Below are 72089 nucleotides of genomic sequence, written 5' to 3'. Positions count from 1 at the left end.
TTGACTCTTTGACGAAATCCTCAAATAGACTAAAAAATTTGCCCCAGTGTGGGCTTATTTTACGAAATCTTACAAATAAAAATTTTGCCCCAGTGTGAGCCCATTTGATTGGAAAAATTGGTTTGGATGCCTCTCCATTTATTTGAACAAAGTAAGAAATTGTGCTTCCTATGTAATGGGAAGAAATTTGAACATCTTGCTTAAACTCATACAGAAAATTTCATGATGAATTTCTCAAAATAACGCCAAATTACAAAAGATTTCTTCCTCACTTTAGCACCGATGCTTTGGGTAATGGGTCACCATTTCCAGTTGGTTCATCTTTCAGGACCAATCAAGTGACTTTATTTCTGATTCTGAGGTGGCTAAGGAAATGGGAGGTCAAGATTTGTCTTGTTCTTGTGCCCAAATTGTATGTAATCCCTTCAATACCACATCTTAGTGAAAGCAAAGAGTTTATCACCCTTATTTCTTAAGAAAACGTAGTCAACATATAAGCTTTATAGGCTTGCAACAATATGGATAGAAACGATAGCTAAACATGTGAAAACTGGTTATACGCTTCTGATCACAAATGATTGATGGACTCCTTCGAAGCATGACCTTTGTTTTGAGTTGTCATGAAGGAATAAGTCAACGATGGACTTTTATGGGCTTGTAATGTGGCTTGAAGACGATAGTTAAAGAAATAATTTTCAAGGACATTGCACCGAAGATCGCATTTTTCTCAAAATTGCCCTCATTTAGGACTCCAAGATCTTGGACTTTGTTTGACTTTTTATCATCACTCAACAGGGTCTTTCAGCATCAAATCTTTTTGCATTTTCTTTTGCATTCATTTCGCTCGTTTTTTTTTTCTTTTCCTTTTTTTCATAAGTGCCCTCGCGGGGTTTTACATGAAGAGCAGTGTCAACCTCACACCTAATTAATTCAGAAATACATTCAAAAAAATTTCTTGGCATCAGTATACGAACATCACTTGCCAATTAGAAAATTCCTTGACGGAGATATTGCAAAGAACATAAGTCAGGACTTTCGGCTTTTGTAATGGGGTCAGGTGGGGTGCTTAGAAAAGTTAAGGCTTGAAAGCGGATTTCAAAAAACGGTTTGAAAAATCCGAGATCGCATTGTTGCGCCAACCCTATTTTAGGGCTAAATCAGAATTTGCCCCAGTTTATGCTCAATTGAGGCTTTTTCTCTTTCATTTTCTTTCTTCTTTTGATTTTTCGGCCTTTTGCCATTCTTTTGAATTTTCACAAAATTTGCCCCAGTTTATTTTTGAACTGAGGTTCTCTTTTCTTCTTTTGATTTTGTTGCATTATCACTTTTTCACTTCTTCAAACTTGCCCCAGTGTGGGGTTTGCGATTCTCAGGGGTTGCCAAATGAAGTATTTTATTCTGAAGGTTCAAAAGGGATAACTAGGGATAAAATGTTTGACTGGTAAAGAAGAGGGTCTGACTTTTATTCCGTTCCTCACATTGACCCTGAAAGGAAACTTTCATTAATGCGAAATTTCTTGCATGTATCTGAATTAATTGACTGAGGAAGACACTTGTTCATCCCTAAGTGATCCGCCGGACAAAACTCGTCCTTTTCTCTTTTCTTTTCTTTTCAAAATTGAAACTCAGGTAGAATCAAAATTTTCCCAATTTACGGTTCCCTTTCCCCTTTTTTCAAAATTCTCCAATGTGGGGTGCGATCATAAGTGTATTCGAAAAGAACCACCTATTTTGGCTAAAATGCAGCAAAGAAAAACACCAACATTCACTTGAGATGTCAACTAAAACATCTGAGAAAACATTTTAACTCTCGGACCACGGAGCAAGTAAAATTCTAGACCTCTACACGGGGAGCTCCAAGACAATATTATGCAAACATGAAGAGACTTGTGGTGAACATGCTAGCGTCAAGAGGAAATTAAGGGATGAAACAACACTACTGAAATGAAACAGCAAGTGGGCGACAAATGAGAAGACGGACAGCAATTTTCTTCATATACTTGGGAGGACGGGAGACCAACATGATGAAACAATCATAACCCAAAATGATATCTGTCAATGCAACAATGAAAGAATGAGACTTATGAGCTGCCGTGTGACAAGTTTAAGGATTGCAGACTCCACGAACTGCGGACCGAACGTGATTTGGACAAGAAATGGTTTCAGCAAATATGGCATTGACCATTTTATGCAACAAGGAAAAAACCTTAAGGCACGCGGGTACAGAACTAGGTCATCATAAGAGGCTTGCAAGCAAGGAAAATCACAGAAAATTCGATCATCACAAGCATACCAACTTCGGCAAGATTTTTTTGCATTTTCTGGGTTTCATTACCAGGCAAGTAGGTCATGCAAATCAGTTTCTAAACTAGCAAAAGATGTGCAACTTATACCCTTCACTTGAATCCACCACCAACCTTGCGAAAACATAAGCAAAACAGCAGCCATGGAAACATCAAAAAGATAGCAAACACGATAAAACTCATGAAGCCGAACCCGCGGCTAAAAATGCAACAGAAAACCACTATGAATCTTCACAGCTTATCCCATGCATTCAAGTTCATATGTCCAGAACCAAAGCCATCATTTTTACCCAAAAACCCACACATTCTTTAACCCTTTATTGCTTATAGAAACCAAGCAGAGAAAAAAAATCAAAGCAGATTGAAGGGTCATGCAAATCTGACAACAGAGAGAAAATCTACGATTTGCTGGGCTTATTTATCACAAACATCGGCCATAGATCCCGAACCAAAAGCATCTCAAATTCATCATAAAAAACACCACCGAGGACTCCCGAACTATTGTCCATGCGTTCATCAACCGTAAATCAAACATAATCGACAGAAAAAATCCAATCTTGGCGTGAGTTCGTGACTGAAGTACCTTGGTGCAGATCTGCAGAAGGCGATGGAGGGCTGAAATGATGATGATGGAACCTCGACTTCAATGGCTACTACAGCTTTTCCTTCCTTCGCCGCCTCTTTCGTTCACTCTCTCAAAGTCTTCCTCCCTTCTGATTTTTCTCAGCTACCCTCGCAGTTATCTCCCTCGGCCGTCAACCTTCTTGTGGCCTTATCCTCTCCGTTTTTCCTTTCTCACTCAGTCGTTCCTCAGCTCCCTCTCTCTCCCAGTTTCTCCTCCGCCGTCGCTCTCCCTTCTCTGGTCTTTCTCCAGCTCTCTTTTTTCTGCAGATTCTCTTTTTTATCAGCCGTCACCAACCCCCCACCGTCTCTGTTCTCCCCTCCAGCTTTATGGCTTTATATAGACATCAGCCACCCCTCAAACCTAGCATCTACGGTCCCCTCTTTTCTGCATTTTTCTGTGATCATCCGGGAGCTCTTGGATGGCTTTTGCTTCCTAAAATTTTTTAGTTGTCGGATGAAGGGTCGGATGGCCTTGTACTATGCCAATCTAATGGAGCAAAATATCGGGCAAAAATGACCGGAAAACCCACTGGACAAAACTGCATTTTTGTTTCTTACATGCTGCTATTTCCGCGTTCTTCTTCTTTTCCTTTCTCTTTTTTTTCTTTTTTTCTTTTGAGTAAATATCAGTAAACTAAAAGAAAATAAAGCATATTTTTTGTAAATGATTTTTCTTCTTTAATAAATTCTATGATAAAATGACTTAAAAATAAAAGTAAAAGACTAAAAGTAAATAAAACTAATAAAAAATAAAAATAATAGTAAACAAAAATACCCTGAAAATTTGGTGTCTACACAGCCTTACGTCTACGTGTGCGGAAATATGTGGAAGTTAAAGTAGTGAGCAAAAAAAGAAAACGTAGGAGACTAAGGAAAGCTAGTATTGCACTTATGAACACTTACACAAATGGTTTACAAATGAGGAAGCTTGACCTATTTATAGGCAAGCCAAGAAAGCTATACAATTCTCTAGAAAATTCTATACAAAATGTTTCTACATTTAATCTCTTGATACATCTACACAAGTCAACTCTTATGTATAAAGCTTTAGACCATTCCACAAAACTCTTGAATGGCCTAGAATGTTTTGAAAGTTTCAACGGTTTGCTATATAGTTCTAGCAACATTTGGTATAACTTCTATATCCTGAGCAAATCTCCAATGCTTGCTACTTGCTTGGAGAATTGAGGTGTGGGTCTACTAACGGTGTTGATTTTTCTGTTAGGACACTATGTACAATAGTGCATGGCTGACTGGCTAGGGACAAACGGGCACAGTCACTTGCGGATAGAGTGCGATCCGTGTCATCCTCTCTCACTCGAATAAGGCATCGCTTTGATGCCTTAATTAGTTTCATACGCCCATATGAGCTCTTCGAATTGCCACAACTTCTTAGCTAGCTCCTAACTTATTTTCGATTCAGATATCCCACGCCATTGCACCAAATACTCCCTTGATGGTGCTCGATTCTTGTCACAGATGGTACAGGCAGTCACGATTTTCTCAGTAACTTTGTTGTCCTCATTCCTCATACTCGCAGATGCTCTCGTCGATACGTTTCTTGACGAATCATGCAAGTTTTTGATAGCATGATTGAAGCAAACTAGCATGAAAGATCAGGTAGAATTGGGATAGTGTTCGGACAACTCCATCTTGTAGGCTACGTTTTCTACCTTCTTAAACACAGTGAATAGCCCTTTATATCGTCACATTAGACCCTTGTGCATACCACGATACGTTAGTGTTGATAAAGTTTAACCAATACTTGGTCTCCCTTCTTGAACTAGTGAAATGTACATTTGCAGTCAGCTCATTTTTTCATCCACTGTTGGGCCTTCTCAAGGTACAACTTGCCCATTTTCCCTCGCTGTTGCCAATCCTTGGCAAATCGATATGTGTGAGGGCTCGTACCCTTATAACTAGGCCTGTCAATCGATATGTTTTCTTTTATTTCCAGGTCTTGAATAATTCCTTCCCACACCATATGAGCTTCCTCTTTTCCTACATATAGGGGACTCACCAGTGCATGACAATCCATCAGGACCAAGAGGATTACCTCCTCCACAAATTCTTCCCCTTCCTCTTCCAACACCTCTACCTCTATGTACTCCTCTAGTTGCACCTCTACCTCTAGCATAGGTGATAGGAATGTCAATTGTTGCAACTTTTCTATGACTTTTCCCTTACCCTTGTCCTTCCTATTGGCAGCCATATCTGATTTCTTCCCTTTGTTAGCATCCTAACCAAGCAAAAGACAAATAGTTTGAAATTAAAATATGATCAGAACATACCATGACAAAATAAAGTGGGTGTATTAAAAGACTTAACCTGTTTAGCAGGTTCTTTGCATCTGCTCTTTTTGTCTCCATATGCACCACAGTTACCACATTTTGCTTGTTCATAGTGCCTACTAATTGAAGTAGCACTTTTCAACTCATCTGGTGCTTTCTTTCTTAACTTTTTTGGCCTACCAAGTTTGGTTCTCTTAAAGGGCGGTATAATAGGATCATATTCATCTTCAACCCACATGCTTCATCTAGAATATGTGTGATCATGTGTTGATATGTCAGTCCATATGCATGTTTGCTATACCAGGGATGAACATATTCTAGAATATCAACGTTCATATGCATAAGAACTGCAGCTGTGTGAACACATGGTATTCCAGTCAGATCATATTTTTCTGCAAGTACAAGATCTCTTCCCAATGTCAACAATGGCATTTTTAACTCCAATTACAACCTCGAAGATCTCTTCACCAGCAAGTGTAACATCACATGTAGTTGCTCTGAGTCTTGCCTCCTCAATTTTCTCCATAATCTTAGGACAAATGTCACCAGTAAATGTAGTAAGTGCCTCTCTTTTCTCTTGAAACCTTTTCATTAGTTGTCTCCTGATTATTTCCATCATTGTAAGTATAGGCTTGTCCCTTGATTCTTTAATAATATGATTGAAAGACTCACATACATTGTGTGATACCCCGACTTTTAGGATATTTCGATTTCTTTATTTTATTTTTGTTTCAAAACACTGTTTTGTTTTAAAGATTAGAAACCCTACTTGTACTCAAAACCCTAGTTTTACTTGTGACTAACAGGTTTTCTTAAATCTCTCATATTTTAGTCGAAACCCTAATGGAATTGTAAAATCCATCATATTTTTCTTAAAATTTCCTTTAATTTGAAATTTATTGCTTTACAATAACTTTACTACACATTCACTTCCCCAATAGCTACAAATAATCATAGAAACAAGCGTTTCATTTTTACTTTCATCGTTACGATAAACTATGAATTTTACGTCTTTTCGTAGTGTGAGTAATCGGTACGGAGTGTGTACTAAATTTGGTGATTAAAAGTGAGTTTTAGATAAGAAAAAGTGTGTGATTAGAAGTAATAACCATAAGGTAGTGAATTATAAGTGAAAACCCTAGTACGTGCGAAATAAGGAAAATCGGGTTGAACCGACATGTACCGTTCTCTACCGATGGATTACACCACTTTATTACCTTAATTCCCTTGTTTTTACTTGACTAATTAGCCCTAAATTATCCCTTAATCCAGCCATCTTTGTTGACTAAAGAAAAGGAAGAAAAGAAAAAAATTGAGATTGAATCCTATGACGACACTTGGCGGTAATCCACTTAACTTTGACCCAAACTTATTAATATCTTCTTAACCTTCTTGAAGCTTCATTTTAGCCTCCATTTCTGCACATTAGAACCGTGACTTAGAGAGAAGAAAAGGAGAGAAAGAAACTAAGTGAGCAACCACCAAGTTTCACCTTGAATCACCTTCATTTGAGCAAAATCAATGAATCCAAACCGATTAAACCTTCATTTGAGTGCTTAGGTAGTTGTGTGTGGTAAAAGTTTGGGAAGAAAGTGTTTGGTTTCACACCTACAAGGGAGTTTTTGGCAGGTACATGGTTGTTTTCTCCTTATCTCTCACTTAAATTTGGTTAAGGTTGGATAACAATGCATATTTGTGCCAAATGATAGCTATTTTAGTGGTTTGGATGGATATGGTGCATGTTCTTGAGTTAGGGTTGAGTTGGTTAACTATATTTGTTGTTGTTTAGGTGGTATATGGTGTATATAATCTTGGATAGGAGGTTGAGGTAGTGATTCAAGCTAGAAATATGAAGTTTGCACCATAAATTCATTGAATTCCAGAATTAGAGCTCTTCACTGCTTGGTTCTGTCCGGTCCTGTTCGACCATGATGGAGGCCGAATTAGGCTTAGCACAAAACTTGAAAGTTGTAAGGAATGATGTTTTATAGCTGTCTGTAAAATTTCAACTCAATCCAAGCACTGTAACATGTGAAAAGACAAAAATACCCCTGACTGTCATAGGTAGAGCTCTATGGACAGTATTGACATTTCACCAATCTGACCGTGTCTGTTCACCATGATCCATATTGATTTAGCATTTGACCCAAACATGGAAGTTGTAGTGCTATGTTTTAGCTTTCCAATACCCCTAAAAACGCCTCAATCGGACTTCGGTAGCCTGAGTTATTGTCGTTTATACATAGTGCAGTTAACTAGTCCGAATGTGAGATTCTAGTTCTGTAATTTGAAATTTTGACCTGGATACACTACGAACTGGACTGAGTAGTCTTCATCAAAGTTGTAGGCCTTTGTCTTAGCTTTGAGACGGTATAAATTACACCCCAATCTGATAAGTGTATCTCCGATTGTGTCTGTTCCGCTAAACGACATCAAATCTGTCTTTTGATTTATCACTTAAACTTCATTTCCGAACATTTTCCTAATTTGATTTTGTACTTGTATGACTTTGACCTATTGAATGACTATTGAAATGAGAGTATTTTGTGTGCGACTTTGGGACTGATTGAGGAAAAGAATGAAGCCATAAAGGGTTGGAAAATAGGTAAATACAAAGGGCATGCTGTCCAAATTTACGCTCGAAGATTAGGTAGATATACTTGCGACTCGAGTAAGGCTTGAGAGCGAATACCACTTGAATCATCTAGGATATTTGCGTCTTCATTTATCGAGATATATAAGTTAGAACTTGGCCGAACTTGTACCCTTTCCTCGTTCTTTCAACTCCAATGGAAGTTCTAAAGTTTTAACCGCTTCCTTACCGAAACTAAACGAGCGAGCATAAATTTTTCGAGATTTGATAAGTATCTTGAATATTACTTAAATGAGTTGCATTTACTTGATTTTCTTGAAGCGAAACTCCTATGTTTCGAACACTAGAGAGTTTTACCTTCGTAAATGATAGTTTATTGCAGATTTGGACTCCAACCAAGGAGTTGGACCTGAACGTGATTTTTTAGAGACACTAGACTTTTGGTGAGTGCTTTCAAATACCTGATTGAACTGGACACTTATTTTCAATACTTGACCAATGTGATTTAATGATATGTAATTTGTTAGATCGGGCAAGAGTGTACTTTATCGCACTTGCCCTAATATGAAATATACTTGTTTATTGTTGCAATTGACTTGATATACTTGTACTTTACTTGTAAGTGCGGGGCGACAGCATGTACCACACTCAATGTGAGTAGGAGGTGCCTCTCATTTCTGTCTCCGTACTTTTATTCTAATTCAGTCGATTAGAGATGTTATCTCATCGAATCCTTGGGAACCCAAACCCCATTGGCTAGTTATTCGAGTCGAGCCGGCAAGTGCTTGGTCAATTAGATAATGAACCATGGGTATCTAGTGTTGTCGAGTAGAGTGTTATCTCCTCGACTAATCGGTATACTCGAGTATTACCACCAGTGTTTATTGAGGATTTTGGGCCCAGTAGGGGGTTTGGATGGTGAACGGAGAGTAGTGTAAGTGATGCTCTACTGGATTGGTTACTTACTTGAAAGTTGACGGAGTGTCAACTATTACTTGATCAAGCTCTGGTAAAGCAATGGGGAAACTGGCTCCTGAGAGCCACCTGTATCCTTATACCTTGATTGTTATTCATAGTGTTATTGTTTCTTTTAGAAAAGAACTTTTACCTGATTATTTTGAAATTTACTACTTGAAGCGTTATTGCTCACTTTTATGAACTTTTCATGCTTATTACGTTGCTACGTGATACTTACACTTTTAAATAATGGTCAACTTGCTATTTGGAACCTCACTGGATTTTTAACTCATTCCACGCCATTTGTTTTCTTTACAGGGGGTACGAGCGAGGAGTGAGACGTGTACAGACTAGCACAGTCTAGTTGTTTTGAATTTTGAATTTGTACTCGCACTAGTACCCGACTAGGGTTGATTGTACTCGATTGTACTTAATTTTAAGACTAGGGTTGATTGTACTCGATTTGTCAACACCTTGAAGTATTTTGGTGTGTAGAACCTTTGTATCTGGATTTGAGCAGCGATGTATATATGAAGTTGAAGTGGATGTGTTATGTATTTTTCTATGGACGTACATTATTTTTCTTGAGCTATGAGTGAGTGAGTCTTGGCGAGAATTGGGCAGGCGGTCCGCTGAACCCGTTGGTTCGCCTAGGGGAAGGTAGGGCCGTCACACATTGCTGCTTAATAAATCACGCTTAGGTTTACATGAGAAGTGAGATCTATCCCATGTGTTTGGAGGAATCTTCATCAACCAGTTATGGGCACCTTAATTTATACTCTTCAAAACATTCATATGTTGCTTGAATTCCTCCATAGTATATGCTGATGCAGCAAGCCAGAGTAGTTCCTTCAAGTCATTTCCTTTATACTATAGTTTAAAATTTGCATACAAGTGTCTCATGTAGAACTTATGTTCTGCTCCGGGCATGATTTGATTGAAAGTCTCAACAAGTCCCTAAAAAAATTGAATACTCACAGAATTAGGAAAACCAATAGTAGCGTATAAAAGAACAAAACACTTTTAAAAAAAAAATTGAAAGAGTGGAGTTACCTTTTGCCTATCTGATATAAATACCCACCCTATATCTTCTGGTCTTCCAAGTATATCAATCATCAACTTGAGAAACCACATCAAAGAATCTTTGCATTCAGCTTCTACTACAGCCATGGCAAGTGGATATATTTGGTTGTTTGCATCTCTGCTCACTGCAGCAATCAAATGCCCTCCACATGGGCCTTTCAAGTGACATGCATTGAAGCCTATGACAGGCTGTTGATCTTGGTTGATCAGTCCTTGGTTTTGATGATTAACAAACCAAAATGTAGATTTGGACTAATATTTTTATGTGAGAAATTTGTTAGAACAGGTCATTGATCCAAAAGAGAATCGAAAAGATTTGAATCAAAGAGAAGTTAAGAAATATGAAGGTTCGGACGTAGAGGATCGGACGCTCGATATAGGATCGGACGTCCGACAGACGACGATACTCTTCGGACGCTTGGATCGGACGCTCATTCATTGCTTCGGCCGTCCGACACAAAAAGAATGAAAGTTGAACATTCTGACTTCTATCGACGCAGGGTTCGGACGCAGAACAAATGGTTCGGACGTCCGATAGGTGGTTCGGACGCATGGTTCGGACGCAGAGCAAATGGTTCGGACGTTCGACAGGCCAACGGCTAGTTTCGACAGCATTTAATATTTGACCATTGGAGAGCCTTTTGGAGCCATTTCTCACCTTCTATAAATACCCCAAAACACAAGAAGACACAGACTTTTACCAACACTAAATACAAGCTTACAAGTGAGATCTTTGAGTAGAAATATTCTTTGTTGGTTGTATAAGGGGTTGGGAAAGTTGGGTTGTGAGGTTGCTCAAGTGAATGTTACTCTCTAGGAGGAGTAAAACCTTGGTGAAGGTGAACCTATCACTTGGAGTGGTAAAACCTTGATAAAGGTTGCCTCACTTGTATAAAGTAGTTCTTAATTGAGTGGGTAAGCTTTCAATTGTAGCTAGTTGAGGGTTTACTTGGAGAGTAGTAAAATTCCTTTGCTCAACCAAAGTATGTTTGGGGTGAGGAAGGAGTGAGCCTTCACTTGTACAAGTTGGTTAGCACTACCATCAATTGAAGAAGCTATTTGGTGGATTCAACTCCAAGTTTGGAAGAAGTTTGGGAGTTTGATTGGTTTGAATTTCTTTTACTTTATTGTTACTCTATTTTTGTGCTTTAAAATTGCTTATATTCTTTGTCATTGTATTTACTTGACTACTTGTCTGGTTGAGTATTTTGGTTGTATTTGGTTGCATCGGGGCTTACAATTGGTATCAGAGCTTGGTCTCCTAGAGATTAAGCTTAACCGCTTAGAGTAAAGATCATGGCAACCATAAATGTTTCTTTTTTAGAAGGGCAATCTATTGATAGACCACCTATGTTTAATGGTTCTCATTTTAGCATGTGGAAACAAAGAATGATGATTTTCTTACAATCCGTTTATATTGAATTATGGTATGTGGTAGAAGATGGTCCTTATGAAACTAGAATAGTTGACTCTACCACTAATTTGAGTAGATTAAAGACTAGACAAGAATTGAATGAAAAAGACAAGAGATACCTTTCTTTGAATGCCAAGGCCATGTATATATTGTGCAATGCATTAGATGTAAATGAATCTAGTAGAATTAAAGGTTGTAAATCAGCTAAAGATATTTGGGATAAATTGTGTGAATTTCATGAAGGTAACCAAGATATTAAAGAACAAAAGAAATCTTTGCTTGTTTCTCAATATGAATTTTTCAAAATGCATCCTCTTGAAAATGTTGATAAGATGTGTAGTAGATTTTGTGACATTATTCAAGATCTTAAATTGCTTGGAAAAGAATATTCTTTGGGTGAGAAAAATAGAAAGATTTTGAATGCCTTGCCAAAAGAATGGGAAAACAAAATAAATGCTATAGAAGAGGCAAAGGATTTAAATTCTATGTCCATTGAATCTCTTGTGAATTCCCTAACCTTTTATGAATTAAAGCTGAAATTCAAAGTGCAAGAGGAAGAAAATGCAAGAATGTATAAGAGAGGCATAGCTTTTAAAGCATCTCAAGTGGGGGATAACCCATCCTTCATGGGTAATGAAAACATGGAAGTGGACAATGATATAACTCCTCACATCAAAAGTTTCAAGAAGATCTTCAGCAAGAGAAGTTCTAGAGGAGATTGCAAAATTACATGGGATGAATGCAATTCAAAAAGAGAAAAAGAAGAGTTGGCCCAAATGGCACTAATGGCCTTTGGAGAAGATGAGGTAAATTCTTATCACTCTTCTAGTGATGAAGATAATGAAGATGATGATGTGCAAATTCTTATGATTAAAATGCATAAAAGTTTGAGAGAATCTTATGCTAAAAATAAAGATTTGAAAACAAAAATAAATGATTTGTTGGAAGAAAACTCCAAACTTTTTCAAGAAAACAAATGTTTGAGAATGGAAAATGATGATTTAAAAAATCAAAAAGGTGTTTTTGATTGCAAAAATAATTTGAAAAGGAAGTTGGAAGAAAAAACAAAAGTTTTATGAAAAAATGTTGGAGGAACAAAATTTGTTAAAGAAAAGAATTAATGACTTGAACGAGTTTCTCCAAAATGAAAAACAAAAGTTTTCTCAAACAAAAGAAAGCAAATCTTTTCAAGGCACAAATAAGTTTGCTATGATAAGAAGTAAGAAAATTAGTTGCATTAAATCCACTTATGTGCAAAATACTTCTATCATGTGTCACTTTTGTTGCTAATTTGGACATATGCAAAATGATTGTTATGTAAAGAAAAATATGAGAAAAGGTATGAAATCCATGTGGATTGCTAGATTATGTTGTACTAACTCCCAAGGACCCTATAAAGAAAAAATATCAAATGAAATTTCTCATACTTAGGTATATCATGAAGATTTGATCCAAAAAGTGCTAAATGGTTGAAAGTACATTTGAATGTTTTGACATTCAATATGGTCTTGATTTGAAAAATAAAGGGGAAGTTTGCTTTTTGTTTGATGCCAAAAGGGGGAGTAGGATTTATTGAAATTTCTTTGTATGTTGGCATTTTCTAAGGGGGAGTTTTATTTGAACTTATTTGATCAAAGAAATCTTCATTTTGTTTGTCATCATCAAAAAGGGGGAGATTGTTGACCTTGGTTGATCAGTCCTTGGTTTTGATGATTAACAAACCAAAATGTAGATTTGGACTAATGTTTTTATGTGAGAAATTTGTTAGAACAGGTCATTGATCCAAAAGAGAATCGAAAAGATTTGAATCAAAGAGAAGTTAAGAAATATGAAGGTTCGGACGTAGAGAATCGGACGCTCGATAGAGGATCGGACGACCGACAGACGACGATACTCTTCGGACGCTTGGATCGGACGCTCATTCATTGCTTCGGCCGTCCGACACAAAAAGAATGAAAGTTGAACATTCTGACTTCTATCGACGCAGGGTTCGGACGCAGAACAAATGGTTCGGACGTCCGATAGGTGGTTCGGACGCATGGTTCGGACGCAGAGCAAATGGTTCGGACGTCCGACAGGCCAACGGCTAGTTTCGACAGCATTTAATATTTGACCATTGGAGAGCCTTTTGGAGCCATTTCTCACCTTCTATAAATACCCCAAAACACAAGAAGACACAGACTTTTACCAACACTAAATACAAGCTTACAAGTGAGATCTTTGAGTAGAAATATTCTTTGTTGGTTGTATAAGGGGTTGGGAAAGTTGGGTTGTGAGGTTGCTCAAGTGAATGTTACTCTCTAGGAGGAGTAAAACCTTGGTGAAGGTGAACCTATCACTTGGAGTGGTAAAACCTTGATAAAGGTTGCCTCACTTGTATAAAGTAGTTCTTAATTGAGTGGGTAAGCTTTCAATTGTAGCTAGTTGAGGGTTTACTTGGAGAGTAGTAAAATTCCTTTGCTCAACCAAAGTATGTTTGGGGTGAGGAAGGAGTGAGCCTTCACTTGTACAAGTTGGTTAGCACTACCATCAATTGAAGAAGCTATTTGGTGGATTCAACTCCAAGTTTGGAAGAAGTTTGGGAGTTTGATTGGTTTGAATTTCTTTTACTTTATTGTTACTCTATTTTTGTGCTTTAAAATTGCTTATATTCTTTGTCATTGTATTTACTTGACTACTTGTCTGGTTGAGTATTTTGGTTGTATTTGGTTGCATCGGGGCTTACACAGGCCTACACCCAGCCAAAAATCCCCTTTTTTATGCATCAAACATAACGAACATTCTCTGAAAATGCGCAGGTGCAGTAGGTATTGTTCTTTGAACCTCAACTTTAGCCATACTTCCATTGTTCTACCTCATTAGCATCTCACAATAAGATCTAACCTTCAAATATTGATTCTTATGATCTCCCTCAATCCTCTTCTTGGCTTTCCACTTTGCTCTATATGCTTGGTCTATGGATACAAATACACTAAAATCCCTTTTTGCAGCCTTCATAAGGAGTAGTAACATCCATTTTAGGATCATCAATCAACATGTCCATGTACTTTTCAGCTAGCCAAGTGGAAGTCACAGCATTCATTTTAAACTTTCTAGGATGCACATTGTGTTCAATCATATTCTTAATTTGAAAAGTGTTGCTATCTTGTAACTTAGATGTGTGGATTCTCCAATGGCATTCCTCTTCGACACACACCACAATAACCTTATTGCTTTCATTTTTCTTGAAATTGAATTTATAACCATTTCTAATTGAGTTTTCTCTGAGTGCCGCCCTAAATAGTTTACCATCTGTGAATTTCCTACCTAACGTTAGAACAGGATTTGACATATATTTTTTTTTGTATCAAAGACTGGAAATTTCCTTTCAAAACTTTCATCATCAGAATTCAATGGAGCATCTATATTGTCCAAACTAGTCTCACAACTGTCACAGTCATTAGTGTTGATGGCAATTTGCTGCTCTATGCTTGAAGGTGCAGCACCAGATAACTCTTTTTTCTTTGACTTTGTTATGTTGGTGAATTCATCATCATAAATGTCTTCATCATTAAAATACAGCATATCTTCAGTTGAAATACTCCTAGTGTCTTCACTAAGATATTCAAAACTGCCATTATCAATTAACCCTTCACTGATAAGGCCCATATTAGTTTCAACATCATTCACAACCTTAATATCAGTCATAGGAACATCAAGGTGCAACTTTTCTATGTAAATCAACATTGTTTTCCAACCATTATACTTGGCATACATGTCCATCACATCAATGTCCCCAGCTAAGGGCCTGAGTCCACCATCCAAGTCACTATCTAGGACTAAATATTACATGTTATATTCTAAAGATTTATAACCTATGCTTTCAGCTTCTTCTTGCACATCAAGAATACCACACCTATCAAGGTCTATGTGGGTGAATGTTGTAGTTCCCCCTACATATTTTGTTATTGCTCCCCTCACCAACACGCCTCCATGATGGATTTTGAGTACAAATTGAATATTAACCATGTTTTCTGCATGCAAAGACAGAATATATATATATACACACACAAACTGAAAACAGTAGCTATGAAAACTATAATTAATATACTTGTTTATGGTTCCAAGTCCTTGATTACATAATCAAATCATAATATATTATGCTCATGGGACACATGCACAAAGGAAATATTATCTACAAGAACAATAACTTTTTTTTCCATTGGGACCATTGGTAAACCTATTACCATGCATGAAATCGAAAAATCATATTCCCAACACATATGTCTAGATTCACAACAAAATGAACAAGTCCAAAGCATTAGCTTCATGCAGACATCATGCATGAAATTGAAAATTCATATTCCCAACACATATGTCTAGATTCACAACAAAATGAACAAATCCAAAGCATTAGCTTCATGTAGACACCATGCATGAAATCGAAAAATTGTATTACCTATTTCAACTTCGAATAAGAAGGATTTGTCCTTTGATTTCAACACTACTCTTTCTCAGCCTTTGTCTTAGCAGCCGATCAAGCTATTCAGACATTGTAAGATCTAACACTTAAATAATAATGCCTTTTTTTTTTTTTGCTAAAAAAAGCAGCATTTGAGTGTTCTAAGAGAGACGAATAAGCGACTAGGAGAGAAAAGCATAAATATAAATGAAACTGAGGCGAGATAAACTATAGGGTTTCCTATAGATTTGGCTCCCATGGGGTAGTTTTGGAAGTTCAGAAACAAATTTTGGGTAAACCGGTCATATCGCTTCTTTTTTTGCCGGATTTAACATGATTTTAAAATGTGCCAAAAATGGATAGTTGAAGGCACTAGATTGCTGCAATTAAAAGTTTGGGGTGCACACTGCAATTCGGTGATAGTTTGAGGGTGCAAACTGCAATTAACCCTAATTGGTATGAATATATTACCTATTGCCTTCACTACAAATGCAGCCACAGACCAATCTTGACTCAAAGGATATCCACTGTATGTGGATTCTGCCAGAAACTCAACTCAGGCTTGCTTTACAAGTGACATAATTACGATGAACTACAACGAATTTGTTTCACTTTTCCTGTATGAAATTGTAGACCTACCTGCATATTTCTCATCCCCTGATGCAAATTTTCGTATTTAATATTGTGCATACTGACTTTTTTTAATGCAAGATGAAACGCACAAAGTAGCAAGAATATGATGAAGGAACAAGACAAAAGAATAAGAAATGAAACAAGCGCACCTCCTTGGCAGTTCCACGCTTCAGGGATAAAAACAAAACCTGTGAAACATAAAAATAGCTGAGGACTAATGCAAGAAAAACTTCTTTCAGCTTATGATGGTTTCTAAATATCAAGGAAAAAAAGAAAATTTAAAAGAAAAAAAATGTAAAAATGCTATGCTAAAAGTTACCTTTAATCATTGGGATAATTTCAGAAACTTCCCTTGAGGTTTCATGAAATATCACCTAGCTCCACAAAACTTTTCAAAATCTCACTTAGCACACTTGAAGTGATAGTAGGGCCATATACTAATATCAAAGGTGATGAATTGTCAATAATACCCTCATATTTAAATTTTCTAAACTTGTTTTTCTTTTCCTAAATTTCCTGCTTTTCTTTAACAATGTCTATACAAACATACATACATACATACATATATGTATGTATAATTGAATTGCAAATGTCAATGAAATATAGGATTTAATCGATGAAATATTCAACGCATTTGGAGAAGAATAGCTGCAGGTTCTTTTTATTTATTTCCCTTTTTTGGTGTTTCACAACTTTATTTATTTATTCCTATTCATGTAGAGTGCAAGAGAAATAAAGTAATTGAAACTCCGAACTACAGTTTTTCAAATTCTGACTTTTTCTATAATAAAATTTTCATATTTCACACCCATAAAAAAAGTTTGTCTATTTTGAGTAAATTCTTTGTATGATATTGAAGTTGAATTTCATCTATTACTAAGTTTTTTTTTGCTCAAATGTATGATTTTACATGCTAATTACCTTCAACGCTATGAAGGGTTCTATTTGTAGAAATGGTTTAAAAAATAATATTCGCTTTTACTATCCCTTCCTACTGTAGAAATGACTATTGGCTGTAACATAAAATCTTACCAATTTTCATCTCCTCACTTTTAAGGTGGTTCTGATTTAGTACTTTTTTTTTTCTTGGTTTGTAAAATATTCATTTTTTTTATAGCCTAAGGGTATTAAAGGCACTAAAATAATCTCTCTCCTCAAACATGAATTTTTTAATATTACTTTTGGTTAGAAGGGCTTCCAATGTCACCAAAATGTCAATTCGAGGGGTGCTAAGTGAGATTTTGAAAACCTCAAGGGAGCTAGGTGATATTCCGTAAAACCTCAGGGGAGGTTTATGAAATTATCCCTTAATCATTTATGCTTTAAACAGTAGTGCTCTCAAAGAATGGTGGCAAACCGGGATTTACCAGGCAGCACCAATGTGTAATTCAGAAGGATGAATGCATTGGCTGGTTATGCATTTAGTTTAGCTGTGCAGACAACTCAATCTAAATGACTTCAATCATTATGATTTGATGTTGGATCCGCTTTTATCAGGAAATCATTTGCCAAGTCTCCAACAAAATCCATGCCAAACCAAGGTACAAATCTGAAAATTTCCTTCTAAGAGAAAGGGAAGGACGCATTCTTAAGCAATTTATTAGTCCAGCCAGTCATTGAGATGATTTACCCACTCTGGTGCGAGAATTAAAAATTACCAGCTGTGCTGCTTTCAGAAATTGAAGTTTTGGCAAGGACAGAATAATCAACAGATTCTCAAAGACCCACACTAAGATGGATGTGAGTATCTTTAGGGCAATAATAAGGCACATTACCGAAGTATTCTATATTAATGTCCAAATCAAGAGATTTTTCTTCAAGTTTGATTTTGTTTGTTAATTCTCTCAATAACTGGTACATTTCTTTGCATTGGGGGTGTGAATGATCTTCAGCATTAAAAGAATGCACTTCGTTATTAATTTCCATCCAACTCCAACCTGGCACCTTTTTTACTCGTCTCTCCCTCATGAGCTTCTTAACAGTAGCTATCTCGTCCCACTTCTCAAAATGTCCATACATATCAGAGAGAAGAACATAAGTACAATGCTCTTCTGGCTCTAATTCCAGTAAATGACTTGCCACTTCAGTTGCCATCTCAATGTCACCACATTTCCTACAGGCACCTAGTAGAGTTTTCCACACCATTGCATCAGGCTGAAAAGGCATCTCTTTGACCAGCTCTTTTGCCTCCTCTATACGGCCAGCCCTCCCCAGCAGGTCAATGGCACAAGCATAGTGTTCCATTCGTGGTGGAATACCATATGCAGATTCCATTGATTTTAGAAATTTTTTACCTTCCTCTACTAAGCCAATATGGCTGCATGCAGTTAGAACTGCAACCAAGCTTATATGATCCAGTTTTACATTTTTCTTTATCATTTGAAAGAAGAGGTCAAGTGCAACTTTACCTTGCCCATGTTGAGCATATGCAAACATAATTGAGTTCCAAGTGATTGAACTGTCTCCAGGTGACTCAGTAAAGGACTTCCAAGCATCCCCCAGACTCCCCGTTTTGGAGTACATAAATATCAAAGCACTGGTTACATAGTCATTTTTCTCAAAGCCTGATTTTATTGTGAACACAGGAATTTGCTTACCCAATTGGAAAGTTGCCAAATCTGAGCAAGATCTAAGAGCGCAGACAAAGTGTTGTGAAGCTCACTTGCGCCGTTATGCTTAAAAGGTATGAAGCTCACTTTTTTTGGATCAATCACAAGAAGTCCCAAAGGTTTGATATATTTCGCAGTTTACCCCCTAATGTTTTATTTTTCTCACTTTGTCCACTCTGTCAATCCACCTCAGCAAATGGATAGTTAAAATATTATAGTTGACAAAAAAAACCCCCTATTTTAATCGTTAAAATTTCTTATGAAAATGGCACTCTTCATGTTTTATAAAGAAACGATCCCCAGAAGTTCTCTAGTATATTTTGAGCATTCATTACATCATAAAAATTTGTCTCCTGCATCCGCAACATTTGCAACTAAAACAGGAAAAAAATGTCCCAAGTTTTTCCAAAGTCATTTACTTATTATTCTTCTAAATGTTGATAATCATACCATATGGAAGAACCAATCCAAGAAACTTGTAAATGTGATGAAATAGCACCTTTAAAACGATCTTCGACATCGAAAAATTTCAAAAGGATATTTCTTGGATATTCAAATTATAAGGTTTGGTTTTTACAATAAACAAATTATTTATTTGTACTTTTTGAAAAATATTTGGAAATACGAAATTTTTTTTATCTAGAATCGTTATCCATATAATTACTTCAAATGAATAAGCTTGGAACTTTGTGCAAAGGAAGAGAAATATGTGCTATATCTGATTCGAACCTATGGAAATTTACATCTATTCATTATATTTTAGGGATAGCATTGTCCTTTTGATGTCAATTGTCAGCATCATTACTAAATGTTTACTTTGACTACCAGTCAAGGGGATTAAGTGAAAAAAATAAAACGTTAGCGGGTAAATTGCCAAATACACAAAATCTTAGGGGGGATTTCTTGTGATTAACCCCATTTTTATAATCTTTTCTTCTTGATTTGATAACATCTAGAAAGACGAAAATAGCTCTAGATTCTCCCTGGATTTTAGCATTTGATGATAATAATCAGCACACAAAACAAAACAATAACATGGTAGTTCTTTAAACCTTATTTTAAAAAAGCATACTCTAAAAATTGGATGATATGGTAATTCGAAACTCCTAACAAAGTATCTATTCTCTAATGTTAATGTTTCCACTATTTCACACATTTTAGACACTTTTTTAAAATAATTTTCTGGACGAAGAACTAATAAAGATAAGATAATGAAACGCTTTCTTGTAATTAAGTAGGTACAATGGAACAATTATTAAAACCGACTAGATGGGAAGCAGGCGAAAGAAAGCTGACCAACGCTTTCAAGGTGATTAGATAAAGCTTTTTTAAAAGATACAATGGGACATGGTTATTAAACCCATTTGGATGAGGAACCAATGAAGATGGTCACCGAATTTACTTTTTGAGTTACAACAACTTCTGAGTTAACAATGAATCTTCAGTGTCACTTCAATTTACTCATTTATTTCTTTTCTCTTGCAGTTTTCTTCCAAAGAACATTTTACAGTATATGAAGGAAAATCTAATGGAGATGGGAAGATTCAAGCAAATTTCTGTTCATCATTGAAAGAGAAGAAGCAAGAGAGGAAGATATTTTGGGATGACATTCCTTCACTACCCATGTGAGTAGTACAACTGACATATATATACAAGATTGAAATAATCTAGATCCTAAAATCAAGCTATCAAGATCCTAAAATCAAGCTAGAATAATTAGCTATCTACTTCCTATAATTAAACTAGGATAATCAGGCTAATAATCAGGCTATCTAATCCCTATAATTGATGTATAATATATCACACGTATCTAGATATATTCAACACTCCCCCTCAAGCTGGAGCATACAAATCATATCACCAAGCTTGCCACATATATATTTTATACGAGGACCTCTTAGGGACTTGGTAAGAAAATCTGCAAGTTGATCACTTGAATTAACGAAACCCGTCTCAATAACTTTGGAGATCAATTTTTCTCTAACAAAATGGCAATCAACTTCAATGTGCTTAGTCCTCTCATGAAAGACTGGATTGGAGGCAATGTGAAGTGCAGCTTGATTATCACAAATCAACTTCATTGGGTCACTAGTCCCCAAATTCAACTCATTGAGCAATTGTTTAAGCCATATTAGCTCACATGTAGCCATAGCCATGGCTCGATACTCAGCCTCAGCACTGGATCTAGCAACCACATCTTGTTTTTTTACTTTTCCAAGATATTAAGTTGCCACCAACTAGAATACAATAGCCTGTGGTAGAACGACGATCAATAGGTGATCCTGCCCAATCTGCATCAGTGTAACCAATTACTTGCATGTTTCCTTTATCAGTATACAACAATCCTTGGCCAGGTGCTCCTTTGATATATTTGAGAATGCGGAGAGCTGCATTCCAATGAGTATCACATGGGGAATCTAAAAACTGACTGATCACTGAGACAGAAAAAGATATGTCAGGACGTGTTACTGTAAGATAGTTCAACCGTCCCACAAGCCTACGATACTTTCCAGGATCCTTAAGTGGCTCCCCCTGTCCTGGAAATAATTTAATATTAGGATCCATTGGAGTTTCGACAGGCTTAGCATTTGACATGCCTGCCTCCTCCAAAATGTCCAATGCATATTTTCGTTGGCAAATAACAACACCTTCTTTGGATTGGGCAACTTCGATACCCAAGAAATAACGAAGCTTGCCCAAATCTTTCGTCTGGAAATGGCCAAAAAGGTGGTTCTTTAACTGAGCAATTCCATCATGATCCTGTCCAGTGATAATAATATCATCGACATAAACGACAAGATAAATGCTACCTTTTGATGGAGAATGACGATAAAACACTGAATGATCAGCTTCACTACGGATCATGCCATATTTTTGGACAACATCACGAAAGCGTCCAAACCAGGCCCGAGGAGATTGTTTGAGACCATAGAGTGCACGTTTTAGTCGACAAACCATTCCACTAGACTTCCCCTGAATAACAAAACCAGGTGGTTGATCCATATAAACTTCCTCCTGCAATGCACCATGAAGGAATGCATTCTTGATGTCTAATTGGTGCAAAGGCCAATGATGAACAGCAGAAAGAGATAAGATGAGACGAACAGAAGACATCTTGGCCACTGGAGAAAAGGTGTCAGTATAATCCAGACCAAAAATTTGAGTATAACCCTTAGCTACTAGACGAGCTTTAAGACGATCAATTTGACCATCCGGACCAACTTTAACAGTATAAATCCAACGACAACCAACAGTTGATTTACCAGGTGGGAGTGGGACTAGCTCCCAAGTGGAATTGGAGTGAAGAGCAGCCATTTCATCTATCATTGCCTGACGCCACCCAGAGTGGGACATAGCCTCACCTATAGTTTTAGGAACAGACATGGACGACAAAGAGGACAAAAAGGCATAATAGGATGAAGACACGCGCTGATAATTGAGACAAGTATAGTTGGGACATTGATTGCGAGTAGAACGAATACCTTTGCGGACAGCAATGGGTGGGCTGGCTGGAGAGGAGATCGTGGTAGGTGACGAACTTGGAATAGTTCGTGAGACATCAGGGACATCAGCAGATTCTCCAACACCAGTATCTGGAACTGTAGTAGGACAATTCCCTACATTGCGTCTCTGGTAAGTGAGCAATGGTGGTGGTGATGCGGGTGAAGGTAAGGACTCTTTAGGAGGCTGACTAATGTCAGTGTCATGAGTAAGAGGAACAAAATAAGTAGAAACAGGAATATCTTCCGTGATTGTAGAATGCTCAGACTTGTTAGGCTGAAAGAAAGGAGTAGACTCAAAGAACGTAACATCTGCAGAGATGATGTATCGTCTAAGATCAGGAGAAAAACATTTGTACCCTTTTTGTGTTCGAGAGTATCCCAAAAATACACATTTGACAGCACGTGAAGACAGCTTATCTTTTCCAGGAGTGAAATCATGTACAAAACATGTACAGCCAAATGTACGAGGGGAAATAGAAAATAGTGGAGCATTAGGATATACAAAAGAGTAAGGAACTTGATCCTTAAGGACAGATGATGGCATGCGATTAATCAAATAACATGCAGTGAGAATGGCATCCCCCCAAAAACGTAACGGAACATTTGCATGAAGAAGTAAAGTACGTGCTGTTTCAACCAAATGTCTATTTTTCCTTTCAGCAATCCCGTTTTGTTGTGAGGTGTGAGAACATGATGATTGATGAATGATCCCTTTAGACTCCATAAAGGACTTGAAAGAGGTGGAGAAATACTCATGTGCATTATCACTACGTAAGATTTTTATGGAAACACCAAATTGTGTTTGAATTTCAGAGACAAAACTTTGAAAAATAGAAAACACTTCAGATCTATTCTTCATAAGAAACACCCAAGTACAACGAGAATAATCATCAATGAAAGTAACAAAATACTGAAAACCTAAAGTAGAAATAACACGACTCGGTCCCCAAATATCAGTATGGACCAAAGAAAATAGAGATTCAGCTCTACTATTAGCCCTTTTCGGAAAATGACTACGAGTGTGTTTTCCAAGCTGACATGATGCACACTCTAAGGAAGACATGGTAATAGATGGCACCATCTTTCGAAACTTATTTAAACTTGGATGACCCAAACGACTATGGATTAGCAGAGGATCATCTATTGCAGAACAAGATACTGGTGTTGGTAAAGACAGATGGTAAAGTCCCTGAGACTCACGCCCTGTGCCAATCGTCCGCCCTGTACCTCGATCCTGTAAAATTACAGATTCCTCATCAAATGTAACTAAGCAGTTAAGAGAACGACACAAACGACGAACAGATACTAAACTAAAAGGACAATTGGGTACAAAAAGAACAGAATCGAGAGGCACAGAAGGTAGAGGGTTAGCCTTGCCAATCCCTTTAGCTTGGGTTTGTGAGCCATCAGCAAGAGTAATATTGGGTAGAGAAGTAGAACTATGGAGTGAAGAGAAAAGTTGTGGATTACCAGAAATATGATCTGTGGCAGCAGAATCTAAAACCCATGGGCCAAGAGATGGAGATTGAGAGACACATGCGCTAACATTACTAGTGTGTACAACTGAGGCAGTAGGTGTGGAAGACTGTTTGGCTGTAAACCATTTCACAAAATCTTCATACTCAGGCTTGAGAGTTGGTTCTGAACTTGCGCAAGGTTCGGATTGAACAATATTCGCCACTTGTTGGGGAGGACGTCCATGCAAGAGCCAACACCGATCTTCTGTGTGGCCAACCTTTTTACAATAGTCACAGTAGGGTCGATTTTTGTTACCATTATAACCACCTCGACCACGGCCACGTCCACGACCTCCTCTTTGGCTGGATTGAGATGCCAAAGCTGATGAATCAACAACGATAGTCTCCGAAGATGATTTTGATTCATCCGGGAGCCATAACAGCCGTGAAAAAGCTTGAGACAAAGTAGGAATTGTGGGGCTAGCAAGAATCTGGTCACGAATGGTAGAATATTCTGCAGGTAATCCAAAGAGAGCCAAAAGCATAAAAAATGTACCTCGCTGAGAGAGTTGTTCCTGCTGAGTTGCAGCAGGGGGTAGCAACTCATTGAAATCGGAAAGGACCCCTTGAATTCTGCCTAAGTAAGAACTCATAGGCATATCAAGTTTTCGAGGTGCAATGAGACTCATCAAATCAGAACAAACGGCATAAACACGAGATATATCATTAGTGTATAATGCTTTGGCCTGCTCCCAAACACTAAAGCAAGTCTTATGTGGACGGAAAATTTGCTTTAGTGAAGAATCAATGGTCTGCCAAAGCATGCTACACAATTGAGCATCGATTCGCTCCCACTTGGATGGATCAGTCATAGTATCATCAGGTTTAGTAGTAAGATGATCTTTATATCCTTGTCCCATAAACCATAGCTCTACGTCAGCAGCCCAAGTAGAGTAGTTACTGCCTTTTAGTTTTTCGGTAGTAATAATAGTACAACCAGTAATAGATGGATTGGCCATGAGAGGAGTTGTGGATTTAGATGTAGATGTTATAGATGTATCGGATGTAGACATAATGATATTGGGTTAAAGAAAATCACCGGGTAAAATCACCGGGTGGGATGATTAGAAAACGAATTTCTCTTTCTAACTTGCTCTGATACCAGGAAAGAGAAGAAGCAAGAGAGGAAGATATTTTGGGATGACATTCCTTCACTACCCATGTGAGTAGTACAACTGACATATATATACAAGATTGAAATAATCTAGATCCTAAAATCAAGCTATCAAGATCCTAAAATCAAGCTAGAATAATTAGCTATCTACTTCCTATAATTAAACTAGGATAATCAGGCTAATAATCAGGCTATCTAATCCCTATAATTGATGTATAATATATCACACGTATCTAGATATATTCAACAATCATCTTCACCTCACCAGCTGTAGAAGGAAGTCAATACATGCACAAGATAGCTTAAATATAGAAGAAACTTTTAACCTTATATAGAGTATCAACATACCTCGCTGTTGACCCCTAAAGAGGAAGAAGTGAACTAAAAGTATATATACAAATTTGATTTCGCTATCCTACTCCAGCTACACTAAATTTCTGAGCCTACAGTGCGAAAGGACAACTAAAGAGTTCTCCAGCTTTACAAAAGTCACTGGCTTCTCGCTGCATCTTCAGCTTGATTGGCAAACTCAGCATCTGCAGCATACCAGAGTGGTTTTCAGTTTGCCACAAAACACTGGAACGGATTGAATAATGAGTAATATACATTCAAAAAACTAGCATTGAAAGCTCACTGCAATAAAGACTTGATGAAGAAAGGGGAATATTACTAGAATAATAGTCGAAAGCAATGAGCAGGTAGAATAGATTCAGAACTCTCAAATTCACAGAAATTGTTCAAGTTGTTTCATCAAAACATCAAGACTTAGAAACTGGATATTAGATGATCTACATGATACTTTTGAAACAATGAAACAACCAGTTAAGGACCAGAATCCAGTTATGTGCAACAAATACACAACAAAAATTGCAACTTTGTATTCCTCAAGCTAAATGCGATAAACTAGTGTGCGTCTCATGATACAAGTGGAGGGAAAAAATCTTCAAAAGTTGCAGAAAAGCACCAGGAAAACACTTACTCAATTAAAAGCTAGTACTCATCATCATTGGAGTAGTTTTCATCACTATAATGTTCATATATCTCGTACTCTCCATCACTAATATTGGCATCAGGCATTTCATTATCGCCTGCTGCATTAAATGGAAAACTACCAAAGAGCTCTTGCAAATAATTTCTGGACATGTTCTCATGGTCTGTATCTGGAAATGTATAGGACAGACCCACAATGGTGTACTGAAACTTGAGGAATTTCTTCAACAATATAGTTATGCTCATATGCTAAATAAGAACCAAGATTCTTGCTGCTTCAGTTTTGATCATAGCAGGACATAAAGGAAAGGAGAAGAAACATGTGAGGCATAAAAAAATGCACTTGAGACAAACTAAAAACAAACTAAGCACCACTAAAGGCTCAAAGTATCATCCATAATCCTTCACTAGCTGCAGCGCTTTTTCCCAAAGGCATGCTTGTTTAGTCCCCTTTAAAGTACAAGACATGGTTATTAGTATGCTATGGAAGTTTCTGCTTCTGCAACATTATCACTGGTTGGTAATTGAGTCCAGGATCACCCTAGATGGAGTTTTTCCTTGCAGAAAGACAGCAGGAAAGCATAAGACGTGCATTGAAAAAAAAAAAAAATGGGTCAATGGTCTAGCTGGAGGTTCAAAACGGCCTCCATTCTTAAACTGGATATCTCAACATACACAAGACATGAGATCCTTGATGGTAGAGCTTATATGTCAAACCAACATACCATTGGACCTCTCATTTCTTTGTTTTTCTTTCCGACAACAGGAGGGTGAAAAGAGACACTAAGTACAAAATAAAGTTTTTATCCAGGATCAGCTTTCAGAAGTAAGGAAATCTGACTCCCTTATCTCTTTCTCTTTTTAACCATGTACCAATTGTAAAAAGGGTCTACAGAAAGAGAATAAAGTCAATTATCACAAGGATCTATCAGTTCTTTGTTTTCCTTTCCAACAGGAAAGTATAAAATGAAGTAAAGCTTTTATCCAGGATCTGCTTTCAGAAGTGGGGAAAGCTGCTCAGATGTTTCACCATAACCTCTTTCATTTCCATCATTCAGTGAGTGTAAAAAAGGTCTATCCTAATTCTAATGTGTCAACAAAAAGAATATAAACTCAATTTCACAAGGATACAGGAATCCTGTTGTGGAGAAAAATCCCCTTCCTGGAACCCAATCTGAACAAAAATAGAACATGGGAAAGATGAGCAGATCATGAAAAGTTGGTTAAAAAAAAGGAACTTGAATAATTTCAACCATTAAAGAGAGCTGAAACATTAATCAATTGACATTTACCGGGTCTATCGCTTCATATGCATCAAAATCCTCTTCATCAATGTCATCGTCAATGTTATTCACCTCATCTTCTTCATAATCTACTTCATCATTTGGTTCCTTTTCTTGATTTTCAACCACTTCTGCAATGAAAACGAAATCCTAGTGACACTTCAGAAAAAGGTTGTTTTATAGCTTCCAATTTTTCAAGCAATGCAAGACAAAATTTCCATCAAGACCAGATTGCAAGTAAAATGTGAAGCTAAAAATACAATAATCTTTTGAGTCGTAGGAAAAGCTTGTCAAGATTATATATGCAAATCACTTTTACAAGTATTTGAAGGGAAGTAAAGACAAAGTAAAATAGCCAATAGGATTCACATTTACTTTGAGAAATACATTTCAAGTTATGAGAAAATAGTAAGTCTACTATTAAACAATTTCATTTACACTGAAAGTGGCATAGATGTAGAAATTAATATGACCTCTATTGTCTTGCTGCCTTTCCTCATTTGCTTTCAAGTTCTTTGGATACAGACGCATCTTTTTTGACTTTTCAAAGAGGTCACATTCAGATTTCAGGATTGCCTCTGCACCAGCATTGGGATACACTGACAGAAACCTGACAGCAACCCGGTGTCTCAAGGTTTCAAGCACATTGGCTGAGAACCATCCTGTTGCCTTCTGTATCAGATTCAGATTAAAATTGTTGTACAGATTAAAAAGTCGCCTTTTACAGAGATTTTCATCATATATGCAATCAAAATATCGGTAACAAGCAGAACATTGGTAAAGATGCATTTGAAAAACCAGCCAAAGAAATCAAGCTATATGTACAAGTTTATCGATGAGAAAAATATTGATACACTGTAGCACAACCATACAGATGCAGGGAGTCCAGCACAAGTCAAAAAAGCATTACAAATAAGCAGCCAGACAAAAAGATGATTTCACATCAAAATATGAATAATCAAAGTACCATTAGAAGTACCCATTTGCTTCTAGTTTCACTACCTTGCATAATGAAATGAAGATGTGTACAGGAATATAGGGTATTTCCTTGGTTTTCTTATTGATACGGAGTTTCAACATGTAGTAATTCCCAGAACCTCATGATCTATAAAGCTAAATTCTCTCTCTTCCACAGGAAGATAGGCCATGATCGAGCCAATAAATGTTTAATCTTATTGTCTTCTACCAGAAAATAAAGCTCAAATTCTCATTTATCCTGCCAAGTGATTCATCTTTACCCAACAAATGACGTAAATCCTCAAAAAAAAAATCTTTCTTAGCCTATTTTTTCTGATTCTAAATTTAAATTCCAGGAAAAGTTTGACCAAATTCTCCTACATCCAGCAAAACCAGAAAATCATTACCGAGAATGCCAGAGAGTCATAAACCGGGAAATCATGTTGACGAGGCCTAAAGTGAAAATGCTTCCCTTTTAAATATGTTGAACCTCCTTTCTAACATCACTGAAACAGTTTAGCGGCAAAAGAATTACAAATTATGCTTCAAAATGAAGATATCACATTAATTAGTGACTTATTTAAACATTCACAAGAAAACCCCTTCTATGATAAGCAACAAGATGTTACACTTATCAGTTTCAGCATTTATCATCTCATGAAAATTAAAATTGAAAACAAGTGCTGATAAAAGTTTATTTTATAATCTTTCCAATGACAAGATATGAAGTGTTAACATTTATCATTTCATGAGAATTAAAAAGTTTAAAACAGGTGCTGATAAAAGTTTATTTTCTAACCTTAACAGCTTTTTGGCATAAACAAAGAATGACAAAGACTTCAAGGAATGGAATTGGACGTGCAATACAACGTATCAGCAGCAGTCAATACCCAAGTTTTAGCATAACATAAGACAATGTATTCTTTAATCCTACAAAATTTGTACAGTGCTGGAATGGATGATCATTTAACAGTGCCAGAACTCACAAAGGTAGTCTAGACCTTTGGCATGACAAACAGTTTCGATGATGTCCAATAGCATCAAAACAATCCTAAAAGAAACCACTCTAGACTCCAGATAAGTACAAAAATGATGATAACACACTAATAAATACTGATTTGCAAGTTAGTACAACATACACTGAATGCTTCTACATTTGACGGTTTTCTTATTTCTTCTTGAATGTAGTCATCAGCAAGTTCAAAGAGCTGCAGTGAAGTTTGGCATTTATATGGGAAAGCTCGAAAGGCACATATATCCTCCCAGCGATGCTTCAGTCTGCATGAAGTGGTATCAGAAAATTATTAGTTAGCTTGTTGGATAATAAAAACTAACAACAGCAAAACATAAATAAGTAAATAAGGGATTTTCAAGCTTTCTGCATCATAGTCTCTTGAAACATTAAAAATGGCTACTGAAGTCTTATTGACTGTCTTCTCATTACACAACATATATTCTAAAGCAAAAAAGTGAGAGGAAAGAAGAAAAGAAGGACAACGGTAACAACTAAGCAACTCAATACAGAATCAAACGTCAAGTTTTTGATCTTTTAACCTTCATACAATGTAAATTTGGCCATGAATCAAATATAAATGCTTAAGAGCTCTCATCCTTTAAACTGCTTTCAACCTCACAAGTTTGTTTCCATGTGCCTCATAACTTGGTCTGCTCCTTGCCAACTACCGAGAACAAAAGGTTCAGATATGCAACTCAGGAGTTAATGACTCTGAATTCCTAGCATCTCGTTCATCCAGCTTAGACTTCTTTTGCTTCCAGTATAACTCACAAGCTATCAAGCCACATCCCCTGAGCTTTTTTAAGGTTATTATCGGCAACTTCAAATGTTTTGAACTTGGTTTCCTTGTTGCCTCATGATTGTACCGTATTTGATATTAACCTTCCATCTTGGCAGTGCTATATATTTCAATGAGTGGCATCTGTGCCAAGTGCTGATGCTTATCCTACCAATGTTAACATATAACCTCCCAATATAGCATCTACAGTATAGATCCTTCAATATAAGTTGTGTACAAAGAGACCAATTTGGATGATTCACCAATGGATTACGTTTTACTGATAGGATCTTCTCATGATTGTAAATGGGAGCGCCACCCTTTCATGACGTCTTTTTTCTTGCAAACTAGCCTCAAAAGAAACTTTTGTAAATAAAAATAAATGTCTAAAAATAAAAAGAAACTTCACTAGATAAAATAAAAGGAAGAGGAAGCAAAAGAAACTTTTGTAGATAAAAATAAATGTCTCCAGACTTGTTCAAAAAATCAAATAGTCAAACACTGTTATAAATCTTATAAAATAGCTGTTCTACTTATATTCTATCCTTTGAATAGATTCAGTGAGACATTGTTTGTAAACTATTTTATAATGATCGTTAAGTTCCTTAAGACAAATTTGAAAATAGAAATCTATAAAAAAGGCAATAAAACATTGACTAAATTAACATAAAATGAGTCCCAACAGAATAATCTCCATCTCTTTTGTTTCAAGCCAGATGGAAATCACCATTGAGATGAACATTTGTCTGAGATAAAGGAAAAGGCAATGATGACAGCCATCTGTCTCCTTAATGGGCAAAAACGAATTTGGGATTTTTAGATGAAAATAACTGACAGAATTACCAAAACAAAAAACAGAAAAAATTGACCAAGCCAACAAATTTTATGAATGCATTTCACCAAAGATATTAATTCTCAAAGCACTAACCTTGATGCTGAATTAGCCTCACAGTAGCTTCTTAATGGTACTGGCACACGGAAGTCCATTGTTTGATATCTGTTCACAAGTACATCACAATCCATTGGTCAATGAGTAGGCAGTATTTAAATTGTAATAAGACATTTCCAATGTCCCAGAAGCATATCTATTGGTGATGAAGATGAATGCATAGAATGTCCAAGAGTATTTAAAATGACACCAGCAAAATTTCTCAATGTCATTAGAAAGATCCTATTAAAAGAAAATGTGTAATAATTGATGGAAAAGCAGCAACTTTTCTACTATTAAAGAAACGAAACAACTCTATGGGGGCAAGAAAACAAAGAAAAGAAAAAGGAAATAATAAGAAGTTCCATAACTAGCTTATCCATAGGAAAAATCAGCAGTTCACTTTCCAGCTTGCAAAAGCAGGTAAAGTTAATACTTTTCTTTCACAGCATTTACTGTTTAAGTAAAATCTCCCAAGCAAGTACTGAAGGACCATCCCTGCATTCTACTTTTGATAAATACAGCAATAAAAGACAACCTTATGACTGAAGAATATCAAGCCTTGCTCCTTCTTACAAGACAAGACAAGGTTTGGGAGTTCAAAAATGGTAAGAAGAAAAATTTGGCACAGAAGAGCCTAAAAGACAGCGGCTTCCTTTGAAAGGTCCCAAATTCAACAATACAAAGAATAAAAAAGATTAAACGGAGCAAAAATTAACAAAGCTGCTCAGAACCAAAATAAATGTTCCAGGAGAGTCATGCAACAGAGGATGGAGCGACACTTGTGAAGCTGTAGGGCAGAAGGCAATAAATTAATTTCCATAGAAGAGAAAAGCACAAAGAAACAAAATCTGTAAATGAATTGGCTCAAAAATTTCATTGTTGATCTGGGAGCAAATATGACCATGTAGCAATATTAACAAGGCTCCTTCATTATGAAACCAGTTTAATGTTGCCAGACACGTTCAGACTTGATTGCTATGGGATGACCAAAAGCTTCTTAAAGCTTCTTCAACCGTTAAATAAATTCATTCTTACGCTACTGACATAAATTACTTGAGCTACAATAACTAGTTTAAGTTCAATTAATTAAATGAATTCGTTATTATGCTATTGACAAACCACTAAATTTTTATATTGTATTTGATAAGGGTGATGCCAAGTTTTCTCTTTTGGTCTGGGGTTTAAGTTGACTTTTAGCTCCTATTGTAAAATGGGTCAAGGTCTTTAATGGACCTGTAATGGAGGTCTGTTCCAGGGAAACAGACCTCCTAGAGAAGTGGGTTCCTTAAATGTCCCTTCACGTGATCATTACCAAAAGTCTACAGTTTTCAAAGAGCTTAGTAAGCCAATTTATATTAGTTACCAATCAACCCCTAAATGAATTAGTGGAGAACCATAGTATATACCATGTTAGAGCAAGTAAACTACGAGAAGTAGTCCACAAAATTGATATGCACTTTTCCAAATTAGCCCTGAAAGATGGATTAAAAGCATCAAATTGATACATAAAAAGAACTAAATCACGAGATGTTAAGAGACTTGGGAGATGGTCTAAATCATCCTGAAGCAAATGTACCAATGAATTTTAATCACAAAAGACAGCATAGTATTGGCAATGGCCACAATCAGCTTAAATAAAAGGCTAAGTAAAAGAAGGAAAGAAAATGCCAAACTCATGAGGAATAAAAAAGTATGAGTTTTCTTATGGGACCCTCACATGCGAGACTCGGGATCTTTGCGAGGATCATATCCTTTTCTGATCCAGAATCTGCAAAATGGCCCAGTTGAAAAGTAATAAGCCGCTCTGAACAGAAGCCTGAAAGACAATGGACCAACATCAAGAGCCAAAAGAAATATTTACATGAAATTCACTGTTTAGTTCAAAGACTCAATTTCGATGTCATATAAATGACAGGATAAGATAACAAAAACCACCTTTTGAGCATGTTTTCTCCAAATTCCAGACCTTTGTCAAGCAAGTGCTCAGACAATGAATCTTTTACCCATATTGGTCGTTCATTGAACAGCTCAGCCACTATGTTCTGCAAAACCCATTGTTCTGAACCTTCAGGTATGAATTTCTCCCAGTTTACCTTTTTTGGGATCTGTTTGAACGTTAAGTGAACTAGAAATAGGAAGAATGCACCCAAATCCAAAATGTTTAACTTCTTTTCGGCAAGAAAATGAACTTCAACAAGAATGAATCATGATTTCCTGAAAATAGATATCCTTCCACGTTCAGTATTAGTTAAACTAGCCAGAGACAACATGAAGGCACATGACTAATGGTTGACATAAATGGCGAAGATTTAACACTGACTTATCCAATGTCTGTTTTAGTATTCTTTACACTGCTCTGGATGCTTAAATGCTTGATCATGTCTTAGCTTTCGACATTTGTTTAAAAAATACTAGAATTGAAGAGACAGTCATCAAAATACAGTTATGATGCTCAAGGGTTCCCTGAATTTTACAAAGAAATGTCTTTCTGCAGTAACGGCAATTCAAAAACAAAAATATCAGGTGCTATTGTACAGTTATAGTAAATGAAATGGCAGGTAACTCATTAAGGGTACAAAACTTTCATTTTGTGCACCAGAGAAAAATTTCCAACAGTAGAAGGTTTATATGTGCCTAAACTTGTTATTGAGACTTAGGGCTATAAATGCTAAGAGACACAAGTCAAGACCCTCAACTTTTCCCTTCTAGCTCTGTCTCCTGCCAATCATTAAAAAAGGGCTAAAGTCTCTCTGGAGTCATAACACAACTTCAAAGGAGTGATATCATCCATCTGAAATTACACATCTCACTTCCAAAACCAAAAGCTACTAATGTTTTCATGGTAAGTGGTCAAGCAAACTCACATTTTAACAATTTCAGCATTTATATTACACGAACAACTGTAGTCCAACACCAATTTTTCAGAGAAGAATGGCCAAAGGTAATAAAAGACAGAACTGGATCCTATAGACTATAGAACTTCAAGTTACACAGATAATCATGATTAGGATATCTTCAATATCAATATCAAGTGCTAGACTTGGCTCCATATTCCTCTGCATCAACAAAATGAAGTTAGTGGTAAAAAAAAAAAAACCTTAAACCTAATAGAAGATACACAGGAAAGACGAGTACACTAAGTAAATAGAGTCATTAGTACAACAGAAGGAATGAGTCAGACAACTACTGCCATCGTAAGAGGAAAGAGATTATATAAAAAAAAATCTCTGAATCAACAATGCTTTACTTTTTAATAATAAGTTCCCAACAGGTCAATCTATGTGCCACTGAACTTGAGATCCAACACATGAAAAATGATCACCATATCTTATCTAGCACAATGCAACAAATGAATGACACCAACACCACACTAGCTTAGAGTGATTAGCAATTCCTCAAACTGGAAAAGAGGGGTTAGGGATTACTTAAAAATCCAGGGCCTAACCCAGAAAGAAAAAAGGAAGAAGTGCAAACTGCAAACTATTAAAGTTGGAAACAGCACAAAGAGGGAGAGAAAGGACCACAGATCTGAAGCTTCTAGCAACTTTACTGCCAGCTTCTGATAGATTTTCCACTTTGAAATGAAATATTAAAATCTTCTCCTTTCTTAAAACTAAAACTTAAAAATCAGTACATGGGTTTGTACAGATAGGAGGCAGAGAAAACATTTGATGAATTATCTTAACAAAGTCATGCCTCAGTGTTGATACCTTGCCTACATCCATGCTCCTTATCCCTTCATAAGTTTTAGGTCCACAAATCTGAAGCTTCTAACCACTTTTCTGACAGCTTCTGATTGGTTTTCCACTTTGACAATAAAATATTAAAATTCTTCTCTTTTCACAAATCTGAAGCTTCTAACCACTTTTCTGACAGCTTCTGATCGGTTTTCCGCTTTGACAATAATATTTTTAAATAAGTTTATGGGCTTATACAGATAAGTGGCAGAGAAAACAGTTGATGTATTCTCGGAACAAGTCATGCCCAGTATTAATGCCTTGCTTACATCCATGCTTCTTATCCTTCATAAATTTTATTAACTATTTAGACTATCCGACTACCAATTTTCCAAGAATCCCTTTCATGGGTATATTAAAAAAAAAAGAAAAAAAAATCTCGAATCACCCATCATCCGATATAAATAAGAAAGGTATCAGCAGCCAGCTTGTACCAGCATCTATTATTGCTGAAGTATTTAGTAAATATTAGGACTAGGCTAAAAGCAGTTGCTCTTCCTTTTAAAGCAAGCATTGATACTTGTGCAACTTTTCAACCTACAAAAACATGGTTCACATGCAAATAGAAGATGAACATCAAAATCAGATATAATCATCCTTGGAAAGATTAGGCTACCTCCTGATGATGCTGGTTCATATCCTCTTGTTTCGTTTTCGAGCTGCTATGTATACATGGTTTTAACCTGCAATGCAATTTGACTTGAATTATGCCAACTTCTAAGTTCATTCCTCCTCAGATTGCATGCGCATGTGATGTCAGACATCCAAACAATTTCAAACTCATGGTGATCTTCAAAAGCCATAAGACGAAAGGGTACAGTAACTGTTAAAATTTGGACTTAAAAGCAACAAAAGAAATCTATTAGAAGAAATCCCTTTCATAGTTAACTTTATCGGCAATTGAGGAATTCACTCATCCTGTAATAGTTAAGTGAAAGATGTGAAGGAAGTAAAAATAAAAACCTGCAGGTAATAATGCAGAAAATAATCTTAATGAGAGAAGTCAGGCCTAGAACCATTTAGAAACAAAACAAAATCTGGTGGAAATCGAAATCATGAGAAACTTGTACTTTTAAAGGAATCACAAGTTTTAGTGGTCCCTTGAACATGCTTTAGAAGAAACACGTTTTTCTTTTTTGAATGTTATATTCACGGCCTTCTACATACTTTATTATGGATCAGAACCTCCCATATGCTTCAAAACCACTGGCAACACGATGACAATTCTGTGTCCATAGATTTATGGAATGATACCAATGTGGAACATACTGAACCATTTTTCTGCAGTATCTTCACTGTATAATTTTTGTACAATAAGCACATCAAATACGTAGAATTAAAAAGTTTCTAATGCACAACTTTCTGCCTCGCTGTCTCAAGTTCCTCCACTATTAAGCAATAAGGCTCCTTCCCAGTTACAATAAGTACTCAGATGACAAGCCTTTTCATTGACATCAACACGTGCTAAAATGCAGGACATGAAAACATGTTGCATCTACAAATGATGTATAGGTAAACAGCTAAAAGGTGACAACTTACACTATTTTTTCTGGTCTATCCTTCAGCGAGAACAACGGTGGTACTAGGATCATCAAATCATCCTGATCAACATCCATAAGGCCACCCTTCTCTACTAATTATGCATAAAAGAAGATCAAGCTGAATAAGAAACTGAAAATCAAGTTAAATAAGAAAACAGTTTTATCTAATTTACTTCAAATTCTGATAAAATAAAGTAAGCCTGACCAAATTCAGCCCAATTTCTCTTCTTTCGTCTGGCAATGTCAGCATGGACAGCAATAACATGCTGGTAATCCACCATTCCTAAAAAAGCATGTATACAATAAAGAGAAACGTCATGTCATCCTAGGTGATAGATACAGAGGAATTGAAAAAATCAGAACAACATGAATAAACTTTCAAACCATTAAAATGATAAGCTTCTCCTATGCAAGCAACAATATCAGCAGAAAGATGTTCTTGCCGTTCCTCAACAACCTGGGACTCAGCTTCTGCTGTAGTTTCTATCGATCCAGAACAGGACTCATGTTGTTCAAGACTAACAGGATCAGCAGAAGAACTGCTTGATACCCTCTTTCTAAGCTCAGGATCTTGGGCATTGCTTACTCTGTCCTTTGATATTCTCAATAAAAAATTGTTGCAAGTATGAAGTTCTCCAAAGGCAGGGTGTGAATACGGATCTTCTGGGCGGAAGTGGAGTTCCAACTTATTTGACTCTGAACTACGAGCCTGAAACAAAGCCAAGAGGGCATTTCACATGCAAGCCAAAAATTCTAACCATTTAGGAATATACTAAAGGTTCAAATTGTAAGCAGAAGTTGACAACTTCAAGAATACCAAAAGCAATACCAACTCTCACTATTCGAGGTAAGCAGGGTGGACCATTCTTCTCTACTTGGTAATTTGTCAAATTCTTGATATTCCAATGAGATAAAAATATCACAAAAAAAAAAGCCGCTATCCTTGCCAACTCTAATATCTCTTTATAGGGCAATGGATCAACTAATCGACTAAGGAAAGAAAATAAGAGACAATAAGCAAAGAGCCTGAAATTCCTCTTCCAAATACAGATTAAACCTATGTTACGCATACTCAGGTATGGGAGTCCCACTGCTCATTGCTGGTATTTATTAGAAAAAAGAATGCAGTCAGTTGAGTCCTCCAATATCTCCAAATCATCCCCAAGTATTGTTTCATACTGAGTGGTGAACACCGACATGTTTTACAGGAAAACTAGAGCATTCTACATGGGCAAAAGCACAAAGAAACTTCCATGAACATATAGGCTCTAATAAGAAACAAGGCATTAGCATTCCCACTGAAAGATAATGAGCCAATTTTCGGATAGTTCCCAAGAACCTAAAACTGTTGAGGTCCTTGCCATATTGTGAACCTTAATGTGGCTTAACCAAAATAACCAATGAAGCTTCAAAGCAATTAATCAATCTAGTGCTTCCTCAATGCAATCTGATCTAGCATATATTCCACTGTTAATAAGTTCTGAGTCCAGTTTATTGAAGTCTAGGAACCCACCATCAGAATCAACATCCATCAATAAAAGCAAACTGATCATCGAATAGATTCCCAGGAGAAGGACATTAAACCCAACTAATCTGTGTCATCTCATTACCTCTACACTGGTGAATAACTAGTCTGTTTCATCCTTCTACAACAACTGAACTTTTGAAGAAAACGAATCAAATGTTCAAATATATTCAACAGTTATCATGAATGCGTGCTGTTGAGTACTAAACAGAAGGCCTACAAATCCATGCCTTATGGAGTCGAAGTAGAGCAACCTATACCATTAACTAACTTTATCCCTCGAGCTAGCCCAGTAGCCATTTTATTATCTTTGCAAAAACTGTGGGAAAATCTGTATTTTTGGGAAGTAGAATATTGAAAATCTGTATTTTTGGGAAGTAGAATATTGAGTAATAAAACCGTGTAAATTAGGAGAGATTAGAGGAGCTAAATTGGGGTGACATCTTATTCCTAGGATTAAGGATATAATTGTGTATAGTTTCCTAATATAGGCTGAAACCTGTTGTATATATTTTTTTGGATCAATGAAATAATTAATTCCCCTCATTCATTATTTTCAAGTTGGCATCAGAGCTAGGTTTGCCTGTTTTTTCCTCCTAGTTGTTTTTTCACATTGTCCCCTGTCCCTTCATCATGTCTGAAACATCATCAGAATCTACCATTAACCCTCAAACTACTGCCTCTTCATCCAAAAACAGAATCGAATCCTTGAAAACTGGTGTTGATTCTCACTCAATTCAGATTACTACCATTCGGCTGAATGGAGATAATTTTCTCCGATGGTCACAAGCAGTCCGGATGTATATCAGAGGTCGTGGCAAGATGGGGTATTTAACTGGTGAAACAAAGGCTCCAATATGCACGGATCCTGCTTACGCAACATGGGACGCGGAAAACTCCATGGTTATGACATGGCTTGTAAACTCAATGGAGGAAGATATCAGTTCTAACTACATGTGCTATTCAACGGCAGAAGAGTTATGGGAAAATATCAATCAGATGTACTCTGATTTGGGAAATCAGTCCCGGATTTTCGAGTTGACTCTCAAAATTGGAGATCTACGTCAAGGGGAAGACACTGTCACAAAATATTTCAATTCGCTTAAGCGAATATGGCAGGATTTGGATCTCTTCAACAGCTATGAGTGGAAATCAACAGAGGATTTTCAGCATCATAAGAAAACTGTTGAAGACAGCCGAATCTTTAAATTTCTGGCAGGGCTAAACGTTGAATTTGATGAAGTTAGAGGGAGAATTATTGGGAGACAGCCTCTTCCTTCAATTGGTGAGGTGTTCTCAGAGGTTAGAAGGGAGGAAAGCAGAAGAAATGTAATGCTGGGAAAGAAGGGTCCTGGAATTGCTGTTGAAGGATCGGCTTTAGAGGTTGCCTCATCCTTTAAAACATCAACTTATCAGCGTAGAACAGGAGAAAAATCCAGTGAAAAATCACAGGTCTGGTGTGACTATTGTAATAAGCCTCGTCACACTCGTGACACATGTTGGAAACTGCACGGAAAACCTCCAAATTGGAAAAACAAAGGAGGAGAGAAGTCTGGACGAGGAGTTCCTACTGCTAATGAAGCTGATGCTGGCCCCTTCACCAAAGAACAAATGGAGCATCTTCTTATGCTACTGAAATCCAGTTCTACCTCATCTGACTTTCCTAATGCTTCTATGGCTCATACAGGTATTGGATCTAAGGCTCTATTCAATTCTTTTTTGTCTAATTCCTCAACCTTTCCTGCTCCATGGATCATAGACTCTGGAGCCTCAGACCATATGACAAATTCTTTTAAACTCTTCCAATCATATACACCATGTTCTGGAAATAAAAAGATCAAGGTTGCAGATGGAGGTTTCTCTCCTGTTGCTGGAAAAGGTTCAATACAGATCTCAAAAAATGTTAACCTGAAATCTGTTCTTCATGTTCCAAAATTGGCTAGCAGTCTTTTATCAGTGAGTAAACTAACAAAAGATTCTAATTGTTTGGCTATTTTCGATGAATCTCATTGTGCTTTTCAGGACAAGAATTCGAGGATGACGATTGGCAGAGCTAGAATGATCAATGGCCTTTACTGTCTTGAGGATAATTCACCTAGTGCTCAAATTGCTCAAGAGTCTAGTAGTAATATTTCTGTATCTGCTTATGAACAAATAATGGTTTGGCATTACAGATTGGGCCATCCTAGTTTTATTTATCTAAAACATTGGTTTCCTTTGCCTTTTAAGAATGTGAACCCCCTAAAACTGAAATGTGAAAGTTGTTTGCTTGCTAAAAGTCAACGAAAATCTTATGTCCCAAGGCCTTATTTACCATCAAAACCATTTTATCTGTTTCATAGTGATGTTTGGGGACCCTCAAGGGTTACTACTACTTTGGGAAAAAGGTGGTTTGTAACATTCATAGACGACCATACTCGTCTATGTTGGGTATACTTAATGCATAAGAAGTCAGAAGTAGCAACCATTTTTCAAAATTTCTATAACATGATAGAAAATCAATTTCAAACAAAAGCAAGTATTTTGCGGTCTGATAATGGAACAGAGTATTATAATAGTATCCTTGGAACATTTTTTGAAGAAAAAGGGATTTTACATCAGTCTTCTTGCACTGATACCCCCGAACAAAATGGAATTGCCGAGCGTAAAAACAAACATCTGTTGGAAGTCGCTCGTGCCATGATGTTTTATATGAACTTACCAAAATATTTTTGGGGGGATGCTGTTTTAACAGCATCATACCTAATTAATAGGATGCCTTCCAAGGTCTTACAATATAGTACTCCTTTAGAGTGTTTTAAAAAAATTTTCCCTGAATCAAGAGTTAATTCAGATTTGCCTTTAAAAATATTTGGATGCACTGCTTATGTGCATATTCCAAAGAAATCTCGGTCCAAGTTGGATCCTAGGGCCGAAAAATGTGTCTTTGTTGGTTATGCTCCAAATCAAAAAGGGTACAAATTCTTTAATCCTCTCACACGGAAAGTCTTTGTCACTATGGATGCAATTTTTTTGGAAGGTCTTCCTTTCTTTAACAAACCTTTGATTCAGGGGGAGAATTCTAGTGAATCAAATTTTTGGGAAACTGAAGCTTTACCAACTATAATTTTTGAAACAGATAAGGAAACGAAGATCCCTCAATTTGATAATGCAGAAACTGATATTGGTTTATCAGATATGGAAATATTGCGACGAGAAAAAAATTGTTCCAATCTTGAGCCTGTGGTATACACTAGGAGAAATATTTTTAAAAAGGGTGAAGGTCCATTGATGAGTCCAGCTCCTGTTCATGAGAAGTCCTCGAGGGAAGTCTGTCCAAATACATCAGGTAATACTTCACCTTTCTTTTCTTCTGCTGTTCCAGAATCTGACCCAGTTTTAAATCTTCCTACTCAAGAATCTGATCTTGATCTTCCCATTGCCATTAGGAAAGGAACCCGTACTTGTACTAGACATCCAATTTCCAAATATGTGTCCTATGATAACCTTTCCCCTAAATATAGAGCCTTTACCACTGAAATTTCAAAACTTGTGATTCCTAGAAACATTAAAGAAGCGTTGGTTGATCAGAACTGGAAATCTGCAGTGTTTGAAGAGATGGAAGCATTGAGGAAGAATGATACGTGGGATGTGGTGGAGTTGCCTAGGGAGAAAAAGATTGTTGGGTGCAAATGGGTGTTTACAGTTAAAAGCAAAGCAGATGGTACTGTAGAAAGGTACAAGGCCAGATTAGTTGCGAAGGGTTTTACACAAACCCATGGAATAGATTATCAAGAAACATTTGCCCCTGTTGCCAAGATAAATTCTATTCGGGTCCTTTTATCTCTTGCTATTAATGCAAATTGGCCATTGTACCAACTTGATGTGAAAAATGCCTTTCTGAATGGAGACCTAGAAGAGGAGGTGTTTATGAGTCTTCCTCCAGGTTTTGTAGACAAATATGGTGTTGGAAAAGTTTGCAAACTGAAGAAATCTCTTTATGGGCTTAAACAATCACCAAGAGCTTGGTTTGAACGCTTCAGCAAAGCTGTTAAAAAATTTGGTTTCTTACAAAGTCAGGCTGACCATACTTTGTTTTATAGGCATTCAAAAGAAGGTAAAGTTGCAATTTTAATTGTATACGTCGATGACATTATTTTAACAGGGGATGATTGTGGAGGATTAGAGAATTCGAAGAAGTTTCTGGCCAAGGAATTCGAAATCAAGGACTTGGGAAACTTAAAGTATTTTCTCGGGATGGAGTTTGCACGATCCAAGGAGGGAATTGTTGTAAGTCAAAAGAAGTATGTGCTTGATTTGCTCAAAGAGACAGGTATGATGGGATGCAGGCCAGCTGAAACTCCCATGGAGCCAAATTTGAAACTTCAACCAGCTAGTGTAGAGAAAGTAAGAGACAGAGAAAAGTTTCAAAGACTAGTTGGAAGACTTATTTATTTATCACACACTCGGCCTGACATAGCATTTCCAGTAAGTATTGTTAGTCAGTTCATGCATTCACCAGGCCCAGAGCACTTTGAAGCAATTCATAGAATCCTAAGGTACCTAAAGGGAACACCTGGCAAAGGTATTTTCTTTAAGGCACGAGGACATCTTCAAGTTGAAGCCTATACCGATGCGGATTGGGCTGGATGTATAACAGATAGAAGATCAACTTCTGGATATTGTACGTATGTGGGAGGTAATTTGGTAACTTGGAGAAGTAAGAAGCAGAATGTTGTGGCAAGGAGCAGTGCAGAAGCAGAGTTTCGGGCTGTTGCTCAAGGTATTTGTGAAGTGATATGGATTAGAAGAATATTACAGGAGTTGAAGGTTTCAGAAGTACTTCCTATGAAATTGTATTGTGACAATAAAGCTGCTATTTCTATTGCTCACAATCCAGTTCTTCATGACCGAACGAAACATGTTGAAGTAGATAAGCACTTCATCAAAGAAAAAATAGAAGGAGGTGTAGTCTGCATGACCTATGTGCCAACTAGAGACCAAGTGGCAGATCTGCTTACAAAGAGTCTTCCCAAAAAACAGTTTGATTTGTTAGTGAGCAAGCTGGTGATGAAAGATATCTTCAAACCAGCTTGAGGGGGAGTGTGGGAAAATCTGTATTTTTGGGAAGTAGAATATTGAAAATCTGTATTTTTGGGAAGTAGAATATTGAGTAATAAAACCGTGTAAATTAGGAGAGATTAGAGGAGCTAAATTGGGGTGACATCTTATTCCTAGGATTAAGGATATAATTGTGTATAGTTTCCTAATATAGGCTGAAACCTGTTGTATATATTTTTTTGGATCAATGAAATAATTAATTCCCCTCATTCATTATTTTCAAGTAAAACTTTAACACTTGGGTAACAATAATTTTACCACTTGAACCAACCATATCACAACAATCAATTACAATAACAGACATAAATAATCAAACTTGTTAAGAATGTTCATCACAAAATCAAATGCGAATTCAAATACAGGACAGACCCAGAACACTATCATGAAAACGCAACGTAGAATTCCTAAATAACCAAAAAAAAAATTGTACATATCAAGATTACAAGTACCAAGCAGAACAAAATACGCATTCAGAGTGTGTATATTTGTGATTTAAACAGAATACTAACATGCCAATTGAATAATAGGACGATCCCAGAACACTATCATGACAACACGCAACGTAGAATTGTTAAATAACCAAAAAAAAATAATGTAATTATCAATGCTAGTAATAACAAGTAGAACAAAAAAAACGCACAATCAAGTGGGTGAGTGCGTGTTTTTTGTAGTTTAAAGACTGAACCTTGGCAATGGCTTCAGTGCCGCCGAGAGTCTCGACAGCGCGGGCGATGGAAGAAGGGTAAGCCGGGTAGTTTACAGCGAAGGCCGCCGTGTTGGCGGGTCAATTGCCTGAGATTGTACCGTCTTTTATGATTCCCATTGCTATTTGCTGTGGCAGTTTGCCCTTTGCTGCAGCTGCAACAGCTAACGGCTAACAAAAATCAACAATTGCACACTATATCTATTTAGAAGTTAAAGCTCGTGACTTTTTACCAGACCTTTTACCAGAAGTTGTCAAAACATATTAGCTTCTTAATTTTGAATTTGGAATCGTTTCGGAGTGATGAAAGCTGATAGGTTTCTTGGCATAAGTGCTGGTGGACAGTGTAACTTGAACATGCAAGAGAGGAGTATTAGTAAGCCTGGTCTTTAAACTTAAATTTTAGCACTTCATTGTTGATAAATAAAAGGAGTTAATTCTTGGTACGAGAAGAAATGTAAAGAATGAATCGAGTCAAGGGATCAACACAGGAAACGGGTAAACCTGTTGAACTAAAATTGTTGCAGAATGGCAAGGGGCTTTTTGTTGATTATTGAATGCTCTTCAACTCTGTACCATTGGGTAAACAAAGTATAGTCACAGGCGAAGGAAGTGAAAACCAACAAACTATTTCTTTTCTGTATCCTTTTCTTAATTAATCTAAAACTGTAACTATCGCCCAATCCACAAAAAAATAAAAAAAAATAAAAAAAATCTACAGAAACCAAGAAGGTTTCACCGAATCAGCCCCTGAATCCTCTCTCTAGCCACCAGCAACTGCTCTTTCATGCGCAGTAATTCCTCGATTTCAGCACAACCATCCACGTCTATCCCATCCAACCACTCCCTCAAACCATTGCTGGTACTTGCACAAAAAGCATTCGCATCCTTCCCACCTTTCTCGAAATCGAACCCATTAAATGTAGCACCACCGGAAGCAGGGACGGTACCCTTGTTCAGAGCATTATCGAACAACGATATATCTCCCATCGTGTAGGGATTCCCGGCCGGCGAGAAGACAATCACGGCAACGTTGGCCCCAATTTTGGCTTGCAATTCTCGAACTTTCTTGAAAAGACCCTTGCGTCTTTTCGAGAATGTTACCATTCGGGATGATTCTTTTTCAATTTTTTTTATTTCTATCTTCTTCTTCCCGGAGCCCATCCTTGTTTGCACGATATCCTCTGTGGGTTTTTTTTTTCTCCTGCCTCCTTGACGTGATAATTCAGTCGCTCTGCAATTTCTTAGGGAGTAATCTGTTTAACGACCAGTAGGGTATTGATAATTATATAAAGGAAACAGCTATCAGAAAAAGGAAAGTCCTGCGTGGAAGCAGAGGTGATTTCCTAATTCGTCTCGGCAGCCGCGGGAAATTCACAAATTAGACCGTTGATATATATTAAGTCGGGTCTTGATTTTTATTTAATTTAAATAAACAAATTAATTAATTAATTATTAAAAAAAAGGACGGAGACTGAGAGACGGGAAAGAAAGAACAAAAATGTCTGATATGGGTCATATAGCTGGACGGAGAAAAACTGAGGCCCGAACTGAAATAGGCTATTAAAACGAAAAATCCTTGACACGCTTCTTTTCCTTCAATGCTTTTTTTTTGTCCGTAACCTAATATTAAAATTCTTTACCTTCATATGAGTGAAAAATTCTAATACTTCATTTCTTGTCAAGCGTCAAAGCTTGGACTCACCCAATTTCTAGTTTGGCAAGGATGAAAAAGAAAGGATCTATAAATTAGGTTATATAAAAAAGAATTTTAAAAATTTCCTTTTTTCGTGTGTGAAATTCTCGTACAAACCTTAGATAGAAACTATAAGCATAAACTTAATTCTTCTTCTTCTTTTTTTTTACTTTTTAAATTTTTTTTCCCAATAGGAAATGATGGAACTTAAGAAACGGGAGAGTGGGTAGAGGGATTTGAATCTAAGACCTCTAATTAAGCATAAAACTTAGTTCTTAAATAAGAATAATTTAGAAATTATTCTTACAATCTCTCCCACCTTACCACCCAACCCAATCCAACCCTCCCCCTATTAATATATATATAGATATCTATTAGATTATATGTGATTTAGGTGTATTAACAAGTGCTCATGGGGTACTTGTTAGAAATATTAAAAAAGCCTTAATTTATAAATACTTTATATTTCTTATGTTTTATAGGGAATTCAATTAGTTGTTTAATACAAATAAAAAAATGATAGAAATTCACTATCAAATTAATTATTAGTAGTGTAAAATAATGATATACATATTGTATACCAAATTTGAGACTAATTATGCAAAAGAGAACAAGTATATGAGATATTAGTGACATGAATGAATTAAACAAAATAAAGAAGAAGAAAGATAAATTTAATTAGAATTCATTTTACCCATTCAATACAATTTCAATCTAATTGGCACCTCATTTCATTATAAGCCCTTAACATTATTATTTAAAATTTAGAGAAATATAATAATTCAAAATCAAAATATTGAGAATCAAAAGTGCAAATTCAAAGTTATTGACTAATGGTATTTAGATGTTGAGTGTTAGTTATTCTTGAATTTCCATTAGTTACCCTAAATGTGCCTAAAATCAGGAATTTTAGGGACCATATTTACTTTTGATTAAATATTATGGGCCAATATAGTACACAAGTCAAATATTAGAGACCAAAACTATGATTTTCTCTTATATGTATTCCTTTTCTTCTATCACCGTCGCAAAGAAGCGTGGATTCTGTGCAAGTAGTCATAAGTAAGTTCAAGTTAATAACAAACTTTTCAAATAAAAATCACGATATCGATGATTAAATTATAAAATTCCCACCTTTGAGATATGTTTATTTCTAAACTTATGACTAAATGATAGGGAGAAATGCAATTTTGATCTCTAATGTTTTGCATATGTGCTAAATTGATTCTTAATGGTTTGACCAACAGAAATATGGTTCCCAAATTTTGGTTTTAGGCATATTTAGGACAAAATAAAAAATTAAAATAGTTGAAGGTCAAATCCAATTAGCCTTTATCAAAAGTTTTAACTTTATTTTTTTGTCCCCTTGGCATATCCCTAACTTTAAATATTTTGTCTCAACCTTAGCCTTTCCTCAATATTCCAATTAAAACAAATATGGTAAAGTTTCTGTTTTTTATTCATATTTAAGAAAAATAATAAAAAAAGGCAATAGTTAATAGTCAAAATCAAATTGGCATTTAGTCAAAAGTTTTTATTTTGTACTTTTTCTCCCTAATATTTTGATCTATAGTCCTTTATGTTTTAAATAGTTAAATTCAATATTTTCAAATAAAATAAAATGTGAATTAAATTAAATGTAATACAAATGTGTTGTCAAGTACTTATAAAAATTCCTAAAAGCACTCCATCTTGACAAACGTTGTCCTTTAGTTTAAAGAGAATCCTTTTATTAAATTAATTACCTTTGAATGATGATACACAAATATACATAAAAGCAAAAATTAGTGGGAAAAGTAGGGATAGCAACTGGAATAGGTGCCCGTAGGAGGCTAATGGGGTTGGGGGTGGGGCGAGGAGGGGGAATTTTTTTCCCACGTTTAGAAACGAGGGAGGGGATGGGGGAGTATACTCCCGCCCCACCACCTGTTAAAAAAATTAATAAATAAATATGTATATAATTATATATATAATATTTAATTAATTAGTTACAAACTTATGATAATGATATTATTAGTTATATGTATTATGTATTGTATATTAGCATATATAATATAATTGATATTATCAATTATACTAATAATTATATATGTCTACTAATAGAAATTACTTCTATTAATTAGTTATACTAAATTTACTAATACATTTATACTAAATTCCTAATTACACTTAACACAATAACATTTTTTTCTAAAAAAAAAAACACAATAATGACTTAGTGATTGTATTTTGTATCAAAAGTGAAAACTTGACTATTTTAGTTGTATTTGTTTCATCATATTGGATTGTATTCAACTAACTTTTGTTTGATTATTTTAATGAATTTCAATTGTGAAATTACAATGAATAATAACTTGGTAATATGTTGATATTTTAATACGTAATTATTTGCTTAAATTTGACTATAATAAAATTATATGACAAATTATTATTAGTCTCGCAGGTGCCTCCATGGAGGAAACGGGGTAGGGGCAAGGGCAAATTAGTGAGCAGCAGGGTGGGGATGGGGAGGAGAGGCCCCCCATCCCACCGCCGTCCAGTTGCCATCCCCAGGGAAAAGAAGAATCTTAATTATAATAAATGGCTTTATTCAAAACACCATTACGTGAGTTGTTACGTAACATCCGGATATATGCTTCAATTGGTTATAGTTAGGAACCGTGATTAGAATAACAAGTAAAGGAAAGTATCAATAAGAAGTGCTTGTATGGATTTTTGTAAAACCGTTGTTGTTTTTTCTTGTCTTTCCTTACTATTAAAATCTAATATTTCAACAACAAAATTTCAGTACATTTATATTTATATTCATGTAGATCGATAATTATGTTGAGTAATTCCAACTATAAAATGCCCATTCTATTTGAAACTTAATTGATAACCAATTGAAATATAGAAAAGGAAAATTAAAAATCATTGTTCAATCAACTTAATTTACCTATCATATATGAAATCGAAAAATCGTATTACCTATTTCAACTTCGAATAAGAAGGATTTGTCCTTTGATTTCAACACTACTCTTTCTCAGCCTTTGTCTTAGCAGCCGATCAAGCTATTTGGACATTGTAAGATCTAACACTTAAATAATAATGTCTTTTTTTTGTTTTTTGCTAAAAAAAGCAACATTTGAGCGTTCTACGAGAGACGAATAAGTGACTAGGAGAGAAAAGCATAAATACAAATGAAACTGAGGCGAGATAAACTATAGGGTTTCCTATAGATTTGGCTCCCATGGGGTAGTTTTGGAGGTTCGGAAACAAATTTTGGGTAAACTGGTCATATCGCTTCTTTTTTCGCCGGATTTAACATGATTTTAAAATGTGCCAAAAATGGATAGTTGAAAGCACTAGATTGCTGCAATTAATAGTTTGGGGTGCACACTGCAATTCGGTGATAGTTTGAGGGTGCAAACTGCAATTAACCCTAATTGGTATGAATATATTACCTATTGCCTTCACTACAAGTGCAGCCACAGACCAATCTTGACTCAAAGGATATCCATTGTATGTGGATTCTGCCAGAAACTCAACTCAGGCATGCTTCACAAGTGACATAATTACGATGAACTACAACGAATTTGTTTCACTTTCCCTGTATGAAATTGTAGACCTACCTGCATATTTCTCATCCCCTGATGCAAATTTTCGTATTTAATATTGTGCATGCTGACCTTTTTTACTGCAAGATGAAACACACAAAGTAGCAAGAATACGATGAAGGAGCAAGACAAAAGAATAAGAAATGAAACAAGCACACCTCCTTGGCAGTTCCTCGCTTCAGAGATAAAAACAAAACCTGTGAAACATAAAAATAGCTAAGGACTAATGCAAGAAAAACTTCTTTCAGCTTATGATGGTTTCTAAATATCAAGGAAAAAAAGAAAACTTAAAAGAAAAAAAATGTAAAAATGCTATGCTAAAAGTTACCTTTAATCATTGGGATAATTTCAGAAACTTCCCTTGAGGTTTCATGAAATATCACGTAACTCCACTAAACTTTTCAAAATCTCACTTAGCACACTTGAAGTGATAGTAGGGCCATATACTAATATCAAAGGTGATGAATTGTCAATAATACCCTCATATTTAAATTTTCTAAACTTGTTTTTCTTTTCCTAAATTTCCTGCTTTTCTTTAACAATGTCTATACAAACATACATACATACATACATATATGTATGTATAATTGAATTGCAAATGTCAATGAAATATTCAACGCATTTGGGTAAAAATAGCTGCAAGTTCTTTTTATTTATTTTCCTTTTTTGGTGTTTTACAACTTTATTTATTTATTCCTATTCATGTAGAGCGCAAGAGAAATAAAGTAATTGAAACTCCGAACTACAGTTTTTCAAATTATGACTTTTTCTAAAATTTTCATAATTCACACCCATAAAAAAAGTTTGTCTATTTTGAGTAAATTCTTTGTATGATATTGAAGTTGAATTTCATCTATTACTAAGTTTTTTTTTGCTCAAATGTATGATTTTACATGCTAATTACCTTCAACGCTATGAAGGGTTCTATTTGTAGAAATGGTTTAAAAAATAATATTCGCTTTTACTATCCCTTCCTACTGTAGAAATGACTATTGGCTGTAACATAAAATCTTACCAATTTTCATCTCCTCACTTTTAAGGTGGTTCTGATTTAGTACTTTTTTTTTTCTTGGTTTGTAAAATATTCATTTTTTTTATAGCCTAAGGGTATTAAAGGCACTAAAATAATCTCTCTCCTCAAACATGAATTTTTTAATATTACTTTTGGTTAGAAGGGCTTCCAATGTCACCAAAATGTCAATTCGAGGGGTGCTAAGTGAGATTTTGAAAACCTCAAGGGAGCTAGGTGATATTCCGTAAAACCTCAGGGGAGGTTTATGAAATTATCCCTTAATCATTTATGCTTTAAACAGTAGTGCTCTCAAAGAATGGTGGCAAACCGGGATTTACCAGGCAGCACCAATGTGTAATTCAGAAGGATGAATGCATTGGCTGGTTATGCATTTAGTTTAGCTGTGCAGACAACTCAATCTAAATGACTTCAATCATTATGATTTGATGTTGGATCCGCTTTTATCAGGAAATCATTTGCCAAGTCTCCAACAAAATCCATGCCAAACCAAGGTACAAATCTGAAAATTTCCTTCTAAGAGGAAGGGAAGGACGCATTCTTAAGCAATTTATTAGTCCAGCCAGTCATTGAGATGATTTACCCACTCTGGTGCGAGAATTAGAAATTACCAGCTGTGCTGCTTTCAGAAATTGAAGTTTTGGCAAGGACAGAATAATCAACAGATGCTCAAAGACCCACACTAAGATGGATGTGAGTATCTTTAGGGCAATAATAAGGCACATTACCGAAGTATTCTATATTAATGTCCAAATCAAGAGATTTTTCTTCAAGTTTGATTTTGTTTGTTAATTCTCTCAATAACTGGTACATTTCTTGGCATTCGGGGTGTGAATGATCTTCAGCATTAAAAGAATGCACTTCGTTATTAATTTCCATCCAACTCCAACCTGGTACCTTTTTTACTCGTCTCTCCCTCATGAGCTTCTTAACAGTAGCTATCTCGTCCCACTTCTCAAAATGTCCATACATATCAGAGAGAAGAACATAAGTACAATGCTCTTCTGGCTCTAATTCCAGTAAATGACTTGCCACTTCAGTTGCCATCTCAATGTCACCACATTTCCTACAGGCACCTAGTAGAGTTTTCCACACCATTGCATCAGGTTGAAAAGGCATCTCTTTGACCAGCTCTTTTGCCTCCTCTATACGGCCAGCCCTCCCAAGCAGGTCAACGGCACAAGCATAGTGTTCCATTCGTGGTGGAATACCATATGCAGATTCCATTGATTTTAGAAATTTTTTACCTTCCTCTACTAAGCCAATATGGCTGCATGCAGTTAGAACTGCAACCAAGCTTATATGATCCAGTTTTACATTTTTCTTTTTCATTTGAAAGAAGAGATCAAGTGCAACTTTACCTTGCCCATGTTGAGCATATGCAAACATAATTGAGTTCCAAGTGATTGAACTGTCTCCAGGTGACTGAGTAAAGGACTTCCAAGCATCCCCCAGACTCCCACTTTTGGAGTACATAAATATCAAAGCACTGGTTACATAGTCATTTTTCTCAAAGCCTGATTTTATTGTGAACACATGAATTTGCTTACCCAATTGCAAAGTTGCCAAATCTGAGCAAGATCTAAGAGCGGCAGACAAAGTGTAGTGATCAATCTCCAGGTTCTGGTAGAGCATATTCTGAAAAGTTTCCAATGAATTTTCACTGAAACCTTTCTGTGATAGGCCCGTCAAAATTGAATTCCATGAAACAGAGTCTTTCATCTCAGTACAGTCAAATACTTTTATTGCATCTTCCATTCCTCTGTTATTTGATTTCAAATACATGGCACTTAATGAATTAGATACTGCTGTTACTTTTTCCAGCCCTCTTTTTATGACCAACGCGTGCAATGATCTCCCTTGAGCCTGTTCTGCATCTCCAGAACAAGCACTTATTATACTAGTATAAGTATATAGATCTGAATCCAACCCCAGCAGTTCCATTTCCCAGAAGAGCTTAAATGCAAGCTCTCCGCGATCATGTTGTAAATAAGCTGCTAGCATGGAATTCCATGTGACTAGATCCCGGTAGCCACTAGCACTACTGAAAACTCTTCTTGCATCTTTGAGGGACCCACATCCTGAATAAGAAGTTATCATAGCATTTAGCACGGTATTTTGAATCCACAACCCCAGTTTTAAAACTTTGGCATGGATCTGCATTGTTAGTTCGTAATATTCACTGTCATCAAGCAATGTCAGAAGTGGCACGAATGTGCCATCCTGAAGCCCCACGCCTTCATTATCCATCCATTTCAGCAACTGAAAACAGCTTTCATGGTCACCTATTTCTGCATAACCGGCGATCAAAGCATTCCAAGACACCGAATTACGTTCTGGCATGTATTGAAACACCCTATCTGCATCTTCAACTCGACCACACTTTGCATACATGTCTACAAGACCACTCCCAGAATAAACATTCTCTCCGTATCCCCACTTAACAACATCTGAATGCACTTGCTGTCCAAAGAATATCCCACCATTCGCTGCCACACCCTTGAGTATGCTCCCAAATGTATACCCATCAACCCCAACCCCGTTAATCTTCATATGCTTAAAAAAGTCGCAAGCATTAAAGAACTCCCTGGAATTCACATAGCCAGCGATCATCGTGTTCCAAGAAGCAGTGTCTCTCTCAGGCATTTCATCAAAAAGCTTGAGAGCAACGTCCAAACGTCCGCAATTTTTGTAACCATTCATGATGTTATTGGCTGTGTACACATCACCAACAACTCCAGCTTTGATAGCATGACAATGGGCTGCTACAACTTTAGATAAATTGGCCACTGAGCTTTCAACCAGTGGCTGCAGTGGCCTCATGGAACTAAGAAATTTCAGGGATAACCAGACATGAAACAAATATTTTCTTAAAAAAAAAAACTACAACCAACGTGCCCGTGCCGTTATGCTTAAAAACTATAAAGTTCACTTTTTTGGATCAATCACGAGAAGTCCCAAAGGTTTGCAGTTTACCCCCTAATGTTTTATTTTTCTCACTTTGTCCACTCTGTCAGTCCACCTCAGCAAATGGATAGTTAAAATATTGTAGTTGACAAAAAAAACCCCCTATTTTAATCGTTAAAATTTCTTATGAAAATGGCACTCTTCATGTTTTATAAAGAAGCGATCCCTAGAGTATGTTTTGAGCATTCATCATATCATAAAAATTTGTCTCCTGCATCCACAACATTTGCAACTAAAACAGGAAAAAAATGTCCCAAGTTTTTCCAAAGTCATTTCCTTACTATTCTTCTAGATGTTGTTCATCACACCATATGGAAGAACCAATCCAAGAAACTTCTGAATGTGATGAAATAGTACCTTAAAAACGATATTGGACACCGAAAAATTCGAAAATGATATTTCTTGGATATTCAAATTATAAGGTTTGGTTTTTACAATAAACAAAGTATTTATTTGTACTTTCTGAAAAATAATTTGAAATACGAAATTTTTTTTATCTAGAATCGTTATCCATGTAATTACTTCAAATGAATAAACTTGGAACCTTGTGCAAAGGAAGAGAAATATGTGCTATATCTGACTCGAACCTATGGAAATTTACATCTATTCATTATATTTTAGGGATAGCATTATTCTTTTGATGTCAATTGTCAGCACCATTACTAAATGTTTACTTTGACTACCAGTCAAGGGGATTAAGTGTAAAAAATAAAACGTTAGCGGGTAAATTGCCAAATACACAAAATCTTAGGGGGGATTTCTTGTGATTAACCCCATTTTTATAATCTTTTCTTCTTGGTTTGATAACATCTAGAAAGATGAAAATAGCTCTAGATTCTCCCCGAATTTTAGCATTTGACAATAATAATCCACACACATGACAAAACAATAATAGGATAGTTCTTTAAACCTTATTTTAAAGAAACATGCTCTAAAGATTGAATGATATGATAACTCTAAACTCCTAAGTATCCATTCTCTAACGTTAATATTTTCACTATTCCACACATTTTAGACGCTTTTTTAAAATAGTTTTCTCGACGAAAAACTAATAAAGATAAGATAATGAAACGCTTTCTTGCAATTAAGCAAGTACAATGGAACAATTATTAAAACCGACTAGATGGGAAGCCGGTGAAAGAAAGCTGACCAATGCTTTCAAGGTGATTAGATACAATGGGGCATAGTTATTAAACCCATTTGGATGAGGAACCAATGAAGATGGTCACCGAATTTAATTTTTGAGTTACAAGAACTTCTGAGTTAACAATGAATCTTCAGTGTCACTTCAACTTATTCATTTATTTATTTTATCTTGCAGTTTTCTTCCAAGGAAGATTTTACAGTATATGAAGGAACATCTAATGGAGATGGGAAGATTCAAGCAAATTTCTGTTCATTCATCACCTCACAAGCTGTAGAAGGCAGTCAATATATGCACAAGATAGCTTAAATATAGAAGAAACTTTTAACTTTATATAGAGTATCATCAACATACCTCGCTCTTGACCCCTAAAGAGGAAGAAGTGAACTAAAAGTATATATACAAATTTGATTTCGCTATCCTACTCCAGCTACACTAAATTTCTGAACCTACAGTGCGAAAGGACAACTAAAGAGTTCTCCAGCTTTACAAAAGTCACTGGCTTCTCGCTGCATCTTCAGCTTGATTGGCAAACTCAGCATCTGCAGCATACCAGAGTGGTTTTCAGTTTGCCACAAAACACTGGAACGGATTGAATAATGAGTAATATACATTCAAAAAACTAGCATTGAAATCTCACTGCAATAAAGACTTGATGAAGAAAGGGGAATATTACTAGAATAATAGTCGAAAGCAATGAGCAGGTAGAATAGATTCAGAACTCTCAAATTCACAGAAATTGTTCAAGTTGTTTCATCAAAACATCAAGACTTAGAAACTGGATATTAGATGATCTACACGATACTTTTGAAACAATGAAACAACCAGTTAAGGACCAGAATCCAGTTATGTGCAACAAATACACAACAAAAATTGCAACTTAGTATTCCTCAAGCTAAATGCGATAAACTAGTGTGCGTCTCATGATACAAGTGGAGGGAAAAAATCTTCAAAAGTTGCAGAAAAGCACCAGGAAAACACTTACTCAATTAAAAGCTAGTACTCATCATCATTGGAGTAGTTTTCATCACTATAATGTTCATATATCTCGTACTCTCCATCACTAATATTGGCATCAGGCATTTCATTATCGCCTGCTGCATTAAATGGAAAACTACCAAAGAGCTCTTGCAAATAATTTCTGGACATGTTCTCATGGTCTGTATCTGGAAATGTATAGGACAGACCCACAATGGTGTACTGAAACTTGAGGAATTTCTTCAACAATGTAGTTATGCTCATATGCTAAATAAGAACCAAGATTCTTGCTGCTTCAGTTTTGATCATAGCAGGACATAAAGGAAAGGAGAAGAAACATGTGAGGCATAAAAAAAATGCACTTGAGACAAACTAAACACAAACTAAGCACCACTAAAGGCTCAAAGTATCATCCATAATCCTTCACTAGCTGCAGCGCTTTTTCCCAAAGGCATGCTTGTTTAGTCCCCTTTAAAGTACAAGACATGGTTATTAGTATGCTATGGAAATTTCTGCTTCTGCAACATTATCACTGGTTGGTAATTGAGTCCAGGATCACCCTAGATGGAGTTTTTCCTTGCAGAAAGACAGCAGGAAAGCATAAGACGTGCATTGAAAAAAAAAAAAAAGAATGGGTCAATGGTCTAGCTGGAGGTTCAAAACGGCCTCCATTCTTAAACTGGATATCTCAACATACACAAGACATGAGATCCTTGATGGTAGAGCTTATATGTCAAACCAACATACCGTTGGACCTCTCATTTCTTTGTTTTTCTTTCCGACAACAGGAGGGTGAAAAAAGAGACTAAGTACAAAATAAAGTTTTTATCCAGGATCAGCTTTCAGAAGTAAGGAAATCTGACTCCCTTATCTCTTTCTCTTTTTAACCATGTACCAATTGTAAAAAGGGTCTACAGAAAGAGAATAAAGTCAATTATCACAAGGATCTATCAGTTCTTTGTTTTCCTTTCCAAGAGGAAAGTATAAAATGAAGTAAAGTTTTTATCCAGGATCTGCTTTCAGAAGTGGGGAAAGCTGCTCAGATGTTTCACCATAACCTCTTTCATTTCCATCATTCAGTGAGTGTAAAAAAGGTCTATCCTATTTCTAATGTGTCAACAAAAAGAAAATAAACTCAATTTCACAAGGATACAGGAATCCTGTTGTGGAGAAAAATCCCCTTCCTGGAACCCAATCTGAACAAAAAGAGAACATGGGAAATATGAGCAGATCATGAAAAGTAGGTTAAAAAAAAAGGAACTTGAATAATTTCAACCATTAAAGAGAGCTGAAACATTAATCAATTGACATTTACCGGGTCTATCGCTTCATATGCATCAAAATCCTCTTCATCAATGTCATCGTCAATGTTATTCACCTCATCTTCTTCATAATCTACTTCATCATTTGGTTCCTTTTCTTGATTTTCAACCACTTCTGCAATGAAAACGATATCCTAGTGACACTTCAGAAAAAGGTTGTTTTGTAGCTTCCAATTGTGCAAGCAATGTAAGACAAAATTTCCATCAAGACCAGATTGCAAGTAAAATGTGAAGCTAGAAATACAATAATCTTTTGAGTCGTAGGAAAAGCTTGTCAAGATTATATATACAAATCACTTTTACAAGTATTTGAAGGGAAGTAAAGACAAAGTAAAATAGCCAATAGGATTCACATTTACTTCGAGAAATACATTTCAAGTTATGAGAAAATAGTAAGTCTACTATTAAACAATTTCATTTACACTGAAAGTGGCATAGATGTAGAAGTTAATATGACCTCTATTGTCTTGCTGCCTTTCCTCATTTGCTTTCAAGTTCTTTGGATACAGACGCATCTTTTTCGACTTTTCAAAGAGGTCACATTCAGATTTCAGGATTGCCTCTGCACCAGCATTGGGATACACTGACAGAAACCTGACAGCAACCCGGTGTCTCAAGGTTTCAAGCACATTGGCTGAGAACCATCCTGTTGCCTTCTGTATCAGATTCAGATTAAAATTGTTGTACAGATTAAAAAGTCGCCTTTTACAGAGATTTTCATCATATATGCAATCAAAATATCGGTAACAAGCAGAACATTGGTAAAGATGCATTTGAAAAACCAACCAAATAAATCAAGCTATATGCACAAGTTTATCGATGAGAAAAATATTGATACACTGTAGCACAACCATACAGATGCAGGGAGTCCAGCACAAGTCCAAAAAGCATTACAAATAAGCAGCCAGACAAAAAGATGATTTTACATCAAAATATGAATTATCAAAGTACCATTAGAAGTACCCATTTGCTTCTAGTTTCACTACCTTGCAAAATGAAATGAAGATGTGTACAGGAATATAGGGTATTTCCTTGGTTTTCTTATTGATACGGAGTTTCAACATATAGTAATTCCCAGAACCTCATGATCTATAAAGCTAAATTCTCTCTCTTCCACAGGAAGATAGGCCATGATCGAGCCAATAAATGTTTAATCTTATTGTCTTCTACCAGAAAATAAAGCTCAAATTCTCATTTATCCTGCCAAGTGATTCATCTTTACCTAACAAATGACGTAAATCCTAAAAAAAAAAAAATCTTTCTTAGCCTATTTTTTCTGATTCTAAATTTAAAGTCCAGGAAAAGTTTGACCAAATTCTCCTACATCCAGCAAAACCAGAAAATCATTACCGAGAATGCCAGAGAGTCATAAACTGGGAAATCAAGTTGACGAGGCCTAAAGTGAAAATGCTTCCCTTTTAAATATGTTGAACCTCCTTTCTAACATCACTGAAACAGTTTAGCAGCAAAAGAATTACAAATTATGCTTCAAAATGAAGATATCACATTAATTAGTGACTTATTTAAACATTCACAGGAAAACCCCTTCTATGATAAGCAACAAGGTGTTACTCTTATCAGTTTCAGCATTTATCATCTCATGAAAATTAAAAATTGAAAACAAGTGCTGATAAAAGTTTATTTTATAATCTTTCCAATGACAAGATATGAAGTGTTAACATTTATCATTTCATGAGAATTAAAAAGTTTAAAACAGGTGCTGATAAAAGTTTATTTTCTAACCTTAACAGCTTTTTGGCATAAACAAAGAACGACAAAGACTTCAAGGAATGGAATTGGACGTGCAATACAACGTATCAGCAGCAGTCAATACCCAAGTTTTATCATAAAATAAGACAATGTATTCTTTAATCCTACAAAATTCGTACAGTGCTGGAATGGATGATCATTTAACAGTGCCAGAACTCACAAAGGTAGTCTAGACCTTTGGCATGACAAACAGTCTCGATAATGTCCTATAGCATCAAATCAATGCTAAAAGAAACCACTCTAGTCTCCAGATAAGTACAAAAATGATGATAACACACTAATAAATACTGATTTGCAAGTTAGTACAACATACACTGAATGCTTCTACATTTGACGGTTTTCTTATTTCTTCTTGAATGTAGTCATCAGCAAGTTCAAAGAGCTGCAGTGAAGTTTGGCATTTATATGGGAAAGCTCGAAAGGCACATATATCCTCCCAGCGATGCTTCAGTCTGCATGAAGTGGTATCAGAAAATTATTAGTTAGCTTGTTGGATAATAAAAACTAACAACAGCAAAACATAAATAAGTAAATAAGGGATTTTCAAGCTTTCTGCATCATAGTCTCTTGAAACATTAAAAATGGCTACTGAAGTCTTATTGACTGTCTTCTCATTACACAACATATATTCTAAAGCAAAAAAGTGAGAGGAAAGAAGAAAAGAAGGACAACGGTAACAACTAAGCAACTCAATACAGAATCAAACGTCAAGTTTTTGATCTTTTAACCTTCATACAATGTAAATTTGGCCATGAATCAAATATAAATGCTTAAGAGCTCTCATCCTTTAAACTGCTTTCAACCTCACAAGTTTGTTTCCATGTGCCTCATAACTTGGTCTGCTCCTTGCCAACTACCGAGAACAAAAGGTTCAGATATGCAACTCAGGAGTTAATGACTCTGAATTCCTAGCATCTCGTTCATCCAGCTTAGACTTCTTTTGCTTCCAGTATAACTCACAAGCTATCAAGCCACATCCCCTGAGCTTTTTTAAGGTTATTATCGGCAACTTCAAATGTTTTGAACTTGGTTTCCTTGTTGCCTCATGATTGTACCGTATTTGATATTAACCTTCCATCTTGGCAGTGCTATATATTTCAATGAGTGGCATCTGTGCCAAGTGCTGATGCTTATCCTACCAATGTTAACATATAACCTCCCAATATAGCATCTACAGTATAGATCCTTCAATATAAGTTGTGTACAAAGAGACCAATTTGGATGATTCACCAATGGATTACGTTTTACTGATAGGATCTTCTCATGATTGTAAATGGGAGCGCCACCCTTTCATGACGTCTTTTTTCTTGCAAACTAGCCTCAAAAGAAACTTTTGTAAATAAAAATAAATGTCTAAAAATAAAAAGAAACTTCACTAGATAAAATAAAAGGAAGAGGAAGCAAAAGAAACTTTTGTAGATAAAAATAAATGTCTCCAGACTTGTTCAAAAAATCAAATAGTCAAACACTGTTATAAATCTTATAAAATAGCTGTTCTACTTATATTCTATCCTTTGAATAGATTCAGTGAGACATTGTTTGTAAACTATTTTATAATGATCGTTAAGTTCCTTAAGACAAATTTGAAAATAGAAATCTATAAAAAAGGCAATAAAACATTGACTAAATTAACATAAAATGAGTCCCAACAGAATAATCTCCATCTCTTTTGTTTCAAGCCAGATGGAAATCACCATTGAGATGAACATTTGTCTGAGATAAAGGAAAAGGCAATGATGACAGCCATCTGTCTCCTTAATGGGCAAAAACGAATTTGGGATTTTTAGATGAAAATAACTGACAGAATTACCAAAACAAAAAACAGAAAAAATTGACCAAGCCAACAAATTTTATGAATGCATTTCACCAAAGATATTAATTCTCAAAGCACTAACCTTGATGCTGAATTAGCCTCACAGTAGCTTCTTAATGGTACTGGCACACGGAAGTCCATTGTTTGATATCTGTTCACAAGTACATCACAATCCATTGGTCAATGAGTAGGCAGTATTTAAATTGTAATAAGACATTTCCAATGTCCCAGAAGCATATCTATTGGTGATGAAGATGAATGCATAGAATGTCCAAGAGTATTTAAAATGACACCAGCAAAATTTCTCAATGTCATTAGAAAGATCCTATTAAAAGAAAATGTGTAATAATTGATGGAAAAGCAGCAACTTTTCTACTATTAAAGAAACGAAACAACTCTATGGGGGCAAGAAAACAAAGAAAAGAAAAAGGAAATAATAAGAAGTTCCATAACTAGCTTATCCATAGGAAAAATCAGCAGTTCACTTTCCAGCTTGCAAAAGCAGGTAAAGTTAATACTTTTCTTTCACAGCATTTACTGTTTAAGTAAAATCTCCCAAGCAAGTACTGAAGGACCATCCCTACATTCTACTTTTGATAAATACAGCAATAAAAGACAACCTTATGACTGAAGAATATCAAGCCTTGCTCCTTCTTACAAGTCAAGGTTTGGCAGTTCAAAAATGGTAAGAAGAAAAATTTGGCACAGAAGAGCCTAAAAGACAGCGGCTTCCTTTGAAAGGTCCCAAATTCAACAATACAAAGAATAACAAAGATTAAACGGAGCAAAAATTAACAAAGCTGCTCAGAACCAAAATAAATGTTCCAGGAGAGTCATGCAACAGAGGATGGAGCGAGACTTGTGAAGCTGTAGGGCAGAAGGCAATAAATTAATTTCCATAGAAGAGAAAAGCACAAAGAAACAAAATCTGTAAATGAATTGGCTCAAAAATCTCATTGTTGATCTGGGAGCAAATATGACCATGAAGCAATATTAACAAGGCTCCTTCATTATGAAACCTGTTTAATGTTGCCAGACACGTTCAGACTTGATTGCTATGGGATGACCAAAAGCTTCTTAAAGCTTCTTCAACCATTAAATAAATTCATTCTTACGCTACTGACATAAAATTACTTGAGCTACAATAACTAGTTTAAGTTCAATTAATTAAATGAATTCGTTATTATGCTATTGACAAACCACTAAATTTTTATATTGTATTTGATAAGGGTGATGCCAAGTTTTCTCTTTTGGTCTGAGGTTTAAGTTGACTTTTAGCTCCTATTGTAAAATGGGTCAAGGTCTTTAATGGACCTGTAATGGAGGTCTGTTCCAGGGAAACAGACCTCCTAGAGAAGTGGGTTCCTTAAATGTCCCTTCACGTGATCATTACCAAAAGTCTACAGTTTTCAAAGAGCTTAGTAAGCCAATTTATATTAGTTACCAATCAACCCCTAAATGAATTAGTGGAGAACCATAGTATATACCATGTTAGAGCAAGTAAACTACAAGAAGTAGTCCACAAAATTGATATGCACTTTTCCAAATTAGCCCTGAAAGATGGATTAAAAGCATCAAATTGATACATAAAAAGAACTAAATCACGAGATGTTAAGAGACTAGGGAGATGGTCTAAATCATCCTGAAGCAAATGTACCAATGAATTTTAATCACAAAAGACAGCATAGTATTGGCAATGGCCACAATCAGCTTAAATAAAAGGCTAAGTAAAAGAAGGAAAGAAAATGCCAAACTCATGAGGAATAAAAAAGTATGAGTTTTCTTATGGGACCCTCACATGCGAGACTCGGGATCTTTGCGAGGATCATATCCTTTTCTGATCCAGAATCTGCAAAATGGCCCAGTTGAAAAGTAATAAGCCGCTCTGAACAGAAGCCTGAAAGACAATGGACCAACATCAAGAGCCAAAAGAAATATTTACATGAAATTCACTGTTTAGTTCAAAGACTCAATTTCGATGTCATATAAATGACAGGATAAGATAACAAAAACCACCTTTTGAGCATGTTTTCTCCAAATTCCAGACATTTGTCAAGCAAGTGCTCAGACAATGAATCTTTTACCCATATTGGTCATTCATTGAACAGCTCAGCCACTGTGTTCTGCAAAACCCATTGTTCTGAACCTTCAGGTATGAATTTCTCCCAGTTTACCTTTTTTGGGATCTGTTTGAACGTTAAGTGAACTAGAAATAGGAAGAATGCACCCAAATCCAAAAAGTTTAACTTCTTTTCGGCAAGAAAATTAACTTCAACAAGAATGAATCATGATTTCCTGAAAATAGATATCCTTCCACGTTCAGCATTAGTTAAACTAGCCAGAGACAACATGAAGGCACATGACTAATGGTTGACATAAATGGCGAAGATTTAACACTGACTTATCCAATGTCTGTTTTAGTATTCTTTACACTGCTCTGGATGCTTAAATGCTTGATCATGTCTTAGCTTTCGACATTTGTTTAAAAAATACTAGAATTGAAGAGACAGTCATCAAAATACAGTTATGATGCTCAAGGGTTCCCTGAATTTTACAAAGAAATGATCTTTCTGCAGTAACGGCAATCCAAAAAAAAAAATATCAGGTGCTATTGTACAGTTATAGTAAATGAAATGGCAGCTAACTCATTAAGGGTACAAAACTTTCATTTTGTGCACCAGAGAAAAATTTCCAACAGTAGAAGGTTTATATGTGCAACAAATGATCAGCCTAAACTTGTTATTGAGACTTAGGGCATCTATAAATGCTGAGAGACACAAGTCAAGACCCTCAACTTCTCCCTTCTAGCTCTGTCTCCTGCCAATCCTTAAAAATGGGCTAAAGTCTCTCTGGAGTCATAACACAACTTCAAAGGAGTGATATCATCCATCTGAAATTACTCCTCTCACTCCCAAAACCAAAAGCTACTAATGTTTTCATGGTAAGTGGTCAAGCAAACTCACATTTTAACAATTTCAGCATTTATATTACACGAACAACTGTAATGTCCAACACCAATTTTTCAGAGAAGAATGGCCAAAGGTAATAAAAGACAGAACTGGATCCTATAGACTATAGAACTTCAAGTTATACAGATAATCATGATTAGGATATCTTCAATATCAATATCAAGTGCTAGACTTGGCTCCATATTCCTCTGCATCAGCAAAATGAAGTTAGTGGTAAAAAAAAAAAAAAACCTTAAACCTAATAGAAGATACACAGGAAAGACGAGTACACTAAGTAAATAGAGTCATTAGTACAACAGAAGGAATGAGTCAGACAACTACTGCCATCGTAAGAGGAAAGAGATTATATAAAAAAAAATCTCTGAATCAACAATGCTTTACTTTTTAATAATAAGTTCCCAACAGGTCAATCTATGTGCCACTGAACTTGAGATCCAACACATGAAAAATGATCACCATATCTTATCTAGCACAATGCAACAAATGAATGACACCAACACCACACTAGCTTAGAGTGATTAGCAATTCCTCAAACTGGAAAAGAGGGGTTAGGGATTACTTAAAAATCCAGGGCCTAACCCAGAAAGAAAAAAGGAAGAAGTGCAAACTGCAAACTATTAAAGTTGGAAACAGCACAAAGAGGGAGAGAAAGGACCACAGATCTGAAGCTTCTAGCAACTTTACTGCCAGCTTCTGATAGATTTTCCACTTTGAAATGAAATATTAAAATCTTCTCCTTTCTTAAAACTAAAACTTAAAAATCAGTACATGGGTTTGTACAGATAGGAGGCAGAGAAAACATTTGATGAATTATCTTAACAAAGTCATGCCTCAGTGTTGATACCTTGCCTACATCCATGCTCCTTATCCCTTCATAAGTTTTAGGTCCACAAATCTGAAGCTTCTAACCACTTTTCTGACAGCTTCTGATTGGTTTTCCACTTTGACAATAAAATATTAAAATTCTTCTCTTTTCACAAATCTGAAGCTTCTAACCACTTTTCTGACAGCTTCTGATCGGTTTTCCGCTTTGACAATAATATTTTTAAATAAGTTTATGGGCTTATACAGATAAGTGGCAGAGAAAACAGTTGATGTATTCTCGGAACAAGTCATGCCCAGTATTAATGCCTTGCTTACATCCATGCTTCTTATCCTTCATAAATTTTATTAACTATTTAGACTATCCGACTACCAATTTTCCAAGAATCCCTTTCATGGGTATATTAAAAAAAAAAGAAAAAAAAATCTCGAATCACCCATCATCCGATATAAATAAGAAAGGTATCAGCAGCCAGCTTGTACCAGCATCTATTATTGCTGAAGTATTTAGTAAATATTAGGACTAGGCTAAAAGCAGTTGCTCTTCCTTTTAAAGCAAGCATTGATACTTGTGCAACTTTTCAACCTACAAAAACATGGTTCACATGCAAATAGAAGATGAACATCAAAATCAGATATAATCATCCTTGGAAAGATTAGGCTACCTCCTGATGATGCTGGTTCATATCCTCTTGTTTCGTTTTCGAGCTGCTATGTATACATGGTTTTAACCTGCAATGCAATTTGACTTGAATTATGCCAACTTCTAAGTTCATTCCTCCTCAGATTGCATGCGCATGTGATGTCAGACATCCAAACAATTTCAAACTCATGGTGATCTTCAAAAGCCATAAGACGAAAGGGTACAGTAACTGTTAAAATTTGGACTTAAAAGCAACAAAAGAAATCTATTAGAAGAAATCCCTTTCATAGTTAACTTTATCGGCAATTGAGGAATTCACTCATCCTGTAATAGTTAAGTGAAAGATGTGAAGGAAGTAAAAATAAAAACCTGCAGGTAATAATGCAGAAAATAATCTTAATGAGAGAAGTCAGGCCTAGAACCATTTAGAAACAAAACAAAATCTGGTGGAAATCGAAATCATGAGAAACTTGTACTTTTAAAGGAATCACAAGTTTTAGTGGTCCCTTGAACATGCTTTAGAAGAAACACGTTTTTCTTTTTTGAATGTTATATTCACGGCCTTCTACATACTTTATTATGGATCAGAACCTCCCATATGCTTCAAAACCACTGGCAACACGATGACAATTCTGTGTCCATAGATTTATGGAATGATACCAATGTGGAACATACTGAACCATTTTTCTGCAGTATCTTCACTGTATAATTTTTGTACAATAAGCACATCAAATACGTAGAATTAAAAAGTTTCTAATGCACAACTTTCTGCCTCGCTGTCTCAAGTTCCTCCACTATTAAGCAATAAGGCTCCTTCCCAGTTACAATAAGTACTCAGATGACAAGCCTTTTCATTGACATCAACACGTGCTAAAATGCAGGACATGAAAACATGTTGCATCTACAAATGATGTATAGGTAAACAGCTAAAAGGTGACAACTTACACTATTTTTTCTGGTCTATCCTTCAGCGAGAACAACGGTGGTACTAGGATCATCAAATCATCCTGATCAACATCCATAAGGCCACCCTTCTCTACTAATTATGCATAAAAGAAGATCAAGCTGAATAAGAAACTGAAAATCAAGTTAAATAAGAAAACAGTTTTATCTAATTTACTTCAAATTCTGATAAAATAAAGTAAGCCTGACCAAATTCAGCCCAATTTCTCTTCTTTCGTCTGGCAATGTCAGCATGGACAGCAATAACATGCTGGTAATCCACCATTCCTAAAAAAGCATGTATACAATAAAGAGAAACGTCATGTCATCCTAGGTGATAGATACAGAGGAATTGAAAAAATCAGAACAACATGAATAAACTTTCAAACCATTAAAATGATAAGCTTCTCCTATGCAAGCAACAATATCAGCAGAAAGATGTTCTTGCCGTTCCTCAACAACCTGGGACTCAGCTTCTGCTGTAGTTTCTATCGATCCAGAACAGGACTCATGTTGTTCAAGACTAACAGGATCAGCAGAAGAACTGCTTGATACCCTCTTTCTAAGCTCAGGATCTTGGGCATTGCTTACTCTGTCCTTTGATATTCTCAATAAAAAATTGTTGCAAGTATGAAGTTCTCCAAAGGCAGGGTGTGAATACGGATCTTCTGGGCGGAAGTGGAGTTCCAACTTATTTGACTCTGAACTACGAGCCTGAAACAAAGCCAAGAGGGCATTTCACATGCAAGCCAAAAATTCTAACCATTTAGGAATATACTAAAGGTTCAAATTGTAAGCAGAAGTTGACAACTTCAAGAATACCAAAAGCAATACCAACTCTCACTATTCGAGGTAAGCAGGGTGGACCATTCTTCTCTACTTGGTAATTTGTCAAATTCTTGATATTCCAATGAGATAAAAATATCACAAAAAAAAAAGCCGCTATCCTTGCCAACTCTAATATCTCTTTATAGGGCAATGGATCAACTAATCGACTAAGGAAAGAAAATAAGAGACAATAAGCAAAGAGCCTGAAATTCCTCTTCCAAATACAGATTAAACCTATGTTACGCATACTCAGGTATGGGAGTCCCACTGCTCATTGCTGGTATTTATTAGAAAAAAGAATGCAGTCAGTTGAGTCCTCCAATATCTCCAAATCATCCCCAAGTATTGTTTCATACTGAGTGGTGAACACCGACATGTTTTACAGGAAAACTAGAGCATTCTACATGGGCAAAAGCACAAAGAAACTTCCATGAACATATAGGCTCTAATAAGAAACAAGGCATTAGCATTCCCACTGAAAGATAATGAGCCAATTTTCGGATAGTTCCCAAGAACCTAAAACTGTTGAGGTCCTTGCCATATTGTGAACCTTAATGTGGCTTAACCAAAATAACCAATGAAGCTTCAAAGCAATTAATCAATCTAGTGCTTCCTCAATGCAATCTGATCTAGCATATATTCCACTGTTAATAAGTTCTGAGTCCAGTTTATTGAAGTCTAGGAACCCACCATCAGAATCAACATCCATCAATAAAAGCAAACTGATCATCGAATAGATTCCCAGGAGAAGGACATTAAACCCAACTAATCTGTGTCATCTCATTACCTCTACACTGGTGAATAACTAGTCTGTTTCATCCTTCTACAACAACTGAACTTTTGAAGAAAACGAATCAAATGTTCAAATATATTCAACAGTTATCATGAATGCGTGCTGTTGAGTACTAAACAGAAGGCCTACAAATCCATGCCTTATGGAGTCGAAGTAGAGCAACCTATACCATTAACTAACTTTATCCCTCGAGCTAGCCCAGTAGCCATTTTATTATCTTTGCAAAAACTTTAACACTTGGGGATCAATAATTTTACCACTTGAACCAACCATATCACAACAATCAATTACAATAACAGACATAAATAATCAAACTTGTTAAGAATGTTCATCACAAAATCAAATGCGAATTCAAATACAGGACAGACCCAGAACACTATCATGAAAACGCAACGTAGAATTCCTAAATAACCAAAAAAAAAATTGTACATATCAAGATTACAAGTACCAAGCAGAACAAAATACGCATTCAGAGTGTGTATATTTGTAATTTAAACAGAATACTAACATGCCAATTGAATAATAGGACGATCCCAGAACACTATCATGACAACACACAACGTAGAATTGTTAAATAACCAAAAAAAACAATGTAATTATCAATGCTAGTAATAACAAGTAGAACAAAAAAAACGCACAATCAAGTGTGTGAGTGCGTGTTTTTTGTAGTTTAAAGACTGAACCTTGGCAATGGCTTCAGTGCCGCCGAGAGTCTCGACAGCGCGGGCGATGGAAGAAGGGTAAGCCGGGTAGTTTACAGCGAAGGCCGCCGTGTTGGCGGGTAAATTGCCTGAGATTGTACCGTCTTTTATGATTCCCATTGCTATTTGCTGTGGTAGTTCGCCCTTTGCTGCCGCTGCAACAGCTAACGGCTAACAAAAATCAACAATTGCACGGCAAAGAAAGAGCTAAGGAAGGAGACTTACGGCGTCGTTTGGACTGGGATGCGACGATACTGTCACGAAGAATAATGCTGCGGTCTTGGGCATGGGGTGGGGCACTGGGCAGTGGCGGTTCGGTCTCTGTTTATCCTTTCTTTTCTTTTTTAAAATTTTGCACTTTCGGGTTAAATTTCTGCAGTTTTATCATTTTAACCCCTCAACCATTAGCGATTCTCTCCAATGAGTCGCAAAAGTTATTATTTGGTCACTTAACCCCCTACCATCTTTTCAAAAAAAAAAACAAAGAAATAATTAAAAGAAAACCCTTCTATCATATCAACTCTATGAAAAAAATTTTCCTACCCCTCTTTGACCTTTGGCATCACTTTCTTTACTAAAAACAAATAAAAAAAAAACTTTAGCAACACTAATGCATTAGACTATGCGCTTCTTCTTTTTTAAAAAAAAAAAAATCTTCGCTTTACCTATTTTTCTTCTCAAATCCAGACTTATGTGAAACTACGTAGATTTTAAATTGACATGTTCCTTACAACAAGTAAAACATGAAAATAATAACAATGGGCCAACAAATTGTCAATAGGATAACATATTTCTATAGTATCATTTCAATACTAGGAACATGATTAAACATCACAACACCATAAAATCAACACATTAATAAGTAGTTTAAAAAAATTTATCAGTGAAACTTAATGGTTTATAGCCATAGTCAATATTTAGAATTAAATTCTATTTTGTCCTAATATTTTTCTCAATTTTAATTCGCCAAAATTTACAATAGGGATCAAAGTCATAGGGGTGCTAAAGGTTAAGGGGTAAAGTTTTAAAAAGTCTTTTTTTTTATTAAAGTACAAATTCGCCTTTTTAGTCACAAATTACATATTATCAAAATTGACTGTTAATCAAGAGGATTAAGTGACAAAAAAATAATATTAGGAACCAAAGTAATACATGCGTTATAGGTTAAAGGGTAAAGTGATAAAAGCTAAATTTTTTTCCGATCATTAGAACTTTATACATTAGCAAGGAGATATTGAGGCCCTCTATTAGTTGTTCATTGTAAGTAATGATATGTAAATTTGAAATGTGAAAAACTTAAAATCTATTGTCCAATTGATAAAAAATAATTATATGTTAATTAACTAAATTTTTTGGAAAAGTTAAGATTTATTTTCTTGTGTATATTACAAATTAATAAATAACATAATGTGTTTGAGAGACGTGAGGGAGACTATGTATGTATGTGTAAGAAACGTATCATATGTGCAACTATGTATAAGAGAAATACGAGAGAAAGGATGTGCATATGAATACGGAATTTTAATTATATGTATTAGAAACATTCAAGTGTATATGTATTAGAGAAAAAAATGCACATATTCATATATGTCAATAAAGAGATAGTGCACACAAGTGTGTCAAAAGAAAGTTGTTTGAGTAAGAGAACTTGTACATGTGTATGCATGCAAGAGACTGTATGTATGCGTGATTGAAAGTAATAGAAACACAAAATTTTGTAATGTGTTTGTAATGTACTTGAATGTTGAGTAATGTTTTTGTATGTTTTTCCAAAATTAGCAAATTAAGTGAAAATTTTTATTTGAAACTTCATAGATAGATTATGTAGTATTTAATATATTTTGTGGTAGGATAATTTTGATATCAAACACGTAGAATACAAAAGGTAATTACTTCATTGATTAGCAATGAACGAAAGGATTTTAAAAAAAAAAAAAAACTGTTAGGGATACTCACTAAGACACTTAAATAACACTTATTATGTGAATTCACACACTCACATTCTTACCAAAAAATTAACACTTGAAACTATGGCACTTGTTAGTCAAAACCTTAATGAAATCATCAAACATATCCTTGGAATTTGTTAGGTCAAAGGGTTTGAATTTTTCTTTCTTTTTTTTGGAAACATTAGATGTTTTATTATATTTTGTCAAAACTATACAATGTGGGAGCAAAGGCTCCATTCTTTACAAAAATGCATATCAGCACAATGCAGTGGTATAGGACCACTCTATGTCACAGAAGTTTACTTAAGCAAGTTTGCTCAATCTATGACTTAGGCTATCAAATTGCTGATCTAACCTATCAAAAGAGCACATTCAAAATCAAGAGGTCATTTTTTGGATGTCCTCCAAGATTGTTGCTATCTCACTTCCAGTAAGTCTTCTAGCTTTGATTTGATCCAATAGTTTCCTATTAGCAATCTTTATCTTGATTTTCCTCCATCCTCTTTTGACTGGTTTGATCAAGCAAAATCTAACGGCTTTTGCATTGTCTTGTAGTTTACTTCCTAACTCTCTTACCCTTAAGGACCACGTTACAATGCCTTGTCTCTAGGTATTAGAAGCTATAATCCCAATACCCAAGGTTTTGGATTTTGTCTTAGTTCAAATTACTAGTTTCAGTGTCACAACCTCAGAATCTGTTTGGTTGACTAGGACACTTTCTTGCTATCTCAATGTTTCTGCTGCACTTCTTCTTGGTTGATTTTGCCTTGCTTCATTATATTCCTACCATTCCTCTTTTATTATTTCACTCACCTTGAAAGGATTTTTGTGTAATGAGTTAAACACCCTGTCAATCCTTGCTTTCCATATTTGCTAAAATAGATTGACTGTTAGAGCTATGTGATCCTCACCCTTATTTATGCTTCTTGCTTGCATCATTGTGTTCCACTATTGTTTGAAACATCCTGTCTAGTTTTCTAGGCCATCTCAGTGTACTGGTGCATATTTCCATATCTCTTTTGCATTCCTACAATGCAACAGCACATGCTTTATGATTTCTGCATTTTCCCCACAACCACGACAAATTGGATCTCCTCTTCGTGTTCTTTTGAAAAGTTGATCTTTAACTGGTGGCCCATTATTAATGTACTTCCACACAAAAATCTTAAATTTTTGCTTGATGTGTAGCTTCCATAATATTTTCCAGAGCAAATTATCCCAGTGGCCACAAAACTTTTGCCATCGTCGAATTTTGGTCACTCAACTATTAAAAGTCTGGTTTTGACCACCAAACTGTATAAAAGGTAGACGCGAGGCCATTCTGTTAGATTTAGTCGTTAACTTCGCTGATCTGTCCGTTTGCACGATTTTCAATACAAAAGGTAGGGTTAATTTAGGAAGTTGAAAATAGATCTTCTTGTTCTTCTTGTATAAAGCTAATAAAGATTACTTACCCGAGAGAAACTACAAGAGAAGGAAATAGAAGAAGCCCAACTTGGATTAGAGAAAATAGGACCAAGATCAACGCCACCAAGAGCCGGGCCAGCAAGATCCATGCCACCTACATCGATGGCACCCATTTGAAAACAGTAATGATAACTTCATGGACTACACAAAATCCGGGAAGAAGATTTGCCAAATGCGCATTGGGGGAGGTTTGTAACATCTTTTTAGATATTTAATTTATTATTGTGTAAGAAATATAATGAATTTTTTTTTTTGAAGGATGGCTGTGGCTATTGGGGTTGGATAGTTGATGAAATGTGCGCTCGATCTACAATGGTTATACCGGGTCTACTCAGAAAGATCAATGGAATGGAGGAAAAAATGGTTGAATTTGAAAAAGCTGCAAGAAAGTGGGAAGCAAAAACTGTGAAATTGGAGGGTAAAATGAAGCCACTTAAAATTGAAATTGCCAAGTACAAATCAGCCAATAAGCGACTCATTCGATGTGCAGTGTTAACTTGGCTAATAGTTGTCTTAGCAATGTTTGTTAGGAGAATAGATAATTCTGGTGGCATGCTACAAATTTGTGGCATCGTTGAAAATCACTAAAGAATAGCTACTCAGTTGGTTGTAATGGTAGCATATTGAAAGGGAAAGGGCAAATGGCTTTATAAAGCCCCTTTTGTACCTCTCTGTATAAATATTTTGATGTATAAAAGTTGAATTGTTCACATGAATAAATAGTTATTATTTTGTGTCAAAAAAGGTTTGAAACAACACATTTCAGTTCTACTAATTTCATCAATCAATGACAGAGATATAAGAACTAAACAAAAGTGCTGCATTAACATAGAACAATCTGCGTAGATTGGACAAAATAAATTGTTTGTACATATGGACCATGTTTGTAATAGGTCAGCATATCAAATCCAAAACAAACTTCATACAAAAAGGCAAAATGTAGTTGAATTATGTCCCAATCTAGCTACAGCTTTACTTCCTTTTCAATTTCCAAATGTTGATCCTCTTTTGACTCTT

General features: G+C 35.8%; 2 protein-coding genes and 1 pseudogene across 2 annotated transcripts; all 3 read right to left on the bottom strand.

The window, feature by feature from the left end:
• Positions 1-25378: 25378 nt before the first annotated feature.
• LOC113773843 (general transcription factor 3C polypeptide 5-like) lies at positions 25379-44806 on the bottom strand. Its single transcript, XM_027318447.1, has 16 exons — positions 44382-44806; positions 43625-43718; positions 36699-37023; positions 36520-36597; positions 36313-36406; positions 35390-35456; positions 34050-34092; positions 32972-33143; positions 32754-32852; positions 31034-31102; positions 29452-29590; positions 27829-28027; positions 27365-27486; positions 27204-27246; positions 26062-26242; positions 25379-25618 (listed from the first exon to the last, which is right to left on the bottom strand). The coding sequence occupies exons 1-15, from the start codon at positions 44804-44806 to the stop codon at positions 26073-26075; spliced, it is 2139 nt and encodes a 712-aa protein (XP_027174248.1). The 3' UTR covers positions 25379-25618; positions 26062-26072.
• Positions 44807-50473: 5667 nt separating this feature from the next.
• On the bottom strand, positions 50474-52787 carry LOC113776226 (putative pentatricopeptide repeat-containing protein At3g25970). The gene has a single exon (XM_027321339.1). It carries the CDS (start codon positions 52785-52787, stop codon positions 50634-50636), a length of 2154 nt encoding a protein of 717 aa, XP_027177140.1. The 3' UTR covers positions 50474-50633.
• Positions 52788-54310: 1523 nt separating this feature from the next.
• Positions 54311-67933, bottom strand: LOC113773022 (annotated as a pseudogene).
• Positions 67934-72089: the final 4156 nt, after the last annotated feature.

The sequence above is a fragment of the Coffea eugenioides genome, chromosome 6 (assembly GCF_003713205.1).
Source record: "Coffea eugenioides isolate CCC68of chromosome 6, Ceug_1.0, whole genome shotgun sequence".
Taxonomy (NCBI): Eukaryota; Viridiplantae; Streptophyta; class Magnoliopsida; order Gentianales; family Rubiaceae; genus Coffea; species Coffea eugenioides.
The sequence above is the reverse complement of the archived record's forward strand: the minus strand, read 5'-3'. Positions and strand labels throughout refer to the sequence as shown.

Bases quoted from the DNA above. Each gene is read 5' to 3' on its own strand.
- LOC113776226 (XM_027321339.1), bottom strand. From the start codon at position 52,787: ATGAGGCCACTGCAGCCACTGGTTGAAAGCTCAGTGGCCAATTTATCT.
- LOC113773843 (XM_027318447.1), bottom strand. From the start codon at position 44,806: ATGGGCTCCGGGAAGAAGAAGATAGAAATAAAAAAAATTGAAAAAGAA. The intron at 33,144-34,049 runs ATATCCTAATCA...TAACGTTCAAAC, and splicing joins ACTTGATATTGATATTGAAG to AGATCCCAAAAAAGGTAAAC. The intron at 26,243-27,203 runs GTATCCTTGTGA...ATACATTTCCAG, and splicing joins TTCTCCACAACAGGATTCCT to ATACAGACCATGAGAACATG.